Consider the following 72,089-nt stretch of genomic DNA (forward strand, 5'->3'; position numbering starts at 1 on the left):
AGAGGAAAGATACTAAATTAAAAAAACCTTTACAATCCCAGAGTTTTCATCTACCAGTGATGTCCCTGTTATCTTTTCAGTGAATAAGGCTGAGGGTCAGGCATTTTTCATACAGCTGTTGTCTTCTTCCCCTCTAACCGGAACCTCATTCATGAATATTCATTCAGTAGAATTTTTTTTTAAATTAGTTTCTGCTTTATAACAAAGTGAATCAGTCATACATATACATCTGTTCCCACATCCCCTCCCTCATGCATCTCCCTCCCTCCCACCCTCCCCATCCCACCCCTCCAGGCGGTCACAAAGCACCGAGCTGATCTCCCTGTGCTCTGCGGCTGCTTCCCACTATCTATCTACCTTACGTTTGGTAGTGTATATATGTCCATGCCTCTCTTTCCCTTTGTCACAGCTTACCCTTCCCCTTCCCCATATCCTCAAGTCCATTCTCAAGTAGGTCTGTGTCTTTATTCCCGTTTTACCCCTAGGTTCTTCATGACATTTTTTTTTTTAAATTCCATATATATGTGTTAGCATACGGTATTTGTCTTTCTCTTTCTGACTTACTTCACTCTGTATGACAGACTCTAGGTCTATCCACCTCATTACAAATAGCTCAGTTTCGTTTCTTTTTATGGCTGAGTAATATTCCATTGTATATATGTGCCACATCTTCTTTATCCATTCATCCGATGATGGACACTTAGGTTGTTTCCAGCTCCGGGCTATTGTGAATAGAGCTGCAATGAACATTTTGGTACATGTCTCTTTTTGAATTAGGGTTTTCTCAAGGTATATGCCTAGTAGTGGGATTGCTGGGTCATATGGTAGTTCTATTTTTAGTTTTTTAAGGAACCTCCATACTGTTCTCCATAGTGGCTGTACCAATTCACATTCCCACCAGCAGTGCAAGAGTGTTCCCTTTTCTCCACACCCTCTCCAGCATTTATTGTTTCTAGATTTCTTGATGATGGCCATTCTGACTGGTGTGAGATGATATCTCATTGTAGTTTTGATTTGCATTTCTCTAATGATTAATGATGTTGAGCATTCTTTCATGTGTTTGTTGGCAGTCTGTATATCTTCTTTGCAGAAATGCCTATTTAAGTCTTCTGCCCATTTTTGGATTGGGTTGTTTGTTTTTTTGCTATTGAGCTGCATGAGCTGTTTATAAATTTTGGAGATTAATCCTTTGTCAGTTGCTTCATTTGCAAATATTTTCTCCCATTTTGAGAGTTGTCTTTTGGTCTTGTTTATGGTTTCCTTTGCTGTGCAAAAGCTTTGAAGTTTCATTAGGTCCCATTTGTTTATCATTGTTTTTATTTCCATTTCTCTAGGAGGTGGGTCCAAAAGGATCTTGCTGTGATTTATGTCATAGAGTGTTCTGCCTATGTTTTCCTCTAAGAGTTTGATAGTTTCTGGCCTTACATTTAGGTCTTTAATCCATTTTGAGCTTATTTTTGTGTATGGTGTTAGGGAATGATCTAATCTCATACTTTTACATGTCCCTGTCCAGTTTTCCCAGCACCACTTATTGAAGAGGCTGTCCTTTCTCCACTGTACATTCCTGCCTCCTTTATCAAAGATAAGTTGGCCATATGTGCGTGGGTTTATCTCTGGGCTTTCTATCCTGATCCACTGATCTATCTTTCTGTTTTTATGCCAGTACCACACTGTCTTAATTACTGTAGCTTTGTAGTATAGTCTGAAGTCAGGGAGCCTGATTCCTCCAGCTCCGTTTTTCGTTCTCAAGATTGCTTTGGCTATTCGGGGTCTTTTGTTTTTCCAAATAAATTTTGAAATTTTTTGTTCTAGTTCTGTGAAAAATGCCAGTGGTAGTTTGATAGGGATTGCATTGAATCTGTAGATTGCTTTCGGTAGTAGAGTCATTTTCACAATATTGATTCTTCCAATCCAGGAGCATGGTATATCTCTCCATCTATTTATATCATCTTTAATTTCTTTCATCAGTGTCTTATAATTTTCTGCATACAGGTCTTTTGTCTCCTTAGGTAGGTTTATTCCTAGATATTTTATTCTTTTTGTTGCAATGGTAAATGGGAGTGTTTTCTTGATTTCATTTTCAGATTTTTCATCATTAGTGTACAGGAATGCCAGAGATTTCTGTGCATTAATTTTGTATCCTGCTACTTTACCAAATTCATTGATTAGCTCTAGTAGTTTTTCGGTAGCATCTTTAGGATTCTCTATGTATAGTATCATGTCATCTGCAAACAGTGACAGCTTTACTTCTTCTTTTCCAATTTGGATTCCTTTTATTTCCTTTTCTTCTCTGATTGCTGTGGCTAAACCTTCCAAAACTAGGTTGAATAAGAGTGGTGAGAGTGGGCAGCCTTGTCTTGTTCCTGATCTTAGTGGAAATGGTTTCAGTTTTTCACCATTGAGGACAATGTTGGCTGTGGGTTTGTCATATATGGCCTTTATTATGTTGAGGAAAGTTCCCTCTATGCCTACTTTCTGCAGGGTTTTTATCATAAATGGGTGTTGAATTTTGTCGAAAGCTTTCTCTGCATCTATTGAGATGATCATATGGTTTTTCTCCTTCAACTTGTTAATATGGTGTATCACATTGATTGATTTGCGTATATTGAAGAATCCTTGCATTCCTGGAATAAACCCCACTTGATCATGGTGTATGATCCTTTTAATGTGCTGTTGGATTCTGTTTGCTAGTATTTTGTTGAGGATTTTTGCATCTATGTTCATCAGTGATATTGGCCTGTAGTTTTCTTTCTTTGTGACATCCTTGCCTGGTTTTGGTATCAAGGTGATGGTGGCCTCGTAGAATGAGTTTGGGAGTGTTCCTTCCTCTGAAATTGTTTGGAAGAGTTTGAGAAGGATGGGTGTTAGCTCTTCTCTAAATGTTTGATAGAATTCGCCTGTGAAGCCATCTGGTCCTGGGCTTTTGTTTGATGGAAGATTTTTAATCACAGTTTCAATTTCAGTGCTTGTGATTGGTCTATTCATATTTTCTATTTCTTCCTGAGTCAGTCTTGGTAGGTTGTGCATTTCTAAGAATTTGTCCATTTCTTCCAGTTTGTCCATTTTATTGGCATAGAGTTGCTTATAGTAATCTCTCATGATCTTTTGTATTTCTGCAGTGTCAGTTGTTACTTCTCCTTTTTCATTTCTAATTCTACTGATTTGAGTCTTCTCCCTTCTTTTCTTGATGAGTCTGGCTAATGGTTTGTCAATTTTGTTTATCTTCTCAAAGAACCAGCTTTTAGTTTGGTTGATCTTTGCTATCGTTTCCTTCATTTCTTTTTCATTTATTTCTGATCTGATCTTTATGATTTCTTTCCTTCTGCTAACTTTGGGGGTTTTTTGTTCTTCTTTCTCTAATTGCTTTAGGTGCAGGGTCAGGTTGTTTACTCGAAATGTTTCCTGTTTCTTAAGGTGGGATTGTATTGCTATAAACTTCCCCCTTAGAACTGCTTTTGCTGCGTCCCATAGGTTTTGGGTCGTCGTGTCTCCATTGTCATTTGTTTCTAAGTATTTCTTAATTTCCTCTTTGATTTCTTCAGTGATCACTTCATTATTGAGTAGTGTATTGTTTAGCCTCCATGTGTTTGTATTTTTTACAGATCTTTTCCTGTAATTGATGTCTAGTCTCATAGCATTGTGGTCGGAAAAGATACTTGATACAATTTCAATTTTCTTAAATTTACCAAGGCTTGATTTGTGACCCAAGATATGATCTATCCTGGAGAATGTTCCATGAGCACTTGAGAAAAATGTGTATTCTGTTGTTTTTGGGTGGAATGTCCTATAAATATCAATTAAGTCCATCTTGTTTAATGTATCATTTAAAGCTTGTGTTTCCTTATTTATTTTCATTTTGGATGATCTGTCCATTGGTGAAAGTGGGGTGTTAAAGTCCCCTACTATGATTGTGTTACTGTCGATTTCCCCTTTTATGGCTGTTAGTATTTGCCTTATGTATTGAGGTGCTCCTATGTTGGGTGCATAAATATTTACAATTGTTATATCTTCTTCTTGGATCGATCCCTTTATCGTTATGTAGTGTCCTTCTTTGTCTCTTCTAATAGTCTTTATTTTAAAGTCTATTTTGTCTGATATAAGAATTGCTACTCCAGCTTTCTTTTGATTTCCATTTGCATGGAATATCTTTTTCCATCCCCTTACTTTCAATCTGTATGTGTCTCTAGGTCTGAAGTGGGTCTCTTGTAGACAGCATATATATGGGTCTTGTTTTTGTATCCATTCAGCCACTCTGTGTCTTTTGGTGGGAGCATTTAGTCCATTTACATTTAAGGTAATTATTGATATGTATGTTCCTATTCCCATTTCCTTAATGGCTTTGGGTTCGTTATTGTAGGTATATTCCTTCTGTTGTGTTTCTTGCCTAGAGAAGTTCCTTTAGCATTTGTTGTAAAGCTGGTTTGGTGGTGCTGAACTCTCTCAGCTTTTGCTTGTCTGTAAACCTTTTAATTTCTCCATCAAATCTGAATGAGATCCTTGCTGGGTAGAGTAATCTTGGTTGCAGGTTTCTCTCCTTCATCACTTTAATTATGTACTGCCACTCCCTTCTGGCTTGTAGAGTTTCTGCTGAGAGATCAGCTGTTAACCTGATGGGGATTCCCTTGTGTGTTATTTGTTGTTTTTCCCTTGCTGCTTTTAATATGATTTCTTTGTGTTTAATTTTTGACAGTTTGATTAATATGTGTCTTGGCGTATTTCTTCTTGGATTTATTCTGTATGGGACTCTCTGTGCCTCCTGGACTTGAGTAACTATTTCCTTTCCCATATTAGGGAAGTTTTCAACTATAATCTCTTCAAATATTTTCTCAGTCCCTTTCTTTTTCTCTTCTTCTTCTGGAACCCCTATAATTCGAATGTTGGTGCGTTTAATGTTGTCCCAGAGGTCTCTGAGACTGTCCTCTGTTCTTTTCATTCTTTTTTCTTTATTTTTCTCTGCATCAGTTATTTCCACTATTTTATCTTCCACCTCACTTATCCGTTCTTCTGCCTCAGTTATTCTGCTATTGATCCCATCTAGAGTATTTTTCATTTCATTTATTGTGTTTTTAATCGATGCTTGATTCATCTTTAGTTCTTCTAGGTCCTTGTTAACTGTTTCTTGCATATTGTCTATTCTATTTCCAAGATTTTGGATCTGGGAAATAGAATCTTGGATCAGCTTTACTATCATTATTCTGAATTCTTTTTCAGGTAGACTGCCTATTACCTCTTCATTTGTTAGGTCTGGTAGGTTTTTATCTTGCTCCTTCACCTGCTGTGTGTTTTTCTGCTTTCTCATTTTGCTTATGTTACTGTGTTTGGGGTCTCCTTTTTGCAGGCTGCAGATTCGTAGTTCCCGTTGTTTTTGGTGTCTGTCCCCCGTGGCTAAGGTTGTTTCAGTAGGTTGTGTAGGCTTCCTGGTGGGGGGGACTAATGCCTGTGTTCTGGTGGTTGAAGCTCGATCTTGTCTTTCTGGTGGACAGGTCCACGTCTGGTGGTGTGTTTTGGGGTGCCTGTGGCCTTATTATGTTTTTAGGTATCCTCTCTGCTAATGGGTGGGGTTGTGTTCCTGCCTTGCTAGTTGCTTGGCATAGGGTGACCAGCACTGTAGCTTGCTGGTCGTTGACTGAAGCTGGGTGCTGGTGTTGAGATGGAGATCCCTGGGAGATTTTCGCTGCTTGATATTATGTGGAGCTGGGAGGTCTCTTGTGGACTCGTGTCCTGAAGTTGGCTCTCCCACTTCAGAGGCACAGCACTAACTCCTGGCTGCAGCACCAAGAGCCTTTCATCCACCCGGCTCAGAATAACAGTGAGAAAAAGTAGAAAGAAATAATTAGTAGAAGAAAGAAAGAGAGATTGAAAGAAAGGAAGAAGGGAAGTAAGGAAGGAAGGAAGGAAGAAAGAAAGAAAGGAGGGAGGGAGGAAGGATGGAAAGAAAGGAAAGAAAGGAGGGAGGGAGGGAGGAATGAAAGCAAAAGGAAGAGTGAATGGAAGAAGAGAGGGAGGGAGGGAGGAAGGAAAGAAAGAAAGAAAGACAGGAGGGAGGGAGGGAGGGAGGAAGGAAAGAAAAAGAAAGTGGAAAGAAGAAGGGTGGGAGGGAGGGAGGGATGGAGCAAAGAAAAAGAAAGAAGGAAAGGAGGAGCGGAGGGAGGGAGGGAGGAAGGGAAGGGAGGAAAAAAAGAAAGAGCAGGTAAAGTAAAATAGAATAAAGTATGAAATATAGTAGCGTTATTAAAATTAAAAAGTAATTATTGAAAAAAAACACGGACCGAAAGAACCCTGGGACATATGGTGGAAGCAAAGCTATACAGAGAGAATCTTACACAGAAGATTACACATACACATTCACAAAAAGAGAGCAGGGGGAAAAATCAAAAATCTTGCTCTCCAAGTCCACCTCCTCGATTTGGGATAATTCGTTGTAAAAAGAGGAAAAGGGCGAAAAGTCTGAAATCTTGCTAAGTCCACCTCCTTAATTTGAGATAATTCGTTGTAAAAAGAGGAAAAAAAAAAAGGGGGGGGGGAGTCTTAAATCTTGTCCTCAAGGTCCACTTCCTCAATTTGGGATGATTCGCTGTCCATTCATGCACTCCACAGACGCAGGGCACATCAAATGGACCGTGGAGCTTTAATCCGCTGCCTCGGAGGCTGCACAGAGAGACTTCCCTGTCTCTGCTCTCACAGCTCCCGGGTCTCAGCCTTGGACCTGGCCCCGCCTCTGCGCGTAGGTCGCCGGAGGGCGTCCGTTCTTCGCTCAGACAGGACGGGTTTAAAGGAGCCGCTGATTCGGGGGCTCTGGCTCACTCAGGCAGAGGGGAGGGAGGGGAATGCCCTCTCCTCGCGCACCAGGCAACAAAAGGGAAAAAAGTCTCTTGCCTCTCCGGTAGCTCCAGACCCTTTCCCCGGAGCACTAACCCCTTCAGGCTCTCTTCCTGCCGCCAGCCCCAGACCTCTCCCTGCGCTCCGACTGAAAGCCGATACCCGAGCCTCAGCTCCCAGCCCCGCCCGCCCTGGCGGCCGAGCAGACAATCTCTCGGGCTGGTGTGTGCCTGAGGGCACCGATCCTCTGTGCCAAAATCTCTCTGCTTTGCCCTCCACACCCCTGTTGCTGTGCTCTCCTCCGCTACTCCGAAGCTTTCCCCCTCCGCCACCTGCAGTGTCCGCCCTCGAAGGGGCTTGTAGTGTGTAGAAACCTTCCCTCCTTCACGGCTCCCTCCCACTGGTGCAGGTCCCGTCCATATCCTATTGTCTCTGTTTATTCTTTTTTTCTTTTGACCTACCCAGGTATGTGGGGAGTTTCTTGCCTTTTGGGGGGTCTGAGGTCTTCTGTCAGCGTTCAGTAGGTGTTCTGTTGGAGTTGTTCCACGTGTAGATGAATTTCTGATGTATCTGTGGGGAGGAAGGTGATCTCCGCGTCTTACTCTTCCGCCATCTTCCTCCGGCTCCCCAGGAATACCCATTCAGTAGAATTTTGACTCAACGAAAGCATGTAGAATTTGGAGTCACACATACTGTGTTTCACAGCTGGTCTTGTCAATTACTAGATATGTGAGTCTGACAAGTAGTTTATCCTTCCCAACTTCAAATTATCCATCTGTAAAATGGGAGTATGTATTTTATTTCCTTGTAGGGTAATTCTAAATTGTAAGTTATGCAGAGTGTCTTAATAGGGCAGCATATAGTATATTTTAATCAAATGTTCATTAGTAAATGTAAATGCAAAAACTAACTCAGACATTCAGAGTGTAAAGGCCAACTTTATTGTTCCATCAGTTTTTGAGGTCTATATGTTGCTTTGACTCCCCTTACTTATTATGCTCAATCCTGGGTCAGGTTCTTTGCCCAGCTCTCATCCAGCAATGTTACATGGGGGCATCCAGATCACTACTTCCAGAGAAATATGCTTGACATAATCTGTGTGTGTGTGTGTGTGTTTGTGGGATGTGGGATGTGGATATGAATGGGGCTGACGTTGGAGTTTCTAGACAGATAGATGCTAGCCTTGCAGCAGAAGAAAACAAATAAAGTGTTTTTCTGAACTTTGCTCTTCCACCAGACAGTAGTAACAATGTGAAGAACTAAAAGGAAATTAGGTAATACGTATCAAACCCATGCCCCTGTCTCTTCACAGACACATCAAAACAACCCAGAACAAGATAAAGTGATTTCCTCTTTTTTTTTTTTTTTTTTTGCAGTACGCGTGCCTCTCACTGTTGTGGCCTCTCCCGTTTAGGAGCACAGGCTCTGGACGCACAGGCTCAGCGGCCATGGCTCACGGGCCCAGCCGCTCCCCGGCATGTGGGATCTTCCCAGACCGGGACACGAACCCGGTCCCCTGCATCGGCACGTGGACTCTCAACCACTGCGCCACCAGGGAAGCCCCGATTTCCTCTTTTTTTAAATGTCTTCCTAGAGAAGGCTCATCAAATTCTGTGTATCAGTGTTACATGTATCAGTATCTCAGCTGAGACAAAAAGGACATCTTCCCTCCAGTATTGAGATCTTTCAAGAGCAGAGGACTCAGAGTACAAGGTAAAGAGAGCTAGGTTCCCAAATTCCCTCTGCCATGAACTAAATATGTGATATTAGGCAACATTTTCATTCTTTTTGGAATTAAGCATCCTCACATTTCTACCACATAGTTATTTTTGGGTAGTAGATGTATTATTACTTTGAAGAATAAAGGAAACTGTAAAATGCCAAAATTTTGTATAATTTTCTGCTATCTTTTTGGAGAAAAGAGCTGTTCACCAAAAGTCAGATTAAGGATTGGAAAACTACTCCAGATGCATTATCTATGTCCTTTCTTAATCATTTTTCATGTTTCCTATATTGTTCTTTCATATCTTTTTTCTTGGCAGTCTCACATTTCTGCAACTTAATGAGGTTAAGTCAAGATTCTGACTTCAATACTTTGTCCTGGTTTCCATGTGCCCAAGGCAGCACTGCTGTACATACCTGGCAGAGGTATGGGTCTCCTCCTCCAGACTAGAAGTACCTCGAGAGTATTACTTCATTTATTGGTTCACATAGTTATCAAAAGCTTAAGAAATGGCAAATACTGGGCTAGGTTCTGGGTATGTGGAAAGGACTAAGTATGATCTCTGTCATCAAAAAGCTTACAATGTAGTTGAAAAGTTAGATAATAAATAATTTCAACTGAATGTGATGTGCCATCATATGAGAATGAAAAATGCCAATAGAACCAAAACTGGAGGGATACTTAGGTAGAAAGAAGGTGATAAGAATGACCTCAAGGGAGGCTTAAAAAAATTAAACCTATCCTCCACCCCACTGCCTAAGTAGTACATATTCATCATGGACACTTTGAAAAAATCAGGAGATAGTAGACATTCACCCAGAGTTATACCATGCAGAATCATGCACTACTAATATTTTGATGATTTCTATTTAGCTTTCTCTGTATTCATACTTTCAATTAGTTGAGATAATTCTGCATATACCATACCACATCCTGCTTTTTAACCTATTATTTTCCATTGAATTAAAAATTTTTCATATGCATCATTTAAAAGCTGAACAATATATTAAAAAATATTACATTAGTATTAGTCTCTGTTTACAAATGGCACATATATTCATTTCTATATTCTTAGTCTTTTTCCTGTACATACATATCCACATTTATGTGGGTATATATCTTTGCTTTTCATTACAATATTGGGATCATATGACCTTTACTATTTTGCAACATTTCTTCCATTTAACAATATCATGAACAATTTTCTTGATTATAACACTAAAATGTTTATTGTAAAATATGGTGTGCACTTAAATGTGCATTAAAACAAATGCACATTTTAAGAAAAATAACAAAACAAATACCTAGGTACCCTCTGCTGAAGCTAAGAAACAGAACATCACCATAAAGCTAGAAGCCTCACATATGCTCCTTTCAAATACTTTCAAGTACTTCAAATATATGCCAAATAGTCACTATCATGAATTTTAGGTTACAAAATTTCCATGTTTTAAATTTCCCATGTTTTTAAAGAATATACTGCTTTACAGAACATATTTTTTATTTCTAAACTATATATTATTTAATCTTACCTTCTTTTGCACATTAAATAAATGGAATACACACACAAACATATGTATACAATCTTTGATTTGCTTCTGTTATTCAACATTATGATTTTGAGATTCATCCGTGTTGATTCGTGAAAATGTAATTAGTACCTTTAATGATCTTTAACAGAAGTCAGCAAACTTTTTCTGTAAAGGATCAGTTAGTAAATATTTTAGTCTCCGCAGGCCATACAGTCTTTTTTGCCACTATTTAACTCTACTATTTAGTGCAAAAGCAATCACATATAATACAAAAAAAATGGGTGTGACTGTGTTTTAATAAGGCCTTATTTACAAGTGCAGCTGGCCTATGGGCTGTAGTTTGCCCACCCCAGCTTTATAATTAATTCATTCAATGTTCTACAATACTTCATTGTAAGAATTTACTTCAACTTAAATATCCTTTCTGCTTTTGAAAAACATGGTTTTTTTCAGTTTTATTTTTCTATAATAAACATACTTGCTTTAATCATCTTGCCTGTGATTCTTTAGATTTCCTGGGTTAAATATCTAATGGTAGAATTGCATAGGATATGTTCATTTTCAGCTTTGACAGGTATTTTCTACCTGTTTTCCAAAAATAATTTTATCAGTTCACATTCCCTTTAACAGGGAACTGGAGCTTCCATTACTCTATATCTGTGATAGTTTTGATTTTTTGTAATCTGATAAGTGTGAAATGGTCTGTGGTCTTAGCTTGTGGTCTGTGGTCTTATTTTTCCCTGTCTATTAATGATGTTAAAAATCTGTTCACATGCCAGTTGTATTTCCTCTCATAAAAAATTCCTGTTTTCTTTTTAAACTATCATTATATTAAGCTGATCTTTTTGATTTTTAGATGTTTCAGATATTATTATTTTATCTGTTATTTTATTGTAAATGTTTTTTTCTGGTTTCTACCTTTTTCTTTTCTTGTGACTTATTTTGAAAAATAGAAGTTAATTTTCATGGAATAAAATTTATCATTATTTTCTTTTATGTTTTGTATCTTCTACTATCCCGAATTTTAAAAATATTCTCATATATTATCTTCTAGACATTTCATAGGATGTTTTGTTCATTTCCTTTTAATACATTTGAAACTGATTTTTTTTAAATGGTGTAAGCTAATCTAATTTCATTTTTTCCCATATGGATAAACCAACTATTCTAAGACCATTAATTGATGACTCTGTGCTTTCCACCAATCTGCAATGCCAGCTCTGGTGCAAAGAGTTTCCATATACCAGAACTCCATTATTTCCCCATTGGTGTGACCACTTATCCCTGTGACAATACCATACCTTCTTAATTCCTATAGCCTTATAATAAGTAATAGTATTTGAAAGGCAACCCTCTCTTCTTCTTCTCCTTTAATAGTGTTTTGGCTTCTCTTGGATCTTTGTACTTCCACATAAATTTTAGGATCAGTTGTTAATCTAACAAACAAACAACCAAAAACAATCCATTTGGAATTCTGATTGAATTGCACAGAATTCATAGAGTATGAATTCATGGATTTTTGATTAGTTGGAATCTTCATAATATTAGATCTTCCAATTCATAAGCATTGTGTATTGCACCATTCATTTCAGTCTTCTTTAGTGTTCATTATTAAGGTTTTGTAATTTTCTTAATAAAGGTCTTCATTCCTAGTTATTTTATATCTTTAAGCTATTATAAGTGATAGCCCTTTTAAATTTAATTTTCTATCAAATTTTTTATGTACAGAAATGTGATGAATTTTTATATATAAATTTTATACCAGAAAGCTTGTTAAACTCTCTTAATAATTCTAATAATTTATCAGTAGCTTCTCTTAGATTTGCTATGTTCACAACCATATCATCTATAAAGAATTTCTTCCTTCTCAATCCTTGTATTTTTAATTCCTTTTTTCTTGCCTTACTGGGCAAGAAATTAGAATATTCTAGAATATTCAATGTTGAAAAGAAGTGGATAAAGCAGTCACCCTTATCTTGTTCTTAATCTTAAAGAGAATCCTTCAGTATCTCACCTCTAGGTATATGTTGGCTGAAGAATTGCTGTACACGTTTTATCAGCTTAAAGAAAATCTTTTATTGTTTGTTTACTAAGGGCTCTTATAAGTAGACACTGAATTTTAAAAATGCTTTTTGGCAGCTATTGAAATAATCATGTCTCTTTTCCTTTAAACAATTCATGTGAGGAAATATATAACTGGACTGCTTTAATGTTAAACAAACTTGGCATCCTAAAATAAAACCAACTTGGTCACATATCCATCTTATACATTGTTGGATGTGGTCTGGTGACATTTTGCTTAAGAATTTTGCATCTATTTCTGTGCATGAGATTGGCCTGATAAATTTGGTGTCAAGATAATTCCAGCTGCAAAAAATGAGGTAAGAAGTATTCCCTAGTCAGGAAGGAAGAAAGTTTCCTCTACTCTTCAAGGTTCTTCTGCCTGGTCTAAGAATTAAATTGACCTGAGACATATTAGTGAGAGAAAACCAAACAAAAGTTTAATAACATGTATACATGGGAGAGATTCAGGAAAACTGATTAACTCAGCAAAATGGCTAAAACCCTCATCTTAAATACCATCTGCAGCCAAAGAATGAAGACAATGTTGGGAGTATTGGTTTGGGACTTCAAAGGAGAGAAAGGCAATTCACAAGGAGATGGAAAAACAAATGTTTGGTAAACAAATGCTTGCTGGGCCAGGCAGAAACAATGGGACCCAGAAATTTTAACAAGCAGACTTTACTAGTTTCCTCCCTGTCTACCATACCTGGTTCATACCATAGTTATCTATTGTGCTATCCCCCTTCCTGGAACAAGTCCTCCATCTACATTCTTTTAGTCAGTTAGAGGAAAGGTCAAAGATTCTTCCTGAGTCTTTGGACCTTAAAAATAATCAACCTAGGGCTTCCCTAGTGGCACAGTGGTTAAGAATCCACCTGCCAATGCAGGGGACATGGGTTCAATCCCTGGTCCAGGAAGATCCCACATGCCACGGAGCAACTAAGCTTGTGCGCCACAACTAATGAGCCTGCACTCTAGAGCCCATGAACAACAACTATTGAGCCCATGTGCCACAACTACTGAAGCCCACACACCTAGAGCCCGTGCTCTGTAACAAGAGAAGCCACTGCAATGAGAAACCCATGCACTGCAATGAAGAGTAGCCCCTGCTCACAGCAACTAGAGAAAGCCCATGGGCAGCAATGAAGAAATGCACCCAAAAATAAATAAATAAAATAAATTTATTAAAAAAAATAATCAGCTTAAATTAATCCTCATGCTAAAGAGACACATTTTGGTCTCTTTTGCTCCCCTATACCATCTTTTTTCTATTACCAAACATAGTTTGTGTAAGACTGAAATTAATTTATCCTTGAATGTTTTATAGCATGTATTCGTAAATTGTTCTTGGCCTGGAGGTTTATTTGTAGATTTTTTATTACTGTCTTTATTTCCAGTAGTTTTCAAATATCTTCTTCTTCATTCAATATTGGTAAGTAATTATTTTTCTAGAAATGCATCCATTTCATTGAAGTTTAAAAATGTATTGATATTAAGTTTTTCATAATATTGCTCTTCATCTTTTTGTGTCTGAAACTTCTGTTATTGTGTCCCTTTATTAATTCATACTGGAGTTTATGTCCTCTTTTTTTTTTCTTCATCAGTTTCACTAGCAGTTTACCTAAAGTTTATAAACTTTTACCCTTGTGGACCTTGTCTGTTTTATCTTTCTTTTATATATTATTAGCATTGTGTCATTATTTTTTTCCTTCTACTGTCTTTTTTTATCTTATTTTTTTAACTTCTTAGGATGGATGCTCTACACATTAATTTTCAGCCTTTAAAAAAATTGTAACAAACAAGCATTTTAAACTACGAACTTTCCTCTAATTATGTTCCAAATGCATTATACATGTTTTGGTACATAATTCTTTTATTATTCTTTAATTCTAAATATTTTCTAACTTCCATTATTAGTTCCTCTTTGAACCATTGGTTAGATTATCAACTATTTGTAATTTTTCAAGTTCCTTTTTGTGACAATTTCTAGCTTAATTACACTCTGGCCTGAGACTGTGGTCTACATTTTAAGAAAATCCAGTTTTAAGAAAAAATTGAGACCAATTTCATGAGCCATACATAGGTTGTCATTTTTTACATGACCCAAGAGTACTTGAAAAGAATGCTTTACCTCAAACTTTTAAATAGTGTTGCTCAAATTCTCTGTATCTTTAATTCCAGTTCTAGGCCTAGTCTGCCATGTCCCTAGAAAAGGCAGTTGATTCATGAAGTTTTGAACTGGGTCTTTGTGGTGTTGAATCTTTGCTCTGACCAGTGTGCTCACCAGAGGGCAGGGCAGTGTCTGGTCCAAAGAGGTGGTACTGACTTTGTCTTTCAGACCTGAGATCTTCAATGAGGACAGCCAATCACACAGAGGTAAGAGAGTTTGTTTTCCAAGTTTTCTCCCACTTCCAAGAACATCAGCTCACACTCTTTGTGGCGTTTCTCACCGTGTATATTCTAACTCTGGCTGGTAATGTCATCATTGTGACTGTAATCCGCATTGACCATCACCTCCACACCCCCATGTACTTATTTCTAAGTGTCCTCTCCTATCAGAGACTTTCTACTCCCTGGTCATCATCCCTCGCATGCTTTCCAGCCTTGTAGGTCTGAGCCAATCCACTTCCCTGGAGGGCTGTGGGACTCAGCTTTTTTTCTTCCTTGGCTTTGTCATCACCAACTGCCTCCTATTGGCAGTAAAGGGGTATGCTTGCTATGCGGTCATCTGCCACTTTATTACTCGATCATCATGAACTGGAAGGTCTGTGCCAGGCTGGCATCCTCAGTCTGTGCCACGGGGTTCTCACTCTCGCTGGTTCAGGCTGTGGCCATTTTCAGACTGCCCTTTTGCAAGTCACTGATTGAGCATTTTTTCTGCGATGTTCAACCTGTGTTGGACCTGGCCTGTGCTACCGCAATCATCAATGATATCCTGACCTTAATTATCAGCCTCTTGGTCATTACAGGCCCTGCAACCTTCCTCTTCATCTCCTACATCCTCATTATTTCCACCATTCTCAAGATCACCTCAGCTGAGGGCCGGAAGAAGACCTTTGCCATCTGTGCCTCCTACCTCACTGTGGTCATTGTCCACTATGGCTGTGCCTCCACTCCCTACCCCAAGCCCAAGTCAGAGAACACCAAGGATGATCTCAGTGACCTACACTGTCATCACACCTTTACTAAACCCTGTTGTGTATAGTCTAAGAAACAAAGAAGTCCAGGATGCTCTGTGATAGGAAATCCCTTTCCTAAGATGAAATCCCTACCCAAATAGGTGTGCATGCCTTCCAGGAGGAAGCCTATATAGGTAAAGTTAAAGAACCAAGATTTCAGATGATTAGTGAAGTCTCACACATCATGGCCAGGGAGCTGGGGTCTAGCCTCTAATAATTGATTTTCACTTCCCCAACTTTTTGTTAACATAAATAAAAGCAAAAGTCACTCAAAGACACCCATTGGCTGTATTCCAGTAGATAATTACAGGGTCAGAATGTGATCTAGTGTTTATCTCAAGCTTAAATTTAAAGTGACCAATCCACTTTTTAATGTGGTATAAACCACATTAAAATCGCCACTCCACTGAATCCTCTTTTAACATAAATTGGATGCTTGAACAAGTGGTCACTAGGGAGGATATTGTGTAGAAATCTAAGTGTCTTTTGATTTAATAAGATAAGCAAAGCAAAAATATAGATATCTTTTAGGAAATGGGTTTGCAGTGAACTAAAATCCTTCTAGAGAGAATATTTTCAAACATGTGGGACTTCAAAGGAAAGGGAACCATGGAATGGGAAGTGAGGGAGTTAAGTGGAGAGAACTCCTAACTGCATATGATGGGCATGCAGTGCACATGACTTGGTCTGATGCTTCGCTTCTCCTGGCTAGAGATGAGCCACATAAAGAAGTCCCTGCGGGGCTGAAAGAAGGGTTTTCCTCATGGGCAGGATGCACAGCAGGCTCAGAGGAAGAGAAGACTAACAGCTCAGGGAGCAAATTGCTGAAAGAATGCTGTGAAATTGGCTGAAAAGAAAGAAAAGTTAGAAGCAGATCCAAATTGGAGCTTCCTGTGGTAGGAGAGCAAGAGAAGCCAGAAGTACAAGGGGAGGGTCAGGAGGAGCCAAAGAGAGTTTAGAAAAGGTCCTTCAGGTTGGGTCCTCTCCTGCCCTTTTTAAGCTAAGTCACAAAGATAAAGAAAGAGAATTAAATGGAAATATGAAAAGAGTCAGCATAACACCTTTCTGATAAATTAGGTAATTTCATTAGTCCTGAAAACCTGAAAAGAGTCAACAGTAAAGGATTTTGACATGAAAACTTCCATAAAATTAAAGCAACTGAATTAGAAATGGAATAATAAAAGGCGATTTACTGCTCCTCACCTTAAAAATATAAAAAAGAATCAGGGTGAAATTTAGAATCAATTTGTGACACAAGATATGTGTTGAATCAAACTATAATGATCAAAATGGATAATTACTGAGCAAATAAAAATTATTATACTGATCTATTTATTAAAAGATACATAAGATACACATGAGTACACAGTGTTCTCATTATAAAATATTTTTGAAATACAAAGATATCAACATCTCTAAAATCATTGCGCATTTTATAGGCTATGCATGCAAGCACATAAAAATCTAACTTTAAAACAGTTCTGCAGTTCAGTCTACTTTGTAATTCTGAGTTCCCAATCTGCCTGACAGAAAAAAGTCATCTAGTCTTTTTCATGTAAACTGGGGCAATTTAGTAATTAAGTCATTTTATGAGTAAACAATGAAATTCAAGGTCCTGCTCCTGCCCTTTCTTTCCCATTATCCTCTGGGTGAATCAAGTTCTGGTGCAGGTGAGACAGGCTGGACCTGGGACCTGGGACCCTTTGTTACAGTGCTTGAACCTGTACAAAACTCTCGTCCAGCAACAGAATACAAAGAAACTATAAGGGCCTAAAAATAACTGCACACATGGCAGTCAGGCAATTACGAACAGTAAGATACAAAACGACTGGGACTTCCCTGGTGTCACAGTGGTTAAGAATCCACCTGCCAATTCAGGAGACGTGTTCAAACCCTGGTCTGGGAAGATCCCACATGCCTCGGAGCAAATAAGCCCATGCGCCACAACTACTGAGCCTGCGCTCTAGAGCCCGCGAGCCACAACTACTGAGCCCATGTGCCACAACTACTGAAGCCCATGCACCTAGAGCCCATGCTTTTAAACAAGAGAAGCCACCAAAATGAGAAGCTAGCACACCGCAATGAAGAGTTGCCCCCGCTTGCCGCAACTAGAGAAAGTCCGTGAGCAGCAACGAAGACCCAACGCAGCCAAAAATAAATAATATAAATAAAAATAAATTCATAAAAAAAAGATACAAAACGACCAAAAACCCAACTTCCACTTCTGAGGTGTCAAGCAAAAGCAGAGTCCTGCACATGATCCCTGCACAAAGCACCACCAAGTGGGTGCACAGACCACCTAAGCCACCCCTCTGGCTTGACCCAAGGGTCCACCCCTACCCTCACCCCATTTAAGGGACCAGCTCACCCCCACTCAGGAGCGAGCGAGGGGACCTGCTATTTGCTTTCACTCCCTTGTGCCACAACACAAGTCTCAGTAAAGCCTTGCGTGAATTTCTAGTTTGACCTCTTATCAGTTTCTATTGATTAAGGAGTCCAAGAACCCTGGGTTGGTAACAAAGTCTTCTAGTTTTCTTAGCATGGAGGAAGAGGAACCTGATCCATGGTCACTTCCACCTGTCCATGTTGGATTTCTATATAAATACATGAACTCCCGAGGTCATCCTTGTTATCTATTGTGATGACTCTGGTCTTATCATGCTCTTTAATCAATGTGGTTCCTTCACTTCATCTTCCTTGTGACTACTCTAGGTCCACTGGCCCTTTCTCAACCACTGCTTGAGGGCAATTGGACATTCAGTTGCACCCTTGACCCTATAATGGAGTAAATAAGACACAGTGGGGTGTCACCAAGACATCCACTTGGATGTATCACTCAACTTTTCCTGCTCCACCAGGATTCATGTGTTTTCTGAGGCTGGGAAGTGAGTGACATATCTCTTCTGCTTTATCAGTTGCCACCCGTCCTTCCTTACAGCAGGGTAAACCTGGTATCTGCTGGTAGATCGAAGAGTGGGCCTTCCCCAGTATCCAACTAACTCCAGTGTTATCTTCTCCACAAACCTGTATACCTTTATTTTATTTTGGCAGAAAAACCTAAATTCTTCCTAACTCTGCAGTAGTTTACATTATACATTTCACATACAAAGTACTTTCAGTGCTTAGACTTTTGATATTCAAAATTCTTTGTAAACTAAATGTAGCTTTCCTCTCTAGAAAAGTTTGCTAAAGTTAAAAACTATTTCAGCTTTTAAGACAAATGTTTTAGTTATGAGTTTAAAAAAATATTTTTGGAATTCAATTGACCTTTTTTTTCTGGATTTTTTTGGGCTTACCCTTCCCTGGGGCAAACGAAAGTCCTCTGAAACAATGTGAAATATGGAAATACTGTAGAATTTTTATTCTGTTGCATTTATATATTTATTTAATGTGTCAACAACATTAATTATCATAGATTTTTAAAAATGTTTTATTATCTAATAGCAATAGTTACCTGCCATTATTCTTCTTCAGAATATTTTTAGGTGTTTTGCCTGTTTAAATTTTTCATATAAATTTTAGAAGCAGCTTGTTTAACTTACACCCCTCCCCAACGCACACACATACTCAGCACAGTTACATACACACAAGCGAACCAAACTCTGGTATTATTTTATTGAAATCCTATTGCATTTATTAACTAATTTATGAAAAACTAACATTTTAATGATCTTGAGCCTCCATATTAAAAACATAGTATTATTTTCCATTGGTTTAAGTCTCCTTTTGTTTTTTACTTTTTACATTTCAAAGTGATCAACCATGATAACCTAGCTACGATGTCACCATACAAAGATGTACATAGTTATGTCCATAACCATGACTCATTTATTTTGCAAATGGAAGTTTGTACCTCAATATCCCTCACCTATTTCTTTCCTCCTCCTATCCCTTTCCCCTCTGGCAACCATCTGTTTGTTCCCTATGACTCTATTTCTGTTTTGTTATTTCTGTTCATTTGTTTTGCTTTCTAGATTCCACATATAAGTGAAATCATACAGTATGTGCTTAACTTCTTTCACTTAGCATAATACCCTCTAGGTCCATCAATGGTGTCACAAATGGCAAGATTTCATTTTTTATGGCTGAATAATATTCCATTGTAAATATTTACCACATCTTCTTTATCTATTCATCTATTGATGGACACTTAGGTTGCTTCCATATCTTGGCTATTGTAAATAATGCTGTAATGAACACTGGGGGGCATGCAACTTTTCTTTCTTTTTTTTTTTTTTTACCCTTTCTCAAGTAGTAATACATTTTAATCATAAACATATCTTTATAGAGGGAAGTCATTGTCAGAAAAGAGATGTGATTTTCCACATTGAATAGATACAGCTTTGACATTCAGACCCAATTTGATCAGCTATAATCCTGGGAATCTTTCCACAATAGCATGTAGCTTCCCACATCTTCTCTCATATGGTAGAGGCTCATAGAACTGAGACAATTTTGCCACTTAAACAACTTTATTCTCTTAGATAATGCAATGAAAACATGACGTATTATTTAAATAAGTTGGCTGTTTTTTGTATAGGTATGAGCATGTCTTAGGTGATAGATGATAGGGACAAAAATCACACCAATATTCTGAAACTAGTGATAAATGTCAACATTCAACCAAATCCAATCATAATAGATTTAAAGGGACTGTCCAAATTCCTTTATTATACTACATTTTTGCACCCAATATTGTTTGAAATTTATCAACTATCATCTGTGTCTTGCTGATCATTTTTTATGTGGACATGTGCACACCAATGACATTAAGATTGCTAGTAAAATATACAAGTAGGACTGTCTTTGGGGGCCCTTAATTCTACTTCTGATTTTCTTGTTCTAGATGAAATCATGCTGTGTTTGGGGAATTACATAACTGAGTGGGTTTGAATAATTGGTGGATGCATACCTGTGTGGTCACAGCAATATGTTTCCATTAAACACAGCAATATAGACAAGTTTATTGGAAAATAAGAATTCAGTGGTAAACTACAAAAGCAGAAATATGATTATTTTTATCCCAGGATCAGCCTACTTCCAAGGGCCCACTGCATTAGAAACTCACAAATATTAAAGCCGTTGAAGAAGCCAAAAACTGTAATTCATGGAATATCCACAGTAGACACTGCTTAAACTCATTTCATTTCTAAGTAAAGAAAAGGTTCTACCTAAAGTGACTATTTTACATTCTGTTTCATGATTGGTAATTGGTCACATTTTAGAAGTATCTGGAATTACAAGTAGAAATCTTTTTTTTTCCTCTACTTTTAGAATCTTCTTATATCAGTTTTTCCTTATAGATTTCCACTGTGAGAAAAAAAAATTTTAAAGGAACATTCCATGAAAACATACTCTTTGCTTGTTTAATGATCCAAATTTTCTATGAATCTATAGGCATTTTTTCCTGACTTTGCTGAGAGGGAACAAAAAAGTATAGTGGTTTGTCTTCATTTAAAACAAATAAAAATGTTGTTTCCTAACTGAATATGAAACTGTACTGTACCTCTCTTCTCTTACCCGGACTGGTTATTCCCACTTTAAATTGTACAATAAGTTCCATCTTCATTATGGAGCCTTCCTGGATTGATCAAAAAACATTTTGCTTTCTGTCTGGTCTCTTCACCTCCCAAAACTACTTAGTCTTGACAAATAAAATATTAGTTTGCCCATTCATGTATAATTCAGTGCTGCTATTATGTGTGCTATTATATTTGTGTGTGCTACTTCTTTTTTTTTTTATTAGTTTCTGCTTTATAACAAAGTGAATCAGTCATACATATACATCTGTTCCCACATCCCTTCCCTCATGCATCTCCCTCCCTCCCACCCTCCCCATCCCACCCCTCCAGGCGGTCACAAAGCACCGAGCTGATCTCCCTGTGCTCTGCGGCTGCTGCAACTTTTCTAATTAGTGTTTTTGTTTTCTTCTGATAAATACTCAGGAGTGGAATCTCTGGGTCAAATGGTAATTCTATTTTTAATTTTTTCAGGAATCTCCATACTGTTTTCCATAGTGGCTCTACCAATTTACACTTCCATTAACAGTGTATGAGGGTTCCCTTTCCTCCACATTCTCACCACCACTTGTTATTTGTTATCTTTTTGATAATAGCCATTCTGACAGGTGTGAGGTAATGTCTCATTGTGGTTTTGATTTGCATTTCCCTCAGGATTAGTGATGTTGAGCATCTTTTCATGTGCCTGTTGGCCATTTGTATGTCTTCTTTGGAAAAAATGTCTATTCAGGTCTTCTGTCCATTTTCAATTGGGTTGTTTGGTTTTTTTGATGTTGAATTGTATGAGCTTTTTTAAAAATCCCTTATTGGATCTATCATTTGTGAATATCTTCTCTTATTCACCAGGTGGCTTTTTCATTTTGCTGGTAGTTTCCTTCACTGTGCAAAAGCTTTTAAGCTTGATGTGGTCCCATTTATTTATTTTTGCTTTTGTTGCCCTTGCCTGAGGAGACATATCCAAAAAAATATCACTAAGATAAATGTCAAAGGGTTTGCTACCTATGTTTTCCTCTAAAAAGTTTTATGGTTTCAGGTCTTACATTTAAGTCCTTAATCCATTTTGAATTTATTTTTGTGCATGGTATGAGAGAGTAGTCTAGTTTGATTCATTTGCGTGTAGCTGTCCTGTTTTCACAAAACCATTTATTGAAGAGGTTGCCCTCTCCCCATTGTATATTGTATATTGTTTTGTTTGTCATAGATTAATTGCCCATATAAGAGTGGGTTGATTTCTGGGCTCTCTATTCTGTTCCACTGATCTATGTGCCTGTCTTGGTGTCAGTACCATACTGTTTTGATTATTGTAGATTTGTAATATAATTCAAAATCAGGGAGTATGATACCTCAGCTTTACTCTTCTTTCTCAAGATTGTCTTGGCTATTTGGGGTCTTTTTTGTTTCCATATTTTACACATTTTTCTGTTATTTTTCTCTAGAAGTTTTAAAGTTTTATTTTTTACATCTAAGTCAATGATCCATTGTGAGATTTTTGGTAATAAGCTGTGAGATTTAGATCAAGGTTAAATTTTTGCCTACAGATATCCAATTGCTTCAGTTCAATTTTTTTTAAGGGCTACCATCCTCCATTTTGCACATTTGTCAAAAATCAGTTGAGTGTATTTCTGTGCATCAATTTCTGAGTTTTCCACTCTGTTCTAGTGATCTATGTGTCTACTGCTCCACCAATACCACAGTATCTTGATTAAGGTAGCTGTATAGTAAATCTTAATTTTGGGTAGAGTGATTCCTCTCACGTTATTCTTCTTTATCAGGATTATTTTAGTTTAGATCTTTAATCTAAGGCCTGTGCAACTCCATATCAATTTTAGAATAAGCTTGTCTATGTCTACAAAAATGCTTGCCAGGATTTTTACAGGAATTGCATTAAATCTATAGATCAATTTAAGGAAAATTGACAACTTTATAGTGTTGAGTCTTCCAGTTCATGTCCAAAGTATGCTTCTCCATTTAAGTCTTCTTTGATTTTTTTCACCAGCATTTAGTAATTTTTCAGCATACAAATCTTACACATGTTTTGTTAAGCATATACCTAAGTGTTTCATTTTCTTTGGAGAAACTGTAAATCAGTGGTCCCCAACCTTTTTGGCACCAGGGAATGGTTTTGTGGAAGACAATCTTTCCACAGACTGGTGTGTGTGAGGGGATGGTTTTGGGATGATTCAAGTGCATTACATTTATTGTGTACTTTATTTCTATTATTATTACATTGTAATATATAATGAAAGAATTATACAACTCACCATAATGCAGAATCAGTGGGAGCCCTGAGATTGTTTTCACTTGCCACTCACTGACCAGGCTTTGATATGAGCCTGGAAGCAGCCACATCTCTGCTGATGATAATCTGTATTTGCAGCTGCTCCCCAGCACTAGCATCACTGCCTCAGCTCCACTTCAGATCATCAGGCATTAGATTCTCATAAGGAGCACTCAAACTAGATCCCTTGCATGCACAGTTCATAGTAGAGTTTGTGCTCCTATGAGATTCTAATGCCACTGCTGATCTGACAGGAAGTGGAGCTCAGGCAGTAATGTGAGCCATGGGGAGCAGCTGTAAATACAGATGAAGTTTTGCTTTCTCTCCCGCTTCTCACCTCCTGCTGAGCAGCCTGGTTCCTAAAAGGCCATGGAGCGGTAGTGGTCCATGGCCCAGGGGTTGGGGACCCCTGCTGTAAATGATATTGTGCTTTTAATCTTGGTTCCCTCATTTTCACTGTTAGTATATAGAAATGTGATTGATTTTCATATGTTGATACTGTATGTTGTAACCTTATCTAACTCACTAGTTCTAGGAAGTTTTTTTGTTTTATTTTGTTTTTGCAAATACCTTGGGTCTTTCTACATAGATAATAATGTCACCCACATAAATAGGGGCAGTTTTACATCTTCCTTTCTGACCTATATGCCTTTTATTTCCTCTTTGTGTCTTATTGCAGTGGGCAGAACTTCTATTACCATGTTAAATAAGAGTGGTGAGAGCAGATATCCTTGCCTTGCCCCTGATTTTAGGGAGGAAGCATTCAGTCTTTCACCATTAAGTATGATCCTATTGATTTTTTTTGATATGCTCTTTATCAAACTGAGATAATTCCCTTCGATTCTTAACTTACTAAGAGTTTTTGTCATATATGCGTGCTGGATTTTGTCAAATGTTTCTCTCTGTAAAGTTGATATAATTATACATTATTTCACAGGAGTGGCATATTTATTTAAAAAAAAAAGAGGAACAGGAAACATCTAAGTGACTACATAACAACAGGAGCTTCTTATTTGAAAGATCCTTGTTAGAAGAGGGAGCTTCAAGAACTCAGCAGCTAGTATCAACCTATTCTTCCACTGTCAGCTCTTTGCCAAATTACTGAAAGGGGAGAGAAAATTAGCCTTTGAGGCCATGTTGAGTAGTATTTCCTGACAAGTTTTTCAGTTCTACATACAAAACAAATTTAGCCATTTCCTTCCATCTCCACTGAAACTGCTCCTATACAGAAACAATCTTCTCTCATTATCTACTCTCCTTGTTTATTCTTATTCTTTTTCAATCAATTCTTTACACAACAGCCAAAGTTATATTTTAAAGATGAAAATCAGATCATGCTCTTACCCTAATTAAAAATACCCAATGGATTCCCATTGTATTTGGAATATAATTTACTCTCCTCATGATGACCTATAGGCCCTACCTGTCCTTGTCACTCCATGTCATTAAGAATGACCTCATCTCTTATGTCTAACCTCTTACCTACTAGTCCGGTAACTATCAACATAGGTTTATTCCCACTTAGGAACTTTATACTTGTTATTCCTTCAGTCTAGAGTGCTCTTTTTCTCCAGATTCCCATTCATTCATTTGTGCATGTTCATTCTCTATCATTCAAACCTCAACTAAAATGAGAAGTAATCTTTAAGGATTCCTTCCTTGATCACTTCATCTATTGTAATGCCCACCAATGTGGGCACTCTATTAGGTGTTTTATGGTTTTTTTTGGTTTTTTGGTTTTTTTTAGCACTTATCACTACCTAAAACAAAACAGGAAGGTTGAAAATAAGGGATGGAAAACTGTATTCCAGGCAAAATACCAAACAGAGGAGAGCAAAAATCACTAACAAAAACAAACAAGCAGTGAACAAAGCAAAGTTCCTGCTTTCACAGAACTTATTTTCCAAGAGAAACATAGATGATTTTAAAAGTATATAAGTTATATGAAATGTTATTTTGGGAAGTGATGTTGTTTGGAGAAAAAGCAAAAGGACAAAAGGACAAAAGGATAGTCATTCCTGGCAGCATGAAACAGTAGCCCATTTAGATCAGGTGGTCAGGAAAGGTGATGTTTGAGTAGAAGAATGAATGAAGGAGTGAGTGAGCCACATAGAATGTGGGGAAGAGTGCTCCAAGCTAAGATAAGATCTAGGGAGAGGTTAACCTTGGCATGTGTGAGGAACAAAAAATAGGCCAGTGTGGCTGGAAGGTAATGACCAAGGCAATTAAGGGGAAGATTGAAACTGTGGTCTTATAAGCTATGGTAAGGACTTTGAATTTTATTCTAAGAGGGTTAAAAATTCATTGTAGAGCCATCTGAGCAAAGGGGCTACCTGATTTGATTTAGACATTAAAATCTTTACTCTGACTGCTACTGTAATCAACCCCCAGACCCAAAGGAGAAGCAGGGAGAGGCCAGTCAGGACCTTGCTGCTGTGGTCCAAGTTAGAGGTGATGGCAGCTTGGAACAAAGTGTCCCTTTGAGTGAAGAGTTTATCGGTTCAGTTGGGGACATGTTCTATTTGAGATGCTGAGCAGATATTCAAGAAGAGAAAATGGGATGACTGTTGAACATACAACTTTGGATTTTGGAAAGAAATATGGAGTGGAGATTTAAGTTTGTGAATTTTTTAAAGCCAGAAGAGGAAGTGATCAGTAGGTTGCAACTGTAAATACAGAAGTGGTTTGTGGCTGAAACTTGAGGTAGTCCAACATCATGAGATTGAGGAGAAAAGAGAAATGACATTGGAAGGGGAAAATATGAAAACTAAAAAAGTGTGTGTCCTGGAAACGACATGAAAAGAGATTTCCGAGTAAGAGAAATGAGTCAATTGGGTCCAATGCTGCCAATATGCCAAGTACGTTGTGTTAGAATTGATTGTTAGATTTGGCAATATGAGGTTTTCGGTCTCATTGAAAAAAAATCTGTATGAGAGATGGTGATAAAATCCTGTTTCGTGTGAATTCAAGAGAACAAAGGAGAGAAACTGAAGACAATGAAATTCCTTCAAAGAGTTTTGATGTAAAAGGGAGCAAATAAATGAGCCCGTAGCTGGGGAAGGATATGGGATCACAGGGAGGTTGTTTTTGTTGGCCTTTATGTTTGTTCTTTTAGGATGAGGAAAATTACAAGCAAATAAGTTTGTAAATGAAAGTGATCTAATGTAAATTTGATGATTCAAAAGACATAGAGGAAAACTGCTAAAGCAAAGTCCTGAGTAAGGGAAAGGGGATTGGGGTGCAGTGCACAAGTGCATAGATGGTCTTGTTAGAAGTACATGGAGTGCTCCGCACAGTGAGAGAACACAAGGATTGGTACTGAGCACAGATGCACATGGTTGGGTTGATGTGTTGGTGGGACTACATGGAAGATCTCTCCTAACTGCTTTAATTGTTCTTAATGAAATAGAAACTAAAGTCATGTGCTTAAAAAAGGATAAGGAAGAATCTTTGGAAGTTAGAGAATAGAAAAGAATGTGTGAAAAGATGCAAAGAGGGTGAGAGAAAAAATGGTAGGCAGGAATACAGAGGGGTTCCCCAGTAACATCAAGACCCCACTTAGTGTTAAATGTCATAACTTCTAAGTAAGACCAGTTACCATAAGAATATATTTTCCACCAGTGAAGTTCAGCTGCATGGGTGCTCTGCACAAGAGGAAAATTTGATTTAACCAAAATTGGTATTATGCCAGGTAAGATAGGGGCACGTGAATTAAAGGTGAATGCAATGAAATGATAGTCTGTGGAATTTTAACAGGGTAGGGAGGACAGAAGGGGGAAGTAACATGGAACTTTGAAAATGACAGAAATAAACATAGATATAAAATGTAGAGCTTTATAAATTGAGGAATTATTTAGATTAAGATACCAGTGAGAATGAACTGGAAAGATAAGTGATGAAAATAATAGTTCTTTAGAAAATATAAGGGAAGAAGATATCTCATTCCTAAATGAAACAAAACAGATCAAATACATGGAAATAGAAAATACTCATTTTCTACATGAAGAATATTTTAAAACCCTACTGAAACACACAAAAGAAGACAAACATTACCATTTAAATCTTGCTTTGGGTAGAAAGCCTCAGTATTATAGACTAAAGATGCTTATTAAATTTCTGTGAATACAATGAGAATTCAATAAAAATACCATTAATTGTTAAATATGAGAATAACTGGGGAAATTCCAAAGAAGAATAATTGAGGGGGGAGGGGCAGATTTAGCATACGGTAGCATAATGTAGTAAAAATATGAGACGTTTTTATTATTCGATATATGGTGTTGAGACAATGGCCTAGTTATGGGTAATAATAAAAGGTGCATCTGATTTCATTTTAAGAAGTACATCTTTGTTTCTTACAGCCAGTTTGATTCCAGATGAATCAAACACTGAAACATAAAAAGTATAGAAGACATGGGTACTTAAAAAAATAATGTTGGAGTTAGGAAGGCCTTGATAAACACATAAATAAAATGCTAATAAAATTTCAAACTCACAAACTCAGTAATAATGGTAAACAGAAGAAAAATACTGCAACATGTATAATAAAAGGCATATTTCCTTATTATAGAACTCTTACAAGAAAATGATGATAGAATATGAAAAATGAGCAAGATATGTAAATGGACATTCACAGCAAATTAAGTACAAATGATTAATAAGTATATGAAAAGTGTGTAAATTAATACATCTTATTTTGGTTTCAGTTTGGTAATAGTTATCAAGTTTTTGAATGCACATATCACTAACTAAGAAGTATTACTTTCAGGAATGTATCTTATAGATGTGCTCTCAAAAGTGTACAATTATATATGAACTTAATATATAAAGTGATTTTCTTTATAATACCCTTTAAAAATGCCAAAAACTTCAAACAGCCTAAATATTCATGGATATTTAGAATAGGGTAAATAAATTATGTTATAATCTTACTATATGCAATTGTTCAAATGAATGATAAAAACCTTCATGTATTGTTTTGTAAAGATATCTCAAATGTATTGGTATGTGAAAAAGCAAGTCATATAACAGTACACAGAATACAGTCCATTTGGATTACAAAAAAGGGGACACACACACACACACACACACACACACACTCACAGGTATATGCAGACAACAGTCCTAAATTCTATTTAGTAGGCTTAGTTTTATTTTATTTTATTATTTTATTATTTTTTTATATTAAACTAAAGCCTGTTTGACTGTTTTGCATACAACTCCATCTGCTTTATTTGTTCAAGACAGGATGTTGCTCAACTGTTTGATAGCTTTGTCCAAAAGGAAGAGTGCACCACGCTTACATGGTCAGAGAAACAAAGCAGCTACAGATGTATGTGTATGTTGTTGTGAATGTGTGTGCTTGTGTGTGTGTATTTATGTGTGTGTTTAAAATTGGAGAACCACGTCAACCAAAATTGGTGTTTCCAAAAAGTGATAGAATGTAATGAAAAGTTCATCCCCTTTGCAATATTTTCAATATTAATTTCAACACCTAATTACAATTTTCAGAGCTTTTCTAAAGTGAATTAGTCTATCTTTTTGAATTTTATTTTATTTATTTTTTTATACAGCAGGTTCTTATTAGTCATCCATTTTATACACATCAGTGTATACATGTCAAACCGAATCTCCTAATTCATCCCACCACCACCCCCAACCCCCGCCACTTTCCCCCCTTGGTGTCCATACATTTGTTCTCTACATCTGTGTCTCAATTTCTGCCCTGCAAACTGGTTCATCTGTACCATTTTTCTAGGTTCCACATACATGCATTAATATATGATATTTGTTTTTCCCTTTCTGACTTCCTTCACTCTGTATGACAGTCTCTAGATGCATCCACGTCTCTACAAATGACCCAATTTCATTCTTTTATATGGCTGAGTAATATTCCATTGTATATATGTACCACATCTTCTTTATCCATTCATCTGTCAATGGGCATTTAGGTTGCTTCCATGACCTGGCTATTGTAAATAGTGTTGCAATGAACACTGGGGTGTATGTGCCTTTCTGAATTATGGTTTCCTCCAGGTATATGCCCAGTAGTGGGATTGCTGGGTCATATGGTAATTCTATTTTTAGTTCTTTAAGGAACCTCCATACTGTTCTCCATAGTGGCTGTATCAATTTACATTCCCACCAACAGTTCAAGAGGGTTCCCTTTTCTCCACACCCTCTCCAGCATTTGTTGTTTGTAGATTTTCTGATGATGCCCATTCTAACTGGTGTGAGGTGATACCTCATTGTAGTTTTGATTTGCATTTCTCTAATAATTACTGATGTTGAACATCCTTTCATGTGCTTCCTGGCCATCTGTATGTCTTCTTTGGAGAAATGTCTATTTAGGCCTTCTGCCCATTTTTCGATTGAGTTGTTTGTTTTTTTTAATATTGAGTTGCATGAGCTGTTTATATATTTTGGAGATTAATCCTTTGTCCGTTGCTCCATTTGCAAATATTTTCTCCCATTCTGAGGGTTGTCTTTTCGTCTTGTTTATGGTTTCCTTTGCTGTGCAAAAGCTTTGAAGTTTCATTAGGTCTCATTTGTTTATTTTTGGTTTTATTTCCATTACTCTAGGACGTGGATCAAAAAAGATCTTGCTGTGATTTTTGTCAAAGAGTGTTCTTCCTATGTTTTCCTCTAAGAGTTTTATAGTGTCCCATCTTACATTTAGGTCTCTAATCCATTTTGAGTTTATTTTTGTGTATGGTGTTAGAGAGTGTTCTAATTTCATTCTTTCACATGTAGCTGTCCAGTTTCCCCAGCACCAATTATTGAAGAGACTGTCTTTACTCCACTGTATATCCTTGCCTCCTCTGTCAGAGATTAGTTGACCAAAGGTGCGTGGGTATATCTTTGGGCTTTCTATGTTGTTCCATTGATCTATATTTCTGTTTTTGTGCCAGCACCATATTGTCTTGATTCCTGTAGCTTTGTAGTAGTCTGAAGTCAGGGAGTCTGACTCTTCTAGCTCCGTTTTTTTCCCTCAAGACTGCTTTGGCTATTCTGGGTCTTTTTTGTCTCCACAAATTTTAAGATTTTTTGTTCTAGTTCCATAAAAAAGGCCATTGGCAATCTGATAGGGATTACATTGAATCTGTAGATTGCTTTGAGTAGTAGAGTCATTTTCATAATATTGATTTTTCCAATCCAAGAACATGGTATATCTCTCCATCTCTTGGTTTCATCTTTAACTTATTTCACCAGTGTCTTATAGTTTTCTGCATACAGGTCTTTTGTCTCCCTAGATAGGTTTATTCCTAGGTATGTTATTCTTTTTGTTGCAGTGGTAAATGGGAGTGTTTCCTTAATTTCTCTTTCAGATTTCTCATCATTATTGTATAGGAATGCAAGAGATTTCTGTGCATTAATTTTGTATCCTGCTACTCTACCAAATTCATTGATTAGCTCTAGTAGATTTCTGGTGGCATCTGTAGGATTCTCTATGTATAGTATCATGTCATCTGCAAAGAGTAACAGCTTTACTTCTTCTTTTCCAATTTGTATTCTTCTTATTTCTTTTTCTTCTCTGACTGCCATGGCTAGGACTTCCAAAACTATGTTGAATAATAGTGGTGAGAGTGTGCAACCTTGTTTTGTTCCTGATCTTAGAGGAAATGATTTCAGTTTTTCACCATTGAGAATCATGTTTGCTGTGGGTTTGTCATATATGGCCTTTATTATGTTGAGGTAGGTTCCCTCTATGACTACTTTCTGGAGAGTTTTTATCATAAATGAGTGTTGAATTTTGTCAAAAGCTTTTTCTGCATCTATTGAGATGATTATATGGTTTTTATCCTTCAATTTGTTAATATGGTGTCTCACATTGGTTTGCGTGTACTGAAAAATCCTTGCATCCCTGGGATAAATCCCACTTGATCATGGCGTATGATCCTTTTAATGTGTTGTTGGATTTGTTTGCTATTATTTTGTTGAGGATTTTTGTATCTGTATTCATCAGTGATATCGGTCTGTAATTTTCTTTTTTTGTAGTATCTTTTTCTGGTTTTGGCATCAGGGTGATGATGGCCTCATAGAATGAGTTAGTGAGTGTTCCTTCCTCTACAATTTTTTGGAAGAATTTGAGAAGGATGGGTATTAGCTCTTCTCTAAATGTTTGATAGAATTCACCTGTGAAGCCATCTGGTCCTGGACTTTTCTTTGTTGGAAGATTTTTAATCACAGTTTCAATATCATTATGTGTGATTGGTCTGTTCATATTTTCTATTTCTTCCTGGTTTAGTCTTGGAAGGTTATACCTTTCTATGAATTTGTCCATTTCTTCCAGGTTGTCCATTTTATTGGCATAGAGTTGCTTGTAGTAGTCCGGTTTCGTTTTAGATATGGCAAGGATTAGTAATTTATATAAAAAATTCTGGGTATTTTAGACTTGAACAAATATGCAAATATACTGAGAATAATAGGTTTCTTATCATTGGGAAAAGAAGTGAGAAATGGGGAACACTAGAACACACTCTGAGATATTAGTTTAGAATTGGTGGTATCATTATAAAATCATGGTAATTAAGATATAAATATTAATACACCCCCCATTTTCTAGCTTTAGAGTCTAAAATTAAATATATAGCAGGGCCAATAAGTACACCTAGCACCCAGATCTTGGTTTCTAAATACAATTCTCCACTAAAAGATACCATAGCTTCTCAGATAAATGGCTGATTCCAGGGACAGTGCAGGGAAAGTACAAGATGAGCCTGGAACGTCTCTATCTTGAGGTTAAAGAAGTGCTCAAAGAAGAGACTGGTGGTTGCCAGAGATGGGGGCTAGGGGAAGGGTGGATGAAATGGGTGAATGGGGTCCAAAGGTATAAACTTCCAGTTATAAAATAAGTCAGCCATGGGGATGTAATGTACAGCATGGTGACTATAATTAATAATACTGTATTGCATATTTGAAAGTTATGAAGAGATTAAGTCTTAAAAGTTCTCATCACAAGAAAAAAAGAATTTATAATTAGGTATGGTGATGGATTTTAACTAGACTTATCATGGTGAACATTTCATAACATATACAAATACCAAATTATTATACTGTACACCTGAAACTAATATAATGTTATATATCAATTATACCTCAATTGAAAATAAAACTACTCAAAGAATAATGGAGACATGTCAAAAGAACAAAGGAGCCAAACGAATGCAGTTTCCACTTGCCAATTCTGTGATGATTTGAACATCAACATAAATAATGTTAACAGTAATTAACATTATCTCATAGTATCTATATTATCTAAGTCTACTAGTATCTAAATAGTACCTCTTTCTTACAGAATATCAGTCTATAGGAGAAATGATGGAGTTAGGAAATCATCAATGGATCCTAAAGCTAGAGCGTGAAAGTTTGATGAGGAACAGGATATTAATCTCAATATATCACTCTACAAATTATATATATAAAAAGGTAAAATAATAACTTTACAATGGAGAAACCTAGTGGACACCACCTTAAACAAGTTAACATCACTAATATTAGGACAAATTGACATCACGTGGTTCCTGGTATGATGCACTGAGAATGATACAATATCACTTTCATGATATTCTTACTAAAAATTCAAAATTTAAATCTAGTCATGAAGGATATTAAATCAAAGTAAGTACAAAGAAGGGAAAGAAGTGAAACAGAATCAAAGATAAGTGCAAGGAGAAAATTATGAACTCTTCAGATAAATTCAAACTGAGAGACATTCCATAAAATACCTGGCCTGTACTTTTCAGAAGTATCAAGGAAGAGAATGACAAAGAAATGTAAGGTACTGTTTCAGATAAAAAGGCACTAGAGAAACAGGAAAACAAATATGCAAAGAGTAATCTTGGATTGGATACTAAAATACAAAAAAAAATTTAGCTATAAAGGACATTATGACATAATGGGTAATTTAAATATTATTTGTGGATTAGGTAATAGTATTGTATTTGATATTAATATATATGTGTATGTGGCTCTCTCTGTATATATATACATATACACTGATTTTTAGTAATTATACTGTGATTACCTAAGATAATGAGCTTCTTCCTAGGGAATACACACTAAAATATTTAGGAGTAAAGTGACACAATTGCTTCAACTTACTTTCAAGTGATTTGGAAAAATGTTAGATAGATAGATAGATATAGATAGATTATAGATGAAAGAAAGAGAATGACACAGTAAGTGGGACAAAATGTGAATAATTGGGGTATCGGACAAAGACATTTAGGAGTTTTTATAGTACTCTTGCAACTTTTCTATAAGTCTGAAATTGTATATTTGAAAAGTTTCAAAAAAGTGAAAAAAATATTAAAATTTCTTTATAGATATTTGTGCAGGAAAGGGTTAAATCAGCAGGCCTGGGCTGCTCAAACCCTGCACATTCCCAAGAAAGGCTTGTGTTTAGGACTGGACCTCGGCCAGCTCATGGGAGAGGAGCTCTGAGCTCTTGAATTAATTCTGCTTGATAAGTGTTTTGATATGTCAGAGGCCTTGAACCACAGATATTTGTTTGATCAGATCATTTATGCTAAAAGTGTAATTTATGGTGAACATCTGTTTTTGTTCTAAAGGGCTGGAGTCTGAGTACCTGAGGTCAGTAATGCAGGTTATTACATGCCTAACATGACTGACTCCCAGTAAAAAGCCTGACAGCAAGGCTCAGGTGAGCTTCCCTGGTCAAAAACACTTTGCACCTATGGTCACTTGGCATTGTTGCTGAGAAAGTTACTCATGTCCATGTGACTCCCCTGGGGGAGGACACTTGGAAGTTTATGCTTGTTTCCTCCTAGACTTTGCCCCCATGGACCTTTTTTCCCTTTGTTAATTTTAATGTGTACCCTTTTGCTGTAATAAACTATAACCATGACTGTAACAGTTTTTCTGTACCCTGTGAATCCTTCTAAGAGAATCACCTAGCTGGATAGTGATCTTGAGGACTGACAACAAAAATTAAAGCATTTAAATAAATAGAGAGAGAGCCTATATCAGTTCATCCCTAATGATTTTTTAGTTTAATGCAATTTCAAAAACCTGATCTAAAATTTGTATGGAAAGGTAAAGATCCAGCTACATAAAAATAAAAGAAGATAAGAGGGGTTGATCTCCCTGATAACTAAGATTTATTATAAAGTTATAGTTGTTAAGATAGTGTAATCTGGGTACATGGAATAAAACTGACCAATGGAGCAGAATGGAGTGGCTAAACTGACCAATGCTTATAAAGATTTATAATGTATGACAGAGATAAAATTGTAGACCAGTGGGGAAAGGAAGGACTTTTCAAACAGCTGATAGAACTGGTTATCCAGTTGAAAAAAGAAAAATGAATTTGGACATCTATCTTACCTCATACACAAAAATCAAATCCAAATGGATTTAAATATGAAAAGTATATTAATAGGCTTAGAAGAAAATAAAAGAGACTATTCTGACACTGAGGTAGACATTTCTTTTTCCAAGCAAGATGCAAAAGTGCTAACAAAAAAGACAAGAATGATAAATTTGACTCCATTAAAATAACTTTCGTTCAATAAAAAGCACCATAAAGAAGTGAAAAGACAAGCCACAAAGTGGTAGAAAATATTTATATAACATATTAAGGACATGAACAAGTATTTTGCAGAAGACAAAACAGTCATGGCCAATAAACTTTGAAAAGATGTTCAACCTCTTGTTATTCAGGAAAATGTAAATTAAAACCACAACCATGTCACACCTCCTAGTTTGACAGAAATTAGCAAGTCTAATAACAAGGATAAAAGGGTGTAGATCAACTGGAACTTCTCTTATTCTTCACTTGTCACAGTGTAAATTGGTACAACCACTACAAAATTCGATTTCGTATTATCTTGTAAAGTTGAAACTTTTTATGTCCCATGAGCAAGTAATTTATCAAAAGGATATAAACCTTAGAGGAACTAGTGCACATTTAATCAAGAAAGTATGCAGTAAAATATTTGAAACATTACAATTTATAATAACAAAAATCTGGAAACAACCCCATTATCCCTCACCAGGACAATGGACAAAAAACACTGCAGTATATTCACATGATGGAATAGAGTAAGGCAGTTAAATTAATAAACTATAGCTCCATTCTGGATCTTAGAAAAGGAACACTGAATTTTTTAAAAAACAAGTCTCAAAAAACTGTATACAGTATATCATTTTTATAAAGCTCAAGAACAGAACTAAAAAATGTATTGTTTAAACACACATACACATATAATAAAGGTATAAAATAAGTAAGATGAAAATAAACATAAAAATCAGGATAGTAGTAACTGTTGGGGGTGAGGGTGAGGGTAGGGGGGTGCAGTGAAAAGAGATAAGGAAGTGGGAAAAATGAGAATTACCTAAGTGATTCCTGAGTTGAGTAGTTCTTGAGTCGAGTGATGGGATTCCAAATGTTATATTGTTATGCATCTCGACATATTTTAAACATAGTGTTTTGTAAGTATGTTATATTAAATATGATAAATATTTTTTAAAGAAAGATCATAACATACACCAAACATAACATATACAAAAGCCTATAGGCAAATCGCAACCAGTAGCTTCAAAATCTTCTTTTCAGCCTAGGCAGAGTTTTGTTAATTTTGAAATTGTTTAGAACTTTGGTTTGCCTTTCCAGTTATCATGTAATGCACTAAATATATACCTATTTCACTTTCTAATCATTAATGTCATCTCAAGTGTCTAACGTTAGATTAGCAGAAGATCTAGATTCTTCCTTTGTTTTTGGTGGTGGTGGGGGGGGAGGAGTTGTTCACATTTCCCCTTCATTTTTCCAAGAATCCCCGGAACTTAAGCATTTCAAAAAGAGTGGTCAGGAAGGAACAAAATTGGGTCATTTGTAGGACATGGATGGACCTAGAGACTGTCATACAGAGTGAAGTAAGTCAGAAAGAGAAAAACAAATATTATATATTAATGCATATATGTGGAAGCTAGAAAAATGGTACAGATGAACCGGTTTGCAAGGCAGAAATAGAGATACAGATGTATAGAACAAACATATGACACCAAAGGGGGAAAGAGGGTGAGTGGGATGAATTGGGAGATTGGGATTGACATATATACACTAATATGTATAAAATAGATAACTAATGAGAACCTGCTGTATAGCACAAGGAACTCCGCTTTGGGGTACAGTAGAAACTAACAACATTGTAAAACAACTATACCCCAATTAAAAAAAAAAAAAACCTTATCATTGAGTGGCAAATGAAAACAAACTCAGAGCTTCCACTGATTATGCATTATGGTGAGTTGTATAATTATTTCATTATATATTACAATGTAATAATAATAGAAATAAAGTGCACAATAAATGTAAAAAAAAAATTTAATATTCCTCAGAACTAAAAAAAAAAAAAAAAAAAGAGTGGTCAGGTTTACAGAAACATCTAAGTAGGGAGAGCCTGGAGTTTGGTTAGTCTAATTTTTATTTTGTTTCCTGTTTCCCTTTGAGGACAGCGAACCTAAACGGTTCAAGAGAAGATCCTGGTCATTTGCTAATTCACTATAGCAAATAGACTGTATTTTCAAAAACTGGATGCAGTATCTCCCATTCCATATGCTCTCCTATTAGTGTGCTGCACCCCCATTGCAAAGCAAAGTCTGTACCCCTCCCCTTGAGACTGGGCACGTCTCTGTGACTGACTGGACAATTATGGTGGTGTGAAAGTCATGCTGTGACACCCTGACTTTTGAGACCAGGACATAAAGGATCATACAGCTTCTGTCGGGCTCTTTGTCTTGGGGTGCTTGCTTTTGGAATCCAGAGCACAGGCTGTGAGGAAGCTCAGGCTACTTGGAGAGGCTAGGTGTAGGTATTTCAGTCAACAGCTAGCATTGGCTGATGACATGAGTGAGCAAACCCCCGCTGCCTCCTGACCACAGCTACATGGGAGACCAGATGTGAGAAGAGCCTCACTGAGACCAGTCTCCCAGAGGTGGATGATGGACTGTTGTTGTTTTATGACACTAAGTTCAAGTAATTTGTTATGCTGCTAACTGGAACATCCAAGTTTCAATACAAGCAAGCACGGATGTGGATAACTACAGTCATGCATGTGGACAAGCCTACCCACACAACGCTAGGCTGAGGTTAAGTCACTCAGGGACACAGTGCCCAGGAATACAGCACTTCCCTTAGCTCAGCCCTTCGGCTGTTCTCACAGCCATACCCAGAGAGACCTGCTAACCAGGAGTCAGGTTGTTTGGCCATCAACCTCCTAACAGAACCCTAACCACTGTCCTTCCTCTCCTGATTATTCATAAACCTAGGATTCTGCTAGATTTCCTTTTCAGCTCTTAAAACAAAAAGATACCTCCTCAGGAAAAATAAGGTCACTAGTGCATCCTCTAACAGCATGGTCTCCTAATTTTTCACAGAGAGCTCAGATTGTAAGAGTACAAAGTTCTTCCTACTCTGATTGTGTGTTGCTAGAGCTGTCTTGATTGTCTCCTATGAAAGAGGCTTTCTACCTGCTTCCCACTGGGGGCAGGGAGCCTCTTTATGCCTCAATGCTGATTTGTGTTTACAGTGATATCTAGAGCGACAACTTGGCTCTTCTCTCACTAGAGCAGAGAAAAAAACAAAAACAAAAAAAAAACAAGTTTAATCACAGGGGTGGCCCCAAAATGGAAGACTATCCAATCATACTTTGACCCCAAAACATTGAAGGCTATAATGGCTATGAAGATACTACCCAGCTGCAAACCGCCAGGAAAAGAAGTTGAGATGCTAACTTCATTAATGATAATTTAATGAAAAGTTTTGAGTTTTCTAAGAAAACCTGATTTGGCTAGCATCTCCTCTTATGTCTCTGAAACTGATATGGATAAGAGCAAATATTATAAACTTCTTCATGTTTGCTATAAACACTTCTTTCTATAGTCTTCTAAATTTAAAAGCTACCACAAATTCAGTAGAGAAGGAGAAGCAGGAATACAAAAAAACCCCCAAAAAAACCAACCCCCCCCCTCACTTAACCAAAAAACAAACCAAAACCAAGTACAAGGGGCACTTTTTAAGTTTATCAAGGTATGAATGCAGGCACTTCATTTTTTTGCCATGTGTGGAAAAATTAACTTGGAGAATTGTCAGGATCTGGCCATAAGATAGATAAGGTACATGTTGTTAAATTAACTAAACAAGAAGGCCATCAAACTGAGGGGCCTCTAATGCCATGGCAGCCTATGTAAACAAACTAAAATCTAAGGCTGGAAATGCCTCCAGGTTATAAAATCAAAGCCTCAGGACAACCAATCACAAAAAGCCAACCAGGCTTTAAACTACAGCCAGTCATTACTCTCCTTAATTTGCTCCTCCTTTTTCTTTATAGAAGTCTCTCCCTGAGTTCCTGGCCCTGGGACACCCCTAACAACTGCTGTTTTGGCACTGCCCAATTTGCATTGATTTTTGTTAAAAAAAAAAAAAAACTTAAAAATTTTAATATGCCTCAGTTTGTCTTTTACCAATATAAAAGAGGAAAATAGTGAGAATAAGATGCTCCTAGGGGGAGAAAAAATGCCTGGACTTGGGGCCAAGAAACCAGTGTGGAGGTAACCCCAGACTGGGCTTGTGAAGCCCTGTGCATTTAACTATTTTCTTGGACAGGCCTGGGGTATGAAATTCTGGCTCAGGTTTCTTTAGACACAGACAGTGGTCTCCTGGCCTTCTGGAGAGGTCTCTACTGTCTATTGAGCTCTGGTCTACCATTTCTGAGTCCCACAATAGGACAGAAACGATAGCCAGATTGACTGTTTTAGTTCCAGAAAAGAAAAAGAAAAAAAAAAAAAGATATTGAGCAGGGTTCTTGACTACAGGAAGAGCTGCATAGTTTCCTGGAATCCAAGACAGAAGCTCTTAGCTAGAGCTCACTTGGGCTTTGTAACCATGGTTTTCCAAGGCCCAACTATATAAAAATAGGATATTTATTTAAAAAACAAAACCCGACAAATAAGCCACTGCTGTTTCTACTTGCAGTGCAAAGTGCCATGAGAGTCCTAAAGCACAAACCCATATAATCTGGTAAATGTGCCCTCTACATAACAAGGTCCTTGGGCACTGACCGTCTGCTTGCTTCTATCCCCAGTGTGACTCTCGAGGGTGCTCAGGGAATGACACACAGAAACCTTGAGAGGTGATCCCTAGAGAGCCTTTCTTGGGTGTCAAAAACTCCTCCCCTAGCTGGAGAGAATATCTAGTATCTGAGGAGCCCCCTGTAACTTTCCTTTTACCTCCAGCCCTAGACTGGCCCTAAAGCAGGTAGAAGGATGACATCCATGTGCCTTTGTTTCATGACCTTGATTTGTGAATACTTGTGACCAATGGGCCACATTTCTGATCTCTACCTCCATTTTTCTGTTAAGCCACAGATTTGCAGGAAGAAAAGTAAGTGAGATTTGGGAAAAGACTTCAATCATTTACAGGGGTAGCCACACAAGGAATAAAATACATGTATGTGTTTTATTGTTGTTAAAGGTCAAATTATATTAAGCTGGAAAGGGTCCAGGTGTATATGAATTTTTGTTCTTCTTTAGCCTTAATTTACCACTTTCAAAGATCCTCTGCTAATCCTAAGGAATAATGACTTCCAGAATTAAACACTATCTTGACTAATATGGTAATAAAGAATGTGGCTCTGCTACTTAGCAGCTATGTTTCCTTGTCTATATTCTTGTCTTCACACAAATCATAATCCACAGAGATACTGTTTATAAAGCCTCATAGTATACATTTACAGTTACTTACCATGGTACACACATCAAGGCCAAACAACTTTCCCTGTTAAGAAATGGTCCCTGACATCTAACATAAAATTTTTTTTCAACCTCATTCCACTTCTTTTCATATCATGCTCGGAGGAGTTGAAGCGTAACTGTGCAGCAATACCTTATAAATACCTTTTTGTAGATTTCCTTTGTTTAAAATGTTATATTTCTGAAAAATAGATTAATCTTAAATGCACTAAAGAAGTTTGCCTTTGAAATTTACCCAATAGTAAGTCATTTTTCAATGTGGCTAATTTGCTTTACTTCCAGCAAAATGCACTTTTTAGGCCACTCCGTGCATTCTATTATTAAATTTATATTTATAGCTAACCTGTTACATAATTATATGTTGTTTAGTTATAGGGTAAAGGCTACTAGAAAAGTTACACTACCAGTATATTTTCCAATTAGATGTTCATAGTGTTAGCTTTCTTCTAGAGTTATAATTCCAATGTTAAAATTCAGCCCAGTTCTTTAGTTGTTTGTTGCTATCACAGGCATAGACAGAAGGAAAGGAGACAGAGGTTAAAAAACATTGAAAACTCCTTTTTTTTTTTTTTTCTGCGGTACGCGGGCCTCTCTCCGCTCTGGCCTCTCCCGCTGTGGAGCACAGGCTCCGGACGCGCAGGCTCAGCGCCCATGACTCACGGGCCCAGCCGCTCCGTGGCATGCGGGATCCTCCCAGACCGGAGCACGAACCCGTGTCCCCTGCACCGGCAGGCGGACTCCCAACCACTGCACCACCAGGGAAGCCCTAAAAACTCCTCTTCTTTGAAGAAGAGCTCACTGTGGTGCCCCAGCACTCTGCTTTCTAACAGGCAATTTGTTTGATGGACCAGTTACCTGCAACAATTCCATCAGCAGACATTGTGCCCTACATTGCAGTGGTCATAGGGTTATAAAGAGTTGAAATACATTGTCCCTACTCTCAAAGACTATATAATCTAGCCATGATGGGGACAGTTCTATGATGCAGTTTTGTGTAATGGGAGGAACAATGGACACAGGATCAGAAGACATGAATTCAAGTCTTGATTTTCATCCTTTGACACCTGTGTGTCCATGGGCAATTTCCTAAAAGGAGCTGATCCTCAGTCTCTGCTTCTGAAGAGAAACAATAATCCTCGCCCTCCCTGTTCCATTGGATGGTGATGAAGTTAAATAATGTATGTGAACATATTTTGTAATCACAAATGCACTATGGTGCTTTTAACACAAAAGAGCTAGTATGCTACCTCCATGTTCAAGGACACGTGTTTGGGGCTGGGGGGAGGGAGGGAGCAGGGTGAGAGAGAGAGAATAGAAAAGGATTTTACAGAGGTTATGGGCTTTGTGTAGCTCTGAAAAATGAGTAGTGTCTAGGGAAGAGGACTGTAGCACAGAAGTTGAGAGGAGTAGTGCCATCAGAATTGAAAGACTGAAATGAGAACGCAGTGTGTGTAAACCATAGTGACAAGAGCTCTACCTACCTTAAACCCTAGAAGCTTGGGAATTAGTAGGTAGCTACAGAGCCTGGAGCTCTGCACGACATTATACCACTGAACTTGAATGGATTCAATAATTGTTTGAATTCTAATATAAGTTGATACTTAACAGTTTAAAATGTTTCTACCAACAATTCTATGATGTTATCAAAATTGCATCCATATAAAGGTGAGGAAACTAGACTTAGAGATGTAAATTCCTTTCCCAAGGTAACTTAGCCCATGATAGGACTAAAATATGAGTTTATACCACCTGACTCTAAAAACCATGTACTTTTTCCTTAGTGAGAAAAGAACATTACTCAACTGTTCATTCCCAAAAAAAATGAGCATGGGTATGAATATAAATAAGCAGAGACCTGAAGTAGATGAACCAAAAGAATCTGCCCAGCCTACTATTGACAGAAATCAACCATCTAGGTTCCTTATATAATTTTTTACTTTCTTAGATGCCATATATGATTTAATGAAGAAAGAGAATCACACTTTGGTGAGTGAGTTTACTTTCCAGGTTTTCTCCAGCTTCCATGAGCACCAGCTCACCCTCTTTATTATGTTCTTTGCACTGTATATGTTAACCTTGGCAGGCAGTATCATCATTATAACCATCATTAGCCTTGATCGTCACCTCCTCACCCCCATGTACTTCTTCCTCAGCATGCTGTCAGCTTCAGAGACCATGTACACACTCATCATTATACCCAAGATGCTCTGTAACCTCACAGGACTGAGTCAGCCCATTTCTTTGGCAGGTTGTGCCACTCAGATGTTCTTCATCATTTTGGCCATCAACAACTGCTTCCTGCTCACAGCAATGGTGCACGACTGCTTTATGGCCATTTGCAACCCCTTGAGGTACTCTGTCATCATGAACAAGAGGGCGTGCATCCAGCTGGTGTGGGAGGCCTGAAGCATTGGGCTGATTTTAACCATGACACAGGTTACATCTGTATTCAGGTTACCTTTCTGTGTTACAAAGGTGGCCCACTTCATCTGTGACATCTGACCTGTGAGGAAGCTCTCCTGCACTGACATAACTGTCAATGAGATCCTGACTTTAATCATCAGTATCCTGGTTATCCTGGTACCCATGGTATTGGTTTTCATTTCCTACAACCTCATCATCTCCACCATCCTTAAAATTGCCTCTGCTAAGGTCCAGAAGAAGGCCTTTGCCACATGTGCTTCCCACCTCACTGTGGTCATGGTCCACTACGGCTGTGCCTCCACTGCCTACCCCAAGCCCAAGTCAGAGAACACCAAGGATCAGGATCAGCTGATCTCAGTGACCTACACCATCATCACCCCCCTACTGAACCCTGTGGTGTATGCTCTGAGGAACAAAGAGGTCACGGATGCTCTGCTCCAGGCCACTGGCAGGAAGCTTTCCTGAGAAGATGGGCCTGTTTCACAGAAGGTCTTAGAAGATTCTATAGAGAAGAAAAAGTAAAGCAGTGCCCACAGCACCTACAGTGAAAATTCTGCAGCCTACTAAGCAGTGGTTGGGTAGAAGAGAAAAAAGGACTACAAACCCAGCCTCTGGAGAAAGGGAGAAGGTTCTCCAAAGCACAAGCAAGCCTGCATCTGACAAGAGAGCATAGATGGTATGGAGCAATAAATATAGGAGAAAGAACTTCATTTGGGGAAGTAGATGGGTTGTCTGCACACCTGGGACAGAATAAGATCAAGATAGTAGAACGAATTAATGAGGGCAGGCTACTCCAAGGCAGGACTAAACTTTTAAATATATTCTATAACACTCTTTTTGGACATGGGATTCCCTTTTATGCATTTAAAGTTACAAAGGCTTAACACCCAATTGAAGTCATTCTTTTATGGACAATTCAAGTTCCTTGCATCTTAGACATCATAAATAAATAGCTATCAGGGCTTCCCTGGTGGCGCAGTGGTTAAGAATCCACCTGCTAATGCAGGGGACATAAGTTCAAGTCCTGGTCTGGGAAGATCCCACATGCTGTGGAGCAACTAAGCCCTTGCGCCACAACTACTGAAGCCCACGTGCCTAGAGCCCATGCTCCACAACAAGAGAAGCCACCGCAGTGAGAAGCCTGTGCACCTCAATGAAGAGTAGACCCTGCTTGCAGCAACCAGAGAAAAGCCTGCGTGCAACAACAAAGACCCAGTGCAGCCAAAAATAAAGTAAATAAATATATTTATTACAAATAAATAAATGGCTATCAGAGATAATAAACATCTACACAATTAATTGGTCCTTGAAGTCTGGATCTTTTTCATGTAAGTCTGCATTTTCCCATATGGCCAACCTGGAACTTAAGTTTTCAGGACCATGTAATAGAAACATTTTTGGAAAGTGATAAAAATTCCTTGGCAATTTAATTAAAGAAAGAGGTAGCACCAAGTAATCATATTGGCACTTATATTATGAGAATGTACAAAGGTTGTTGGTGATAATATATGTGAATGGTTCACCCAGTTAAAAAAAAAATTAGTATTGCCTTTGGAGATGCTTGGAGAATGAAAAGAAGTGTCTAGTGGGTGGGAATACAAGAGAGAATCTATATCAAGGATTAGTCAGGTGAGAACATTGGGAAGGTTTGGATGGGTAAGGAAATAGCTATATGGTAACTTAGTGACTCAACAAAAGAAAAAGACTCAAACCATCAACACTATCATTTCAGACCCCCTAGGACCTGAATTAATATGCCATCTTTCACTAATCACCTCCACTTCCAGCACCCCTCCGCCAGCCTGTTATCCAGTCCCACACAGAACACCTGGTGACTTGTGGCTTCCCACTTCCCATTTCATATTCTCATGTTTTTCTACAGCTTATTGCTACTTAATAGAAATCCCTTACTGCCACCCTCACTGCCCACTCAACCAGGGTGTTCTCCTTTTAAAACACCAAACTGAAGCATCTCTCTTTTATGAACTTTCTAATGAAGAAGAAATCACTCCCTCACTCTCCTACCTCTAAACTCATACATGCATTATATTATTATAGTGAGCATTTCCCATGATGTCTTCATGGATCAAAGTCTGAAATGGGCAGTGAGTGATGTTGTAACCAGATGAAAACTTCACTAAGTGGACAGTTTAATGTCTTACTTGTACCAAGTGACCTGTTTTTCACAGGCTGCGTTCTCCTTCATGTTAATTTCAAAACTTAGTGTTATGTCCAAATATTGTAACTTCATAAATAGCCCATTATGGTTCAGTCTTACATAAATTTGAGCATTTTTTTAAAAATTTGTGGTGGAATCCAAGAGAACCCCAAAATAAAGGTACCCCAGGTTTCCAATGGTCACTTTTAAAGGTGTGATAAAAAGACTTTTTAAATTTTAGACTGCAGTCTCAAAAATGCTGCCCTGTTCACTCAACTTTATTAATAATAATCTATATCGGCAAAGTTAGCCACTGAAAATGTTAGGTAGCAGTTTTTGGAAGCCAGCAGAGTGAAGTGGATATAACATAAGCACTGTAAGAAAAAGACTGCATTTTGAGTCCTGGCTCTGCTTCTTATTCACCACATATACTTGAATGATTAGTTAACTTCTCCAAGACGCTGTTTCCTCACTTACAAAACGTCAGTTTCTCACGACAAACACATGAGACAAGAAGTGTGAAAATCCTTTGTAAATGACAAAACAGGGGCAAATATTCTTTATTTTTATTAGAGTAAGAAAAGCGCTATAATCTCTGTAAACTTCTAATTATATCAACGAAACCCAGAGGGTTCAATCTCATCCATCTGAGGAGGGTACTGCCACAGAGATTTCTGATTCTGTGTTTTTGTCTGCCTGCTAACACTTTTATTTCTATTCCTGGTGCAAGGTCGAGTCTCTTTCTTTAGACACCCTGGAGAATGATGAGGGGAATTCTGCTTCTGGATGATTAATCCTCCAGACACATCCCAGTCATTTAGCCTGATACAGAGCTTCAGTGATCTCATGAGCACAGAAAGTGATTGTTTTACTTAGTTTCCCCAGACATATTGGTTCCACCCTGCATTTCTCAAATGGGTTCTTTTGTTGGGAAGAACACAAAATCCTAAGAAGACCTGAATTTAAGACACACCTTTATTCCTTCCCAACTGTGTATTCCTAAGGAAGTAATGGAATCTTTCCTTACCTACAATATGGGGTTACCAATGCTGGCTCTGCCTTTCCCATTAGGCTATTGTAAGAATCAACTATAGTAGAATTAACAGAGCAGAAATTGTTGTGATAACCACAGGAGGTGTTAAGAAATATAATGTATCATTATCCCTATTATTATTAGCTAACATGATCCCTGTATTCTTACCTCTCCAATTTTTCCTGGCTATTTTATATTATTTCACTAATTTTTGACTCCTACCTCCCTTCCAGTTGTACTTAAGTTATAATTGCTGTTGTATCCTTCCTTAAATCTGCAGGTCATGTATTTGTAGTTCTTTATTTAAAAAAAAAAGAAAAAAACACTTCCAAACTTTGCATTACTCTCTTTCGTTAGCAACTTCAGCAGTTAATGCCTGTCATGCTCTACATCAAACACTTTCCCTCCTTCTAGGTTAGTAGATTTCAAACTCTTTACCATGGTCCATGGCTCTCAATAAGCAATGCATACTGTAACATAACCCAGTATGCATGCATACATTTTCTTTGTGTCTGTGTATATATACACATACACATACATATACAAACAAGCAAAACATTGACAAAACAGTACTTACCCTTACTATATGCAATGCATTTTGATGTTTTTCATTCTAGTCAATTCTGTTCTATTTCATTTTATTTAAGTAATATTAGTGTAGAGAGGTGCATCTAAGACATATTTTGACCAAATACTCAATAACTGAGAGTTAAAATATTCAACGGAAGTCAATGCCTCAGCACAATATCATCAGATTGTGTCTCTGGGATACTTAAATAAAATTAAAATCTTATTTCAAAATTTAATAACATTGGAATTTTATTATTAAACATTCGGTAATCATATTTAAACATTTGACATTTCAGAGGAAGGGCATTTAGTCTTCACTGTAGCTGCTAAATTGTTCTAGCAGTCACTAAAACATACATTTGGTATACCAGATAGATGCTTATTTTTCAAGTGAGAAACAGACTGACAGAAAATCAAAATATCTTGAGGGTAATATCTCATTTTTCTCTAACACTTTCTTTTCTTCATAGTCTTTACTAGATACAGATTAAAAATAATTTATACTGGATACTGTCATACATGATTTGGGTGGCAAAACTGAAATTGTGCTGTAACTCATGTATAAAATTTGATAAGATTTATGGCTTAAGTGGAATTAAGAAGCTAAAAACACAGTGTTGAAAAGTTGTTTTATTTAATATTATAAATACAAAACACCAGACGATTTTACAAAGATTAAAATTCTGATATCTAATTTCCATTATTCTGCTTTGTACAATTTAAATTTTATAAATATCTATTGGCTTTATAAGGATATAGTGTTCTTTCTAAAACTATCTAATAAGCAACAAACTATTTCAATATTTATATGAAATATTATTTTCCTATTTAACTATTTAAAACTCTTAAATTTGTCCAGAAAATTAACAACTTTCACAATATCATCAATTATTCTTGCATTTTACTCTTGTAATAATAAATGAAATGTATACTTCAATTGCTTGATAGAATTTTATCATGAAAAGCATATAAAGCTATTTCAGTCTAAGTCACAGCCTAAGTCACAGATAAAATGATTAACTGCATTTGAAAATGCATATTTGAACATTTAAAAAAATCAAAATGACTTGCTTTATTCAGAGTACTGATGTTGTTAGACTGATTAGAGACAATAACCCATACTATTAAATGATCATTGTTCACCTACAAATTCAGAGATGCCAAAAAAAATGGCATACAAGATTATGAGCCATCAACTTTGCAGAGATTGAAAACCAAAGTAGCAACCCAGCAGCAGATTTTGACCAAATACCAAAAGCAAAGCAGAACTTTGAGATATTCCTGGTGTGACCCACTAAACTTAGGGAAAACATGGGGAGATATGGATGCCATAAGCAGTGTTGCATACATGAGTGACATGCCAAGTGGGCTAAAATGGTAGGTAAGTAGTTGAGAAGGAGGCCCCCTATTTTTCTTTTGTCTCCTTTTATTCTGAAATAGTAGTATGTGAATTGGCATTTTCCTGATCACAAAAGCAATACTAATTCTTTGAAAAAAGTTTCAGAAAATTATACAGAAGAAAGTGGAACGTTTGTTTTTTTGATGTTCACTATGACCAAATACGTATGTACAACATTTCTCCTCTCCACACTCCCCAACCCCACCACTGCACCAAACCCAAGAAGGGAAAAAAAAGATTTTAAAATTAGGATTATATAGCCACTGCTTTAAAAAATGGAATATTTTGTGGACTAGAAAATATGTCATGTTGAGCAACAATGAGGCATGAAATAGAGACTCCCAACAAATGTAATCAGATTGATAAGGTATCTTAGAAGTATGTGGGAATAAAAACGCAAGTCCAGTCACAAAACTTGGGAGCAACACAAAAGTTGCTTCATACCCAGTGACAGAGGAAAGTAAGAATAATGATAAATGCCAGGAGAAAGCAATAGGAGGTATTAGCCCAGAAGAAGGAGCCCTCCCCGTCAGCTATTGCTCCCAGGTAGGCAGCAGCAGAACAGTGTTGGTGGTTTCCAGACAAGAGCAATGCTTGTCTGGAAAAGGCATGGAGAAAGAGGCATGGCAGTGACACAGAGTCTAGCCATAACAAAAACTAGGGGGAAAACCCCCCATAAATACAGGAGGAAGCAACTAGATACTAGAAGTGTGGAGCTAAAAGCTATAATATTTTTTATAAAGTAATTTATTATAAGAAAATTAAACTCACTTCTCTTGCTCAATGGAAAGCTTACAGCTCCCCACCAAGAAACTGAAGGATTTTCCCCTGAGGAATTCAGCATGTCAAGAACAAAGACTTAGATATGGACAGCTCAATGTCCTATGTTGCAAAAGTAAGCTTACCCTAATAAAGCCAGCTTTATCACATTACCCAGCATTATCACCCTAGTAAATAAAGCCCACCATCCAATATATCCCACCTCACCACACACATGCACACAGAGTTTCTAAACAGCTTGTTAGTATGTCAATCATAGATATAATGCACTGAAAGGATCACCAAGCATTTGAGAAAAACCACTAACATGAAAAGAGACATCAACCTAATAAACAGATAACCAAAGAATATGGAAGAATCAGATACAGTGCAGGGAGTATATTAAAATCTTTCAAAAGATACTTATTTAACATTTCCAGAAGGATACAACAAAATCCTTTATCAGAGAAATACAAGCAGTGTTATATAAAAGACACGTTCTCAGAAGCAGAAAGATATTTTACAAATTAAAAATACATCAACTGAAATAAAAAATTAAGTATGAGAGTGGCAAGAGAAATTTGATGAAGTGTCTTGAATAGCAGAACAAAAAGACAAATAGGGGCTTCCCTGGTGGCGCAGTGGTTGAGAGTCCGCCTGCTGATGCAGGGGATGCGGGTTCGTGCCCCGGTCTGGGAAGATCCCACATGCCGCGGAGCGGCTGGGTCCGTGCGCCATGGCCGCTGAGCCTGCGCATCCAGGAGCCTGTGCTCCGCAATGGGAGAGGCCACAGCAGTGAGAAGCCCGCGTAACGAAAAAAAAAAAAAAAAAAAAAAAAAAAAAAAGACAAATAGGAGTGAAATAAGGGGACAATATATGAATACTGAAGATAAATCAATACAGTGACTCACATATTGAATTACTACATTGAACACCTGATACTAATATAATATTGTAAAGCAACTATACCTTAATAAAAAATAATAAAAATAAAAATTAGGTCTTGAAAATAAAAAGTTTTGGTGCATACGATCAAGAGCAAATGAGAAAAGCACTAGCTAAATAAAACCACAAATAAAATAAGGACATTTACATAACTAGGGATACAAGTAAAATTGTTAAAATTGTAAGATAATAGCAGGAAAAACTTTAGATCAATAAATTTAAAAATGTAGATTAAATACACAATTTTAATAAAAATATAAATTAATAGTGGCCTGAGAATAATTAGAAAAATGAATAGACCAATAATCAAGAAAAATTAAAATTTAATCAAAATACACTTTCTACCCCTATTCAAGAAAAAGACATGAGACCAGACATTTAAGAGAAAATATGCACATTCTTTCAGGTCTTATAAGAAGAGGACAATCTCCCCAACTCAAATCATGAGAACATCAGTTTCAAAAACCTTATATCAAACCAGAAATAGTCAGTCAAAATACAAAATTAAACACCAATGTCACCTACAGATAGGAGCAAATATTCTAAATAAAATTTTAACAAAAGGAATCCATAGGTTAAAAAAAAACCCAGCATGTCCAATTTGAGTTTAGACTAAGAATATTAAGAAGATTCAACATTAAAAGGATCTATCAGAAAAATAAAAGTTAAGGGAAAAAATTCATATGACTATCTCAAAAGATGAAAAACTAAAACCTTAGATATAAATCCAACATTCAGTTAATCATAAACATTCTTACCAAACTAAGACTAAAAAGAAATTTCCTTTACCTATGAGCATCTATCAGAAGTCTGCACCAAACAGCATATATCATGACAGAACATTTGAGCATTCCAACTAAAGCCAGGAAAAAGACAAAAATGTATACACATAGGTAAGCATAAAACACAATATAGATCTATTTCATTTGCACTCTTCTCCTATCTGACTTAAAATACAACCATAAAGCAATCAAAACAAAATTATGTTGATGGACTTGTATAAAATTGTATAAAGATATTACATATATATATATAACAATAATAGCACAAGAGAGGTGAGGGAATGAAGCTATATTGGAGCAAAGTCCTTGTATGCTTTGCAAATTAAGCTGGTATTAATAAGAACTAGAATTTTTTTAAAGTAAAAATTAATTGTAATCTTCCTCAGGGCAACCACTAAGAAAATAATTCAAAAAAATCCAGAGAAGAAAAATCAAGGTAATTAAAATGTTACAAAAGAAAATGTCTACTTAACAAAGGAAGGAAGTAATAGGTGGACAAAAGAAAAAAATATAAAGAATGACAGAAAGAAAACCAATAATAAGGGACTTCTCTGGTGGTCCAGCACTTAAGACTCTGTGTTCCCAAAGCAGGGGGCCCAGGGTTCAATCCCTGGTCAGGGAACTAAGATCCCACATACTGCAACTAAGCCCACATGCCACAACTACTGAGCCTGCATGCTCTAGAGCCTGCATGCTGCAACTAGAAAAGCCTGCACGCCACAACTAGAGAAGCCCATGCACCACAATGAGGAGCCCATGCCTGCAAAAAAGACTCAGTGCAGCCAAAATAAATAAAGATTTTTTTTAAAAAATTGAATTTCACATAAAAACTCAAATACTTAAAAATAAAAAGAAAGAAAGAAAACCAATAGTAAAACGGGAGATGTAGGTCCTACCTGGCCAGCAATATGAAACAGAAATAAGTTAAATAATCCAATCAAGACGGAGAGATTGGCAGAGTTAATTAAAACTATACAATCCCACTATATGATGTTCACAAGAGACAAGCTATAGATTCAAAGCCATGCAAAGACAAATTACATTAAAAATAAAAAGATGAAATAAGATATGCTATGCAAAAAGTAATAAAAAATAGAATGGATACATTAATATCAGACTAAATTGACTGTAAGACCAAAATTGTTACAAGAGAAAAGAAGTACACTTTATAGTGATAAAAATTAAATCCATCAGGAAAACATAATAATTATAAATTGTACATGTTGCTAACAACAAAGCCCCAAAATACATGGAGCAAAAACTGACAGATTGAACAAAGAGATAGACTATTCAATAATAATAGTTGGAGACCCTAATACTCCATCTTCAATAATGGATAAAACAACTAGGCATAAGATCAACATGGAAACAGAAGACTTGAACAACTCTATGAACCAACTAGAACAGACATCCAAGGAACATTCCACTCTATCAAAACACACATTCTTCTCAACAAGGGATATTCTTCAGGACAGAACATATGTTAGACCCTTAAGTAAGCCTCAGTAAATTTAAAAGGATTGATTTCAAACAAAGTATATTTCCTGAATGCAATGAAACTAATTAGGAATCACTTATAAAAGGAAATTTAGGACTTCCCTGGTGGCGCAGTGGTTAAGAATCCGCCTGCCAATGCAGGGGACACAGGTTCGAGCCCTGGTCCAGGAAGATCCCACATGTCGCACAGCAACTAAGCCCGTGTGCCACAACTACTGAAGCCCGCATGCCTAGAGCCTGTGAACCACAACTACTGAGCCCTGGCACCACAACTACTGAAGCCCACACGCCTAGAGCCCTGTGCTCTGCAACAAGAGAAGCCACCGCAATGAGAAGCCCGTGCACCACAACACTAGCCCCCGCTCACCGCAACTAGAGAAGGCCCATGTGCAGCAACAAAGACCCAAAGCAGCCAAAATTAAATAAATAAATATATATATATATATATATATATATATATATATATATATATAAGAAGGAAATTTGGAAAATTCACTAATATGTGACTACTAACACACTTAAATAATAACCGATGTGTCAAAGAAGAAACCATAAAGAAAATTAGAAAGTACTTTAAGATGAATGAAAATGAAAACACATCCCAATATTTATGGAATACAGAAAAAGCAGTGCATAGAGAGAAATTTATAAATGTAAATGTGTATATTAAAAAAGAAGAAAGTTCCCAAGTCATTAACCTAAGATTTCACCTTAAAAACCTAGAAAAAGAAGAGCAAACTAAATCTAAAGCAAACAAAAGGAAAAAAAAAGATTGGGGGGGAAATAAATGATGTTAGAAAATAGAAAACATAGAATAATTAAGAAAACCAGAAGTTGGCTCTTTAAAACAATCAACAAAGTTGACAAACATTTATGCTAAGCTGACCAAGAGAAAAAGAGAGGGGACGCAATTTCTGCCAAAATCAGAAATTAAAGAGAAGATATTACCAGTGACATTCCAGAAATTTTAAAAGATAAGAGAATTACATGGACAACTGTATGTCAACAAATTACACAGCCTATATAAAATGGAAAATTCCCAGAAAGACGCAAGCTCTCAAAATCCACTGAAGAAGGAATAGAAAATCTAAATAGACCTATAACAAGAACAAACCTCCCATAAAGAATAGCCCAGGACCAGACGGTCTCCCTGGTAAAGTCAATGAAACATTAAGAATTAATACTAATACTTTACAAATTCTTCCAAAAAACAGAAGAGGAGGAAATACTTTTCAACTCATTCTATGAGAATAGTATTATCTTACTATCAAAACCAGACAATGACATAACAAGAAAAAAAAAACTATAGACCAATATTCCTTATGAATATAGATGCAAAAATTCTCAACAAAATGGAATCCAGCAACAATTCATTCCTAGGCATATATCTAAGAGAAATAAAAACACATGTCCACACAAAAACTTGTAGATTAACGTCCATAGCAACATTATATTCATAACACTTAAAATGTGGAAACAACCCAAATTTCAACCAACTGGTGAATGGATAAATGAATAGAGTTTATCAATATACTAGAATATTATTTAGCCATAAAAATGAATGAAATATTTTTTATTAGTTTCTGCTTTATAACAAAGTGAATCAGTCATACATATACATCTGTTCCCACATCCCTTCCCTCTTGCATCTCCCTCCCTCCCACCCTCCCTATCCCACCCCTCCAGGCGGTCACAAAGCACCGAGCTGATCTCTCTGTGCTCTGCGGCTGCTTCCCACTATTTATCTACCTTACGTTTCGTAGTGTATATATGTTCATGCCTCTCTTTCGCTTTGTCAAAGCTTACCCTTCCCCCTCCCCATATTCTCAAGTCCATTCTCAAGTAGGTCTGTGTCTTTATTCCTGTTTTACCCCTAAGTTCTTCATGACATTTTTTTTCTTAAATTCCATATATATGTGTTAGCATACGGTATTTGTCTTTCTCTTTCTGACTTACTTCATTCTGTATGACAGACTCTAGGTCTATCCACCTCATTACAAATAGCTCAGTTTCGTTTCTTTTTATGGCTGAGTAATATTCCATTGTATATATGTGCCACATCTTCTTTATCCATTCATCCGATGATGGACACTTAGGTTGTTTCCAGCTCCGGGCTATTGTGAATAGAGCTGCAATGAACATTTTGGTACATGTCTCTTTTTGAATTAGGGTTTTCTCAGGGTATATGCCTAGTAGTGGGATTTCTGGGTCATATGGTAGTTCTATTTGTAGTTTTTTAAGGAACCTCCATACTGTTCTCCATAGCGGCTGTACCAATTCACATTCCCACCAACAGTTCAAGAGTGCTCCCTTTTCTCCACACCCTCTCCAGCATTTATTGTTTCTAGATTTCTTGATGATGGCCATTCTGACTGGTGTGAGATGATATCTCATTGTGGTTTTGATTTGCATTTCTCTAATGATTAATGAGGTTGAGCATTCTTTCATGTGTTTGCTCGCAGTCTGTATATCTTCTTTGGAGAAATGACTATTTAAGTCTTCTGCCCATTTTTGGATTGGGTTCTTTTTTTGCTATTGAGCTGCATGAACTGTTTATAAATTTTGGAGATTAATCCTTTGTCAGTTGCTTCATTTGCAAATATTTTCTCCCATTCTGAGGGCTGTCTTTTGGTCTTGTTTATGGTTTCCTTTGCTGTGCAAAACCTTTGAAGTTTCATATGGTCCCATTTGTTTATCTTTGTTTTTATTTCGATTTCTCTAGGAGGTGGGTCCAAAAGGATCTTGCTGTGATTTATGTCATAGAGTGTTCTGCCTATGTTTTCCTCTAAGTGTTTGATAGTTTCTGGCCTTACATTTAGGTCTTTAATCCATTTTGAGCTTATTTTTGTGTATGGTGTTAGGGAATGATCTAATCTCATACTTTTACATGTCCCTGTCCAGTTTTCCCAGCACCACTTACTGAAGAGGCTGTCCTTTCTCCACTGTACATTCCTGCCTCCTTTAGCAAAGATAAGTTGACCATATGTGCGTGGGTTTATCTCTGGGCATTCTATCCTGATCCATTGATCTATCTTTCTGTTTTTGTGCCAGTACCACGCTGTCTTGATTACTGTAGCTTTGTAGTATAGTCTGAAGTCAGGCAGCCTGATTCCTCCAGCTCCGTTTTTCGTTCTCAAGATTGCTTTGGCTATTCGGGGTCTTTTGTTTTTCCAAACAAATTTTGAAATGTTTTGTTCTAGTTCTGTGAAAAATGCCAGTGGTAGTTTTATAGGGATTGCATTGAATCTGTAGATTGCTTTGGGTAGTAGAGTCATTTTCACAATATTGATTCTTCCAATCCAGGTGCATGGTTTATCTCTCCATCTATTTGTATCATCTTTAATTTCTTTCATCAGTGTCTTATAATTTTCTGCATACAGGTCTTTTGTCTCCTTAGGTAGGTTTATTCCTAGATATTTTATTCTTTTTGTTGCAATGGTAAATCAGAGTGTTTTCTTAATTTCACTTTCAGATTTTTCATCATTAGTATACAGGAAAGCCAGATATTTCTGTGCATTAATTTTGTATCCTGCCACTTTACCAAATTCATTGATTACCTCTAGTAGTTTTCTGCTAGCATCTCTAGGATTCTCTATGTATAGTATCATGTCATCTGCAAACAGTGACAGCTTTACTTCTTCTTTTCCAATTTGGATTCCTTTTATTTCCTTTTCTTCTCTGATTGCTGTGGCTAAAACTTCCAAAACTAAGTTGAATAAGAGTGGTGAGAGTGGGCAGCCTTGTCTTGTTCCTGATCTTAGTGGAAATGGTTTCAGTTTTTCACCATTTAGGACGATATTGACTGTGGGTTTGTCATATATGGCCTTTATTATGTTGAGGAAAGTTCCCTCTATGCCTACTTTCTGCAGGGTTTTATCATAAACGGGTGTTGAATTTTGTCAGAAGCTTTCTCTGCATCTATTGAGATGATCACATGGTTTTTCTCCTTCAATGTGTTAATATGGTGTATCACATTGATTGATTTGTGTATATTGAAGAATCCTTGCATCCCTGGAATAAACCCCACTTGATCATGGTGTATGTTCCTTTTAATGTGCTGTTGGATTCTGTTTGCTAGTATTTTGTTGAGGATTTTTGCATCTATGTTCATCAGTGATATTGGCCTGTAGTTTTCTTTCTTTGTGACATCCTTGTCTGGTTTTGGTATCAAGGTGATGGTGGCCTCGTAGAATGAATTTGGGAGTGTTCCTCCCTCTGCTATATTTTGGAAGAGTTTGAGAAGGATAGGTGTTAGCTTTTCTCTAAATGTTTGATAGAATTCGTCTGTGAAGCCATCTGGTCCTGTGCTTTTGTTTGTTGGAAGATTTTTAATCACAGTTTCAATTTCAGTGCTTGTGATTGGTCTATTCATATTTTCTATTTCTTCCTGAGTCAGTCTTGGCAGGTTGTGCATTTCTAAGAATTTGTCCATTACTTCCAGGTTGTCCATTTTATTGGCATAGAGTTGATTGTAGTAATCTCTCATGATCTTTTGTATTTCTGCAGTGTCAGTTGTTACTTCTTTTTCATTTCTAATTCTATTGATTTGAGTCTTCTCCCCTTTTTTCTTGATGAGTCTGGCTAATGGTTTATCAATTTTGTTTATCTTTTCAAAGAACCAGCTTTTAGTTTGGTTGATCTTTGCTATCGTTTCCTTCATTTCTTTTTCATTTATTTCTGATCTGATCTTTATGATTTCTTTCCCTCTGCTAACTTTGGGGGATATTTTTTCTTCTTTCTCTAATTGCTTTAGGTGCAGGGTCAGGTTGTTTACTCGAGATATTTCCTGTTTCTTAAGGTGGGATTGTATTGCTATAAACTTCGCCCTTAGAACTGCTTTTGCTGCCTCCCATAGGTTTTGGGTCATCGTGTCTCCATTGTCATTTGTTTCTAGGTATTTCTTAATTTCCTCTTTGATTTCTTCAGTGATCACTTCGTTATTGAGTAGTGTATTGTGTTTGTATTTTTTACAGATCTTTTCCTGTAATTGATGTCTAGTCTCATAGCATTGTGGTCAGAAAAGATACTTGATACAATTTCAATTTTCTTAAATTTACCAAGGCTTGATTTGTGACCCAAGATATGATCTATCCTGGAGAATGTTCCATGAGCACTTGAGGAAAATGTGTATTCTGTTGTTTTTGGATGGAATGTCCTATAAATATCAATTAAGTCCATCTTGTTTAATGTTTCATTTAAAGCTTGTGTTTCCTTATTTATTTTCATTTTGGATGATCTGTGCATGGGTGAAAGTGGGGTGTTAATGTCCCCTACTATGAGTGTGTTACTGTCAATTTCCCCTTTTATGGCTGTTAGTATTTGCCTTATGTATTGACGTGCTCCTATGTTGGGTGAATAAATATTTATAATTGTTATGTCTTCTTCTTGGATCGATCCCTTGATCATTATGTAGTGTCCTTCTTTGTCTCTTCTAATAGTCTTTATTTTAAAGTCTATTTTGTCTGATATAAGAATTGCTACTCCAGCTTGCTTTTGATTTCCATTTGCATGGAATATCTTTTTCCATCCCCTTACTTTCAATCTGTATGTGTCCCTAGGTCTGAAGTGGGTCTCTTGTAGACAGCATATATATGGGTTTTGTTTTTGTATCCATTCAGCCAATCTGTGTTTTTTGGTGGGAGCATTTAGTCCATTTACATTTAAGGTAATTATTGATATGTATGTTCCTATTCCCATTTCCTTAATTGTTTTGGGTTCGTTATTGTAGGTCTTTTCCTTCTGTTGTGTTTCTTGCCTAGAGAAGTTCCTTTAGCATTTGTTGTAAAGCTGGTTTGGTGGTGCTGAACTCTCTCAGCTTTTGCTTGTCTGTAAAGGTTTTAATTTCTCCATCAAATCTGAATGAGATCCTTGCTGGGTAGGGTAATCTTATTTGCAGGTTTTTCTCCTTCATCAATTTAAATATGTCCTGCCACTCCTTTCTGGCTTGTAGAGTTTCTGCTGAGAGATCAGCTGTTAACCTGATGAGGATTCCCTTGTGTGTTATTTGTTGTTTTTCCCTTGCTGCTTTTAATATGATTTCTTTGTGTTTAATTTTTGACAGTTTGATTAATATGTGTCTTGGCGTATTTCTCCTTGGATTTATTCTATATGGGAGTCTCTGTGCCTCCTGGACTTGATTAACTATTTCCTTTCCTATATTAGGGAAGTTTTCAACTATAATCTCTTCAAATATTTTCTCAGTCCCTTCCTTTTTCTCTTCTTCTTCTGGAACCCCTATAATTCGAATGTTGGTGCATTTAATGTTGTCCCAGAGGTCTCTGAGACTGTCCTCTGTTCTTTTCATTCTTTTTTCTTTATTTTGCTCTGCAGCAGTTATTTCCACTATTTTATCTTCCACCTCACTTATCCATTCTTCTGCCTCAGTTATTCTGCTATTGATCCCATCTAGAGTATTTTTCATTTCATTTATTGTGTTTTTAATTGATGCTTGATTCATCTTTAGTTCTTCTAGGTCCTTGTTAACTGTTTATTGCATTTTGTCTATTCTATTTCCAAGATTTTGTATCTTGGAAATAGAATCTTGGATCACCTTTACTATCATTATTCTGAATTCTTTTTCAGGCAGACTGCCTATTTCCTCTTCATTTGTTAGGTCTGGTAGGTTTTTATCTTGCTCCTTCACCTGCTGTGTGTTTTTCTGCCTTCTCATTTTGCTTATCTTACTGTGTTTGGGGTCTCCTTTTTGCAGGCTGCAGATTCGTAGTTCCTGTTGTTTTTGGTGTCTGTCCCCAGTGGCTAAGGTTGTTTCAGTAGGTTGTGTAGGCTTCCTGGTGGGGGGGACTAGTGCCTGTGTTCTGGTGGTTGAGTCTCGATCTTGTCTTTCTGGTGGACAGGTCCACGTCTGGTGGTGTGTTTTGGGGTGCCTTTGGCCTTATTATATTTTTAGGCAGCCTCTCTGCTAATGGGTGGGGTTGTGTTCCTGTCTTGCTATTTGCTTGGCATAGGGTGACCAGCACTGTAGCTTGCTGGTCGTTGACTGAAGCTGGGTGCTGGTTTTGAGATGGAGATCTCTGGGAGATTTTTGCCGCTTGATATTATGTGGAGCTGGGAGGTCTCTTGTGGACCCGTGTCCTGAAGTTGGCTCTCCCACTTCAGAGGCACAGCACTGACTCCTGGCTGCAGCACCAAGAGCCTTTCATCTACCTGGCTCAGAATAAAAGGGAGAAAAAGTAGAAAGAAAGAATTAGTAGAAGAAAGAAAGAGAGAGAGAAAGAAAGGAAGAAGGAAAGAAAGGAAGCAAGGATGGAAGGAAGAAGGAAAGAAAGAAAGGAGGGAGGGAGGGAAAAAGGAAAGAAAAAGAAAGAGTGAAAGGAAGAAGGGAGGGAGGGAGCAAGGAAAGAAAGAACGAAAGAAAGAAAGGGGCGGAGGGAGGGAGGGAGGAAGGGAAGGTAGGAAAAAAAGAAAGAGAGAAGATAAAGTAAAATAGAATAAAGTATAAAATATAGTGGCGTTATTAAAAATACAAACGTAATTATTAAAAAAAAAAAAAAAAACAAAAAACGGACGGATTGAACCCTGGGACATATGGTGGAAGCAAAGCTATACAGAGAAAATCTCACACAGAAGCATACACATACACATTCACAAAAAGAGAATGGGGGAAAAAATCGAAAATCTTGCTCTCAAAGTCCACCTCCTCAATTTGGGATAATTCGTTGTAAAAAGAGGAAAAGGGGAAAAAGTCTGAAATCTTGCTCTCAAAGTCCCCCTCTTAATTTGGGATAATTCGTTGTAAAAAGAGGAAAAGGGGAAAAAATCTTAAATCTTGTCCTCAAAGTCCACCTCCTCAATTTGGGATGATTCGCTGTCCATTCATGCACTCCACAGACGCAGGGCACATCAAGCGGACCGTGGAGCTTTAATCCGCTGCCTCCGAGGCTGAACAGAGAGATTTCCCTGTCTCTTCTCTGCTCTCACAGCTCCCGGGTCTCAGCCTTGGACCTGGCCCCGCCTCTGCGCGTAGGTCGCCGGAGGGCGTCCGTTCTTCGCTCAGACAGGACGGATTTAAAGGAGCCGCTGATTCGGGGGCTCTGGCTCACTCAGGCCGAGGGGAGGGAGGGGCATGCAGTGCGGGGCGGGCCTGCGGCAGCAGAGGCCGGCGTGAAGTTGCACCAGCCCGAGGCGCTCCGTGCGCTTTCCCGGGGAAGCCGTCCCTGGGTCCCGGGACCCCGACAGTGGCGGGCTGCACAGGCTCCCCGGAAGGGGGCTGGACAGTGACCTGCGCTCGCATACAGGTCTTGTGGCGGCGGCAGCAGCAGCCCCAGCGTCCCACGCAAATCTCCGGGGTCCGCGCCTTTAGCCGCGGCTCGCGCCCGTGTCTGGAGCTTCTTTAAGCAGCGCTCTTTATGCCCTCTCCTCACGCACCAGGAAACGAAAGGGAAGAAAAAGTCTCTTGCCTCTTTGGCAGGTCCAGACTTTTTCCCTGGACTCCCTCCGGGCTAGCCGCAGCGCACCAACCCCTTCAGGCTCTCTTCCTGCCGCCAGCCCCAGTCCTCTCCCTGCGCTCCCCGACTGAAACCCGATACCCGAGCCTCAGCTCCCAGCCCCGCCGGCCCCGGCAGCCGAGCAGACAAGCCTCTCGGGCTGGTGAGTGCCTGAGGGCGCCGATCCTCTGTGCGGGAATCTCTCCGCTTTGCCCTCCGCACCCCTGTTGCTGTGTTCTCCTCCGCTACTCCGAAGCTTTCCCCCTCCGCCACCCGCAGTCTCCACCCGCGAAGGGGCTTCTAGTGTGTGGAAACCTTTCCTCCTTCACGGCTCCCTCCCACTGGTGCAGGTCCCGTCCCTATCCTTTTGTCTCTGTTTATTCTTTTTTCTTTTGCCCTACCCAGGTATGTGGGGAGTTTCTTGCCTTTTGGGGGGTCTGAGGTCTTCTGTCAGCGTTCAGTAGGTGTTCTGTAGGGGTTGTTCCACGTGTAGATGAATTTCTGATGTATCTGTGGGGAGGAAGGTGATCTCCACGTCCTACTCGTCCGCCATCTTCCTCCGGACCTGAAATATTGATACATGCTACAATATGGATGAACCTTGGAGACATTATGCTAAGCAAAAAAAGCTAATCACAAAAGATAACATATTGTATGATTCCATTTATATAAAATGTTCAGAATGAGCAAATCCATAGAGACAGAAAGTAGATTAGTGTTTGTGAGTGGCTGAGGAAAGGGGAGAAATGGAGAGTGGCTGCTAATGCAGGGTATCTTTTAGCGTGATGAAAATGTTCTGGAATTAGACAGTGGTGATAGTTGCACAACTCTGAATTTAACAAAGACCACTAAATTGTGCACTTTCAAATGGTGAACTTTATGTTCTGTGAGTTATAGCTCAATAGAGCTGTTATATAAAAATATCCATTTACAGCAATAACAAAACACCTGAGCACCTTATAAAAATACAGAAAAAAATTGACAAGATCCTCTTGGAGAATATTATGTCACTTTACTGAAGGACCTAAAGAAAGAACTGCATAAATGGAGCCATATCCATTGGTGGGAAGATTTAAGGATGCAAAGATGTCCATTCTTCCAAAGTCAATCTTCAAATTCAGTGCCATCCTATGAACAATCCCAGTAAGATGCTGCATGTACACTGAAAAACTAATTCTAAAATTAGTTCATTCGTTTATTTAACAAATATTTATTGAGTGCTTACACTGTGTCACTTTTATTAAAGCTGCTGGGGTGCAGCAATCAAAATGATAAACAATATCACTGCTTTCGTAGGCTTATATTTAGTAATATACTAAAATAGATAAGAGTTTTAGAAAAAAATTACAATGCGTTTCTTGATCTAGCAGATATCAAGATAAATCATAAATCTATATTAATTAAAACAGCATAAAATTGGCACAAAAATAGCCAAAATTGATCCATACTTAAGAATAGAATAAAAAACAGCTGTGTACACATATACTAATTTGGCATATGATAAAGAAGAAAGGAATATGACTAATAGATGCCACTTAGATATATGCAGTGATGAAGCTCTTTTTCTTTTGATTTTTTTTAACTGTACTTCTTGGCTCTGAACTCCAGTGTGCTTAGAGCCAACAACGGAGGGAGGGAGGAAGGGAGGGAGGGAGGGAGGAAAAAGGGTCTTACTTGATTCTCAGAAACTGATGCTATGAAGCACAGCATAGGCTCCAATTTGCTGGTTGGGATCCAGGAATAAGAGAAAATCAACAGTAAAACACATTTTGTAAAGCCCATCCCTTACCCATATAATGGGTAATGAGACCCACACTAATGGGTGATGAGACCCATTTAGAACCTCCTGACCCCAGCTCTACATCTCATTTCCTCCCCTCACCCACTCAGACATTTTCTGATGCCCCTTCCAATGGACCATAGAAATGCCCAAAGATGAGAGAGACCTGTGACCTCTCATTGGTTCCTTTACTCACTACTTCTAAGAAGTGATGCTTCCCTACTTCTAGCTCCCTTTTAAATTCTAAAGTCAGTGTAGTCAGTGAAGGGAGGGGAAACATTAGCAAATACAGCTCACAACAGACAGACAAGGTCTTATACTCTAGCTCAGACATGCTCAAAGAGTGGTCAGGGGATTACTTTCAGATGGTCTGTCAGGTCAAAACTGTTTTCATGATAATACTGAAATTAATTATCTTTTTCACTCATTCTCTCCTGTGAGAGGAGTTTTCCAGAGGCTACATAATATGTGATATGGCATCAGTTTATAAACAGAAGCACACACAAGAATCCAGATATCTTCTATTAAAGCTAGATGTTAAAAAGATTTGCAAAAATGTAAATCAGTGCCATTCTTCTAAATATTTTTTTTGTTTTGGTTATAATTGTTTTTCATAACAACATGTTATTTATGTCAGCATCCAATATGTTTATTGTTGTTATCTTTAAATGAATTAATAAAAAATACTTATTTTTTTTTAGTTTTAATTGTTACTATAGTAAAATCATATAAACAAAAGCTGTTAAGGTCTTCAATAATTTTTAAGAGTTTAAAGGGTTCCTTGACTAAGGGGGGAAGGGATGGTGGGATGAACTGGGAGATTGGGATTGACATATATATACTACTATGTATGCAATAGATAACTAATGAGAACCTACTGTATAGTACAGGGAACTCAGTGTTCTGTGGTGACGTAAGTGGGGAGGAAATCCAAAAAAGAGGGGATATATGTATACGTATAGCTGATTCACTTTGCTGTACAGCAGAACCTAACACAATATTGTAAAGCAGCTATACTCCGATAAAAATTTTAAAAGAAAAAGAAAAAAATGAAATAAAGGGTTCCTTGATCAAAAAGTTTGGGATGATACCAGCCTTCTAAGAACCAGCTTCATCACATCAGCATGAACAGGTAATGAAACCCTCAGTAAATATCACTTGAATAAATGAGTGAAATAAAGAATTGATATATTAGGTTTTAAAGAATACAAGTATAATTAGGTACTGACTATATAATTTCTTCTTTTTTAATTATTTTTTAACATCTTTATTGGAGTATAATTGCTTTACAGTGTTGTATTAGTTTCTGCTTTATAACAAAGTGAATCAGCTATACGTATACATATATCCCCATATCCCCTCCCTCTTGCGTCTCCCTCCCACCCTCCCTATCCCACCCCTCTAGGAGGTCACAAAGCACCGAGCTGATCTCCCTGTGCTATGTGGCCGCTTCCCTCTAGTTATCTATTTTACATTTGGTAGTGTATACATGTCCATGCCACTCTCGCACTTTGTCCCAGCTTACCCATCCCCTCTCCCCATGTCTTCAAGTCCATTCTCTACGTCTGCATCTTTATTCCTGTCCTGGCCCTAGGTTCTTCAGAACATTTTTTTTTTTTTAGATTCCATATATATGTGTTATTATTTTTATTTTTGGCTGCGTTGGGTTTCATTGCTTTCTTTAGCTGTGGTGAGTGGGGGCACTCTTTGTTGTGGTGCATGGGCTTCTCATTGTGTTGGCTTCTCTTGCTGGGGAGCATGGGCTTTAGGTGCATAGGTTTCAGTAGTTGTGGTGTGCAAGCTCTAGAACGCAGGCTCAGTAGTTGTGGCACATGGGCTTAGGTGCTCTGCAGCATGTGGGATCTTCCCGGACCAGGGCTCGAACCCATGTCCCCTGCATTGACAGGGGGATTCTTAACCACTCTGCCACCAGGGAAGCCCTATAATTTCTAACACAGTGCTTACTATACAGTAAATACTTAAAGCATGCATGTTTTCTTCTTTGATAGCAGAACAAGACCCACCAGGCTCAGAACTGGGAATTTAACATCATAGCGCCTGTATGTGTGAGCTCTGGTTAGGAAGATATCCTAGGATGCTGGCAGGGTGAGTAACCATGGCATTTAACTCAATGTATGTAAATTTGTACCACTAGCTCTTGCTAGATTTGGGGATGGTTCTGGTTTACAGGACCCAGAGAGTGTAGTCCTGTCTAGGATCCCAGTGTTGGGTCTCACCTTTGTAATAACTCCAGAACTTATAAGTTTTAAACATTCTCTTGACCAGACTTGATTTAGAGAAACTCGAGGTATTCTAGTGGATAATAGCAGTCAGTGGCTTCAGCCTTTCAGACAATCCAGGACTAAATAAAGACTCTGGGAAAGAAACTGGCACTTATTTGTTTCTAGGCCCCTTTTTCATCTGTACAGTCATAATCACAGCGTAGGATTCTGCAGGTTGTGCAGTACGTGACAGTGTCACATCTAAGGGAGTGCCATTCACATTTTAGGCATCATAGATTTATGATAATTTCCCGGGAGAGGCAGTAAAATTACTATGGCAACTTCTGACAGCAGTGTCTAGAGGAGGAGATGGAATGTTTTTTTTCCTCAAATACACACAAGCACCCTATAGACCAGCAGCTGTTCTCCCTATGCTATTCACTTAAGGCCCTAACTTTGCTCAAGAAGTTTCTGCTTCTTGTAAACTGATTAACTAGAAAGAGCAAAAAACAATGGTAGAAGAACTAGATCTAAATCCTGACTCTGCAGCTGCCTAGTTTTATATGCCTGGGCAAATCAATCCTATCTTTATATGTGTTACTTTCTTCATTTACAAAATAGGGATGATAACTGTTGTCCTACCTACCTTACAGGCTTCACTGAGGATCAAGTAAAATCCTGTATGTGCAAATTTCCTGTAAAGTATTTGCAAAGATAAAGAATTTTATCATCAGTGTGATATTAAGTCCCAGTCTTTACAACCCATGTTAATGGTGGGCAGGGCATGAGGTATTAGTAGGGAGGAGAAACAGCATACAGGCAAGGCTCAGCCAGCTTTTACAGGGTGGGGGTGAAAGAGAGACCAGTGCACTTGTACCAAAGTTTGTAAACAAAAACATGACGGGAAATTGTATAACAGACAGCTAAATTGACAAATGTCATCTTCTCTTCTGAAGGTTCCCTGGCCTCAAAGCAGAATAAAATTCCTCGAGCTTTTTCCAAGGTGTCTAACACGAATCTTCCCTTTTTTGTATTATTCAGCAAAAATAAGAACTGACTAGACTCAGGGCCTTGTACCTGGTGTCATGGGAATGTGACTGGCAGTCTGAGAGGAGCTGTCTCCTGAGATGCCATTGCAGGAGCAGACCCCACGGAGGCACCTGGTGTAGTGGAGGGTGTTCCTGACCGTAAACACTTTGGAAGAGTGAGTACACGAAGGGAAGCTGTCATAGTCTGGATGCACTGAGGGTTGAGTAGTATCTTTAAAAAAAAAAAAAAAGATTTATTATTTATTTTTGGCTGTGTCAGGTCTTATTTGCAGCACACAGGATCTTCGTTGAGGAATATGGGATCTTTCTTTGTGGTGCACAGGCTTCTCTCTAGTTGTGGCATGAGGATTTTCTCTCTCTAGTTGCAGTGCGCAGGGTCCAGAGCACGTGGGCTCTGTAGTTTGTGGCACGCGGGCTTAGTTGCCCTGCCACATGTGGGACCTTAGTTCCCTGACCAAGGATCAAACCCACGTCCCCTGCATTGTAAGGCGGGTTCTTTACCACTGGACCACCAGGGAAGTCCCTGAGTAGTATCTTAACTGTGGCTGTGTGAAGAGCACCTTTGACCTCCTTGTTCCTTAGGTTGAACATGACAAGGTCCACCAGGGAGTGAGGATGGTGTAGGTTACTGAGATGGGTCTGTCCTACCCCAGGGAACTCTGGGACTTAGGCTTCAGGTAAATGATGGAGGCACAGACATAGTGGACGATGATCACTGTGAGGTGGGAGGCACAGGTGGCAAAGGCCTTCTTCTGACTCTTAAAGGCAAAGGCCTTAAGATTCCAAGGTAATCTTAAGATTATGAAGCAATCATAAATATGGTGCAGAAGATGAGGACATAGGAGATGGAGACCAGGCCCACGGGTAAAACAAAGCCACAGACACTGATGACAAATTGATGATGTCACTGACAGTGATGTCTGTCTGTGCAGGCCAGCTCCCACAGGTACCTCACATCACAAAAGAAGCGAGAGATGACCAAGGTATCACAGAAGGGCAGGCCAAACACAGATGTTACCTGTACAGTGTCATATCCAGGCCAGTTCCCAGTGACCCAGATGTCAACTGGCATAGGCCTCTTACCTAGGGTGACTGCGATGGTGAATTTTATGTGTCAACTTAACTGGACTAAGGATGTCTCGAGATTTAGTTGGTAAAATATTGATTCTGGGTATGTCTGTGAAGGTGTCTCCAGAAGAGATTAGCATTTAAATCAGTAGACTGAGTAAAGAAGATCACCCTCACCAATGTGGGCAGGCATTATCCAATCTGTTGAGAGCCTGAATAGAATCAAAAGGCAGAGGAAGGGCAAATTGTCTCTGCTTGATCTGAGACATCCATCTTCTCCTACCCTCAGACATCAGCGTTCCTGGTTCTCAGGCTTTCAGACTGAGACTGGGATTTATACCATTTGCCCCCTGATCCTCAGACCCTCAGACTCAGACTAAATGATACCACCAGCCTTCCTGGCTGTTCACCTTTCAGAGGGCACACTGTGGGACTTCTTGGCCTCCATAACCACACAAGCCAATCCCTATAATAAATCTCTTACATATATCAATATATATTCTCTTGGTTCTGTTTCTCTGGAAAACTCTAATACAATGACTGAATTCCATAGTGGGGCTGCAGATGGCCACATGGTGTTCATACTGCATGGCCATGAACAGGAAACAGTTGTTGGTTGCATACATGAAATAGCTCATGCATTCAAGAGCTAGATGGCATAGTCTTGAATGGCAGTGGGCTCAGGAGGCCAGAGAGAATGTAGGGACCAGAGTGTAGCAGCTCTCAGAGATGAACAGCATGCTCAGGAAGAAGTACAACAGAGCATAGAGGTGACAACCCAAGCAAATGATAGTCACAATGATGACACTGCCAGAGAGAGTCAGCAGGTACAAAGTCAAAAGGACAAAAAAAGAGAACAAGGCTATGCTACCACACCCAAAGCTGGAGAAATCTTTAAAGAGGATCTCAGTAACAACAGTAGAGTTTGGCTTAAACTCTAAGGAAGATCTGGATCTGAATGAACTGGACAAAGGAAAGGGAGAGGTGAGATTCTAACTATACAACAGATTACAAAGTACTCTGAGCAGCACTATTAAATAATGTCCGAGGCTCAGGGGAACATCAGTGCTCTTCCACTGGCCAAAAGCTCACCATCCTTGAGAACAAATTAAGAAGTTTTTCATGATTTACTAAATTTAGGACAGGGTTTGGAGGGAGGGAAAGTTTCAACATAAGATGAACAGCAGAATTATGAAAACAGCTACCCTACTTGACCATTAAAGAGGCGGGTTCAGGTCAAAGATGCAGGTGTTGAGTGAGCCTGACACTTCAACACCTTCTGTACTCATCCTTGATCTGGGCCTTTGATGACACAATGAGGAGTCAGCAACACAGGGAAGGATGATGAATATCTGGGATTGATCCATTCGTCTCTGTCAATGTGACTGCCAACACAAAGTCTGTGCCCTGGGAGCATGCCAGAACAGTATCCTCAGTCCTGGGCTCTCCTTTCCTGCTTCTTTGTGTAGAGAAGATGACTAGTACTTGGCCAGGCTTTGGGAGGGCCATTCAGGCTACCCTACTAGCCATGTTTCCAGACATAGGGGTCAATGCTCTTTTGAAGTAAATTTTGACATGTCTCTTTCTTGATCTATAGAGTATACTCCCTAGAGAAAAAGAACTAGTACCTGGTGTTAATAAATAATGTTGACTTTCTCTAAATGTCTTCCTAATGTGAAATTTTTCAATGAAATGGTATACATAGAGGTGAGTGAGTTATTTTTCAAGAATTTTTTTTCTGCCTCTAAGCCTATACTTCATAACAGTGGCTGATAATGTCATCATTGGGACTATAATCTTTACTAGCTATCACTTTCACATTCTCCCTGTGTTTCTTTTTTAGTGTCCTGTTTCCTTCAAAGATGTTCAGCATGGGTATTATCTCATTTTGCTTTCAAGTCTTGTAGGCAAGAATCAGTATCTCATTCTTGGAGAACTGTGAGACACAGATCATCATCTTCTTTGCTTTCTTATCACCAACCCATAGCATTAATGGGGTAATACCTTTTCGCTGGCACCTGCAACCCACTCTTACTCAGTTCAAGAACTGGAGGACCTGTGTCAGGCTGGCATCCTCAGTGTGTGCAACAGGATTGCTTCTATCACTGGTTCAGGCTGTGGCCACTCTCTAGCTAACCTTTTGTGATCCACTCACTGATCATTTTCTCTGTTATGTCTAAGTCATGTTGGACCTGGTTTCTGCTAGTCCAATCACTGATCCTGTCACTGACAGTCTTCTGACTACTACCTTTGCAATTGTCCTTTTGACTCTTATATCTTCATTATTTCTACCATTTTCAGGATAGCATTAGCCAGAAGAAGACATTGCCTCTGTGTTTCTCATCTCACCATGGTAAGCATCTGGTAAAGCTATGCCTTTAGAGCTTAATTCAAACATGATAGTGAGATCAGCAAATGTTAAAATTAGTTGATCTCAATGACCAACTCTAATCAGAGTCTGTAACACTTAAAAGTAAAGATGTCAAGAATTCCTTGACATAATTGTAGATAATAAAGCTCTTTTCCAGGATTATTGGAAGGATATTAAAATCTCTTCTCAAGTAGTTTTGCAAATTTTCCAGACAGAAATATTGTAAATAAAGTCACTGGTGTCAAGGTTTCATGTGACTGGTGATGTGTCATGTGACACAACTAGGGCCAGCATAAAAGTGAGCTTCAAGTACAAACTTCAAAAAAACTTTTCTTATAACCTCAGCCTATTGTTAATATTATAAGTATATAGCCCTCTAAATTGATGCCCACTGATTCTAGTTCTTGAGATTTCTATGAGGCCAAAATATGGTCTACAGCATAAAATTCAAACTTAAAATATTCAGTGTACACCATAAACTGAAATAAACTATAATAACACATACAGTTAACTAAATCTAGAATTAATTCAACTTGGATGCTTGAAAGGAGATTTATTTGAAAGGATATTTTTGACAAAAAAAAAATCTGATTGGGAATTCTGGTTCCTGGTTCCACGTGTAAGGAGCATGGAACACACCATTCTATCCTAATGAAAGAAAGTGAAAGCCTGAACAGGCTGAAAAATCAACAGTTCTTGAATCCATAAGAAAGGTGAGGACACAGGGAAAACTACTGCCCCTAAGATTGCAGAGACAGGCAAATATAAGGAGTCATAGCTTACTGGAAAGAGATTCATGCATGAAACCACCATGGGTGCCAGTGCTGGGGTAGGAAGGGAAAGGTATATGATCACTTTTGATATCAAAATTTAATCTAAATAAGAGCATACATTTATGCTTTATGTAATTACTATAATTGGTACTATTTATATTTTTTGTATGGGCTCCAGTTGTTGTCGAGTGTTACTTCCTTTCAGCCTATAAAACTTCCTCTTGCACTCTTGTAAGGCAGGTCTGCTATCAACAAATACTCTCAAGTCTTTGATTACCTGGAAATGTCTTTATTTCACCTTCATTTTTGAATGATAGTTTTGCTAAATATAGAATTCTTGATCTTAAGACCTTGGGCATTATGCTTTGAAAGCTTCAGATTGTATTTAAGAGGAAGCTATAGATCATTCCCTACAGACATTCTTCAGATCCACAGTTACTTGCATTTCTTTTCCTGAAGTCACTTTTTAAGGTTGGGTACTTTAAACATTTCCTTTAAAAGAAAACGTGGGGGAAAAGAAAAGAATTATTGATGAACAGGATTTTCCCCCCAGCAATTTAGATGTGTTTTATTGACTCTGGACTCTATTATCTGAAGAAAAGTCAGCTGTTCATCTTATTTTGGAGCCCTTGTTTGTGATGAGTTGTTTAGCTCTTCTTGATTTCATGATTTTGTCTTTGGCATTTAACAATTTGACTATAATGTTTCCAGATGTGGCTTTCTTTGTGTCTTGTCTTTCTTGGATGGATAGACTAATGTTTCTCATCAAATTTGGAAGGGGGGTTGGCCACTGAACCCACAGTGGAAACTGAGGAAGGAAGATACAAGCAAACGTCTTTTCTTAGAAGAAAGCAGTCTGTGCTGGATCTCCAACTTCAATTCCAGCTCTTTTCTCCTTCTTTACAGCACTTTCTCTCCAGACAGGACCCAGGCCACTGGATTTATTGAGGAAGAAATGGCATGCCAGTGTGGCAAGTTAACTCTACTCTCTGTCTTGCTTACCTGAATTGGTGCAGCCGGAATCTTTCCTCCCCTCCAAAGAATGACTAGGTGTCATTCCCTTGCCCCTTGTGTCTAAGGTGTTCTAGAATTCATGAAATTTAATCACAACCACAAACATAAATTATGGTCTTCCTCTCTCCCTTTCTTCTACAAATGACCCTGCTTCAATCTAAGAATTTTAAAGCATTCGGAAGTTTTTTGTTTTTTGTTTTTTTTTTTTTTAGCTCAGTCTTATCATAGATGCTGTTTCTCTGTTGGTTGCTCCTACTTTGCCTCTACATATTGAAATGACAAAGGACTGAGGTCTGGGATTTTTCATTTATATTCTCTCTTGAAGTGTTCCCATCCAATACTTTAGTTTCTTTCTTTCATTCTTTCCTCCTTCATTTTTTCCAATTCTTTTGTTGAACAAGTAATACACAGACATTGCACAGAAATCCAAAAGTAAAACAGGTTTATAGTTAAATATTATTCTTCTTTCAGTTTCCTTCCTGTTGCTTTTAGGATGCTGGTTCCTTGAAAATACTACCCCAATAACCTACTGATAAACAAGCCTGAGATTATTCTTACTTTGATAAGGGAGAATATCACCTTGGCAAAGTATTAGTGCAAAGTTAGAAGGAAGTGCAAAGTGAGGATATTTACAAAGTTTTGGAGTATGGTGTATGCCAGTCTTTCAATTCATGGACTTGATTAGGATTGGGTAAGGATCATGATTTAATAATTTAGGACTGATAGACTCAACAGAGTAATACTTTTGAGATTAGAGTTTCAATTTCCTTAGAGCATTAACAGTCATTTGATGCTATTTATTAAAAATCCAAACAGTTTGATGGTCATTGACATAAGTTTTGGGTAGAGATTCCTAAGAAGAACAATAAAGTTATATACAACTTTTGTCTTCCTGGGCAAGAATGTTTTGTAATAGTAATGCCATGCTGATGAACGTAATGGAAGAGTAAAGTTGTATTATGAAAACAACTAAATAGCAAAGTCACGTTAACATAGTCAGTAAGCACACTTCCTCCCTTCACCTCTCCACCTTATATTCCTTCCAGGCAATATACAGTATATAAATACAGAGATGCCTTGCATATACTAGCTAATATAAAAGCACATATGTGTTCACATACACATTAATACTTTCCCCACTATATTTAACAATATCTGGGATGTCCTTCTGTAGAGCACTTAAATAATTATCTGATTTTTTTCAATGGTGGTGTAACTTTCTACTTTATAGATATGTCATTTTTGTTAACCAAGTTTATTACTGATGGATGTTTTGGTCCTTTTTTTTTTCTAGCTGTTGCCATTGTAAACAATTCTGAAATAGAAAACTCTATAAACATGCCATTTCACACATAAGTGAACACCAGGAAGTGAAAATGCAAAGTTAAAGACCATGAGCATCCTAAATTTTAAAGAGTATTTAATAGAGTATTGTTCTTCTCTACAAAATTTTTACCAAATGATCTCTCACAAACAATGTGTCAAAATGCAATTTCCCATCGTTATGGCTCTAGAGGAAATAGAGAGTAATGAGAGGCAATAGGGCCCAGTGATTAAAAGCATGGACTCTAGATTCACACTGCCCAGGACTGAATCCTCTTTTCTATAATTCCTAACAATGTAACCATAGGCAAGTTACTTAACTTCTTTGTGTCTCTGTTTCTTTATCTCTAAAATGGCTTAATGAGGGCATGGTCTTCAGAGAGTTGCTGTGAGGACTAACTTGTTGATTTATGCAAAGTGGTTAGAAAAGTGTCTGGCACCTAGTAAATGCTATATAAGTCAACTCTAAGTATATACAAGGTTTGAGGCTTCCCACCAGCAGAGATCCTTAAGCATGAAGTGCTTAACCAGGAAGACTTGCAGTGATCAGTTCAGAGTGGGAATTGGAAGCTAAAGATAAAAGGCAAT

General features: G+C 37.8%; 2 pseudogenes across 2 annotated transcripts; both read left to right on the top strand.

Moving 5' to 3' along the window:
* The first annotated feature begins 14,490 nt into the window (after positions 1 to 14,490).
* On the top strand, positions 14,491 to 15,377 carry LOC307068281 (olfactory receptor 10J1-like; annotated as a pseudogene). Its single transcript has one exon. The product of its transcript is annotated as an olfactory receptor 10J1-like (transcript).
* A 26,475-nt stretch (positions 15,378 to 41,852) lies between these two features.
* Positions 41,853 to 42,779, top strand: LOC307068231 (olfactory receptor 10J1-like; annotated as a pseudogene). The gene has a single exon. The product of its transcript is annotated as an olfactory receptor 10J1-like (transcript).
* Positions 42,780 to 72,089: the final 29,310 nt, after the last annotated feature.

This window comes from Hyperoodon ampullatus (assembly GCF_949752795.1).
Source record: "Hyperoodon ampullatus genome assembly, chromosome: 2".
Lineage (NCBI taxonomy): Eukaryota > Metazoa > Chordata > Mammalia > Artiodactyla > Ziphiidae > Hyperoodon > Hyperoodon ampullatus.